The 72,089-nt window shown below is 40.1% G+C and overlaps 2 protein-coding genes, 1 long non-coding RNA gene and 1 pseudogene across 3 annotated transcripts; 1 reads left to right on the top strand and 3 right to left on the bottom strand.

The window, feature by feature from the left end:
* Positions 1–28,499: 28,499 nt before the first annotated feature.
* On the top strand, positions 28,500–29,674 carry LOC120288198. Its single transcript, XR_005546497.1, has 2 exons — positions 28,500–29,336; positions 29,424–29,674. It is a non-coding gene; the product is annotated as an uncharacterized LOC120288198 (long non-coding RNA).
* A 1,145-nt stretch (positions 29,675–30,819) lies between these two features.
* LOC104418618 (salicylic acid-binding protein 2) lies at positions 30,820–34,935 on the bottom strand. Its single transcript, XM_018862200.2, has 3 exons — positions 32,842–34,935; positions 32,503–32,640; positions 30,820–31,244 (listed from the first exon to the last, which is right to left on the bottom strand). The coding sequence occupies exons 1-3, from the start codon at positions 33,475–33,477 to the stop codon at positions 30,957–30,959; spliced, it is 1,062 nt and encodes a 353-aa protein (XP_018717745.2). The 5' UTR covers positions 33,478–34,935; the 3' UTR covers positions 30,820–30,956.
* A 1,245-nt stretch (positions 34,936–36,180) lies between these two features.
* Positions 36,181–39,241, bottom strand: LOC104414183 (glutathione S-transferase TCHQD). Its single transcript, XM_039302017.1, is given in 3 exon segments — positions 36,181–37,090; positions 37,383–37,661; positions 38,981–39,241. Coding segments are annotated over 2 exon segments (852 nt in total). The 5' UTR covers positions 37,595–37,661; positions 38,981–39,241; the 3' UTR covers positions 36,181–36,450.
* A 519-nt stretch (positions 39,242–39,760) lies between these two features.
* Positions 39,761–41,999, bottom strand: LOC104420470 (annotated as a pseudogene).
* Between the last annotated feature and the right edge of the window lie 30,090 nt (positions 42,000–72,089).

Genomic DNA, 72,089 nt, shown 5'->3' with positions numbered 1-72,089 from the left:
ATGCTGAAATTATAAGAAGCAAAGCCAACAACACCGCCAAGGATTTCATGTGGTTACCCAATGCAAGAAAAATCAAGGACCATTAAGTTACTAAGAATAGTAAGATACACAATGTTTTTTTCTCTAATTACACATTAGAGGCTAAACATCAACGATATAACTATATTTCATCACCAAAAATGTGGATTGACCTAAATGGAGTAAGAAAACTCTAACTGCGATTGGAAAATTTGGAAGAGGTTCCAACGAATGAAACCGATCAACTCGTAACCCTTAGTCTCACAAACAACATACTCAAATTTGAACCAATTCCATTGACATTTAGCCTTCAAATCACTTTTTCTTCTCTTCTCCACTCTTTCTTAGGTGAGCACTATCTGTTTTCTCTCTCTCCTCACTCTTGAGCACTTGGGCACAGACGAAGGGCCCGTTTGGTTGGGCATTCCCAAAGCCCCTTGGACCCCCAAAGCCCCTTGGGGGAAAATTTGAGTGTTTGGCAAATTTTTTGGAAGCTCCTTTGCCCAAGTATGAGCATTCGGAATGCTCAATGCTCAATGTTGGGGAGGGGCTACATTGGGCATTCGGCATTTGGGAAATGCCACGCCTACTATTCATCATTTTTTTTCCCGTCGTCTTCTTCTTCTTCTTTCCGCCACCGAGCTTCTCCGTGACCACCGCAGCTGCCGCCCGAGGTCGCGCGAACCTCGGCGGCGTCGACCGGTTCCGAGCGAACCAAGCAACGCCGCTGAGGTCGTCGAGGTCCGCGTCGCCCGAGGTCGTCGAGGTCGCGCGGACCTTAGGCGGCGTCTCTTGGTTCCGCGCGACCTTAGACCGCCGATCTGGCCTCTACGACCTCAGGCCGCCAGATCTGGCCTCTGCACCTCCAGGCGCCTAAGGTCGCGGCGATGGCGTCGCCTGAGGTCGCGACCTCAGGCGGCCGGACGGCCAGATCTGGCCGTCCGGCATCGCCGGCCGCCGGATTTGATTTTCAAATTTTTTAAAAAAGAAAATTAAAAGCAAAAGCCCATTTGGAATAAATTTTGCCAAACGGTATTTTCGCACAAGCAACTTTTCAATGCATAATTTGCCAAACGGCCGAGCATTCCCGAAAACCCTTTATCCTAAAGATATTTGCATTTGGCCAAAGACATTCCCCAAAAGCCGAACCAAACGGGCCCGAAGTAGCCCCCACTTTTTTTCCCCAACTTTTACCTTTTTTTTAATGCTAGCTGGGCCCCACCTAAATGTGGACCCACTCAAAAAATGTGATAGTAGGCCCACCAATCATTGAAGTTAGGGAAAATGACGCAGTTTTTAAACTTTGACCCAATGTGTAATTTCATTTTTGAACTTTTAATTTATTCAAATAGTCCCTGAATTTTATATCAATATGCAATGTGGTCCATGAACTTTTAATTTGTTCAATGTGGTCCTTAAAATTTTAGTATATGTTAAATATAGTACCTAACATGTATGAAAAATATTTATTTTAGTCTCCGGTCTTGAATTAATGAAAATACTACATTGAACATTTCATACAATTTAGGAATTGTATTGAACATGCACTAAAAGCTCATGGACTACAATTGAATAGATTAAAAGTTCAAGGACCACATAACACATTGAACTAAAATTTAGGGGCTATATTAAATAAATTAAAATTTTATGGACCAAATTGCACATTGGGCCAAAGGTCAAGGACTCAAGGATTATTTGCGTCGTTATCCCTAGAAGTTATTTGTGGCCGGAGGATTCAATTTGAATTATTTGACGGTACAACGATTGTATATCTCCAGGTGACTTGTTGGCAGCATATAAAAGGTGCGGCATAGGGATACTTCATGGAATACGTACTTGAAGTAAGTCTAAATGTGCAGTACAGTATTATGGAGAGTAGATTTCAAACACACGATAAAAATTTTCCTTTCATCGATATCCTTAGAGGATGATCGGCAGGGGTGAGCACACCAAGCCAAAGCTTTGTAATTCTGGTTGGACGATTGAATTGGACATCACTAGCAAAAGCAGTAGCCGAGAGGGAAAAAATCGAGCTCACCAGTGGATTGCTCGTAAAACAATTCAAGGAAATTCTTGAAAGGGAAATCCTTTGGAATGGACAGCCTGGACCGTCCTGAAAATGAGGTTGAACCTCCACTTCACTAGATCAAGGTAAGGAATGTGTCTCGTTGGAGAATAGTGAAGGAAAATAAAGAGCGGCCCAGCCTTGGAAAATCCAAAAAACGTTGAAGAGAATATATCGAGAGAGACAATACGACAAGAAAGCAGTGTGTTCAACGGGGGTGACTTCCTCATCAGGTTCTTTGAAATATTTAATCAAAAAGGAGCCACAAGAAAGATCAATGACACAATTAAAGTATTGGCATCTCTAACATCATCTCCATATGGACTGAGGCGATTATAGCAAATAAATCAAGGAGAGTAATTGACATTGGGCCCAAGGAAAGAAAAAACAAGTTGAAGGAGACCAGAAACTGGTTAATCCCCCCAAGAGACCCAAGTCGCAATAACAAAATGGGAGTTTCACTTCGATTTTGGCTTTTTCCTAGATGAATTGCACCTGAGATTTCATTCTCAAGTACCATCGGTAGAATTTGAGGTCGAATGGAGGGAAAGACCTAATCGACCAGACCTGGTGGTCCACACGTACTCAATAATGGGAGACTTTTTGGTTAGGGAGTTTTTCTTCGACAAAACGAGGAAAACAGCCATTTAGGGATAGAAGAAAACAATCTCGTATAGAACAGGGACCTAGGACTCACCGCTTCAGAACCATTGAGGAGCCGGAGAGGATAGATATCGAGGTCGTCTTCTTTTTGGAGCTCTTCAAAACAAGTCAACTATGTCCAAGATGAAATTGTGGGAGCATGATTTTTGGGAGCCATTGAGGTTTTGAAATAAATTTCAGAATCAGAGCAGAATTGGAAAGGGAAAGACTTAAGTCCGAGGTTGACGACAAAGTGCAGGTAAAAGTAAAAATAAATAGGTTTTGGCCAAGTATTTCTACGGCACCAAAAGATGGTTAATGCACCGTATCGTACTTTTGAAAGGTAATCATTCGTAAATTTTTCAAAAGTTTAAAAGAATTAAGTTATTCAAGAATTAAGTTGCTCAATTCTTTTAAAAGGAGACGTGTTGATGGGCTGATTACCTAAAAAAAACCCATCGATTTTAGTGCAATCTTAATTCCATCACAAATTTTTTTTTTTGTCTCATAAAAAATCATCAACTTCCATTCTAGTCTTAAATTTGCCTATATGTCTAAAAATCGCCCATTAATTTCTTCAAAATTTTGTCAAAATAAGGAGATTGCTATTTTTTTCTTATAAGGTAGGAGTATTGATGAAAACACGAGTTCTAATAATGAGCTTATAATTGATTCTAATGTTGATAATTTTGAGTAAACTAGTGGTGATTTTGAATATGTGGATAAATTTGGGATTAAAGTGAAAATTAAGGATTTTGATTGTCACAAAAAAAAAAAGGTTTGGGTAGGGATTAGACCTAAATTTTGGAATGTTTTAGGAATTAAGGCAACATGATGCCAACTTAAATAGATATAGAGCTTGGTGTTAAGTATTTATATACCGTCAATGAGTTACCAATAGAAAATGTTTGTCGATGACTACGATTATTGATGACCATGATACAGTTATTGATAGACGATATTGATCGACAATTATTACTTCATAAATATCAATAAATATTAAATACAAAAACTGAAGACAGAGTGAAGATGCCAAGGTGAAGGAACCATTGACGATTAAGACTAGTAACGATTGAAGAATTGTAATTGTTTGTGGATAAGGTCGACATTTAGAGTCTAATATTATAGAGATGCGGTTTTTAATCATTAATTAAGATATTAACTAATTGTAAGTGGTTTTTTTTTTGGTCGAAAACAGCAGTATTATTTATTAATGCACGAAGGAACAGCCATTATACAAAGCTTTAGAGTAAAGGAGATCCAAAAGATGATGGGGAGAGGAGTTATCCCAATTCGAAGGAAGTAAAGAACGCCCATGGGCTTTGGTAGCCCAGTCGACAATGAAATTTGCTTCTCTTCAACAGTGTTGGATCTGGAGATTAGGGAAACAGGGAAGAAATGCCATACTTTCAACAAACAGACCTCCGTGTTCCCAAGGTGTCGAGGTAGGGTTTCGCACGGCTTCCACAAGAACCAAGCAGTCCGATTCCAGCAAGATGTGATCCTGAGCTTTCCCTTTCTGCAGCAAAAACTTAAGAGTAAGATTGAAGGCCCGCATCTCTATTTGCAGTGCCGAGAAGACGGTGATGCTGCTGATAAAACCGTCGATCAGTTGGCCAAAAGAGTCGTGGCACAAGTAGGCCATTGTGCCTTCGTTGTGGAATGTTGGTTAAGCACCGTCAATATTGATTTTGATAACTCCCGGCTCTGGTGGTTGCCATATCTGATCTAGATCTGGTGGCTGCAATCCTTGTTTCAACGACACCCTGTTACAGCACCGAGTGGATCTGGCATTTGCGAGAGCCATCTGTACAACTTGTTAGGTATTTGATCTCTACTGGCGGAAGACAAAGTTGTTGCGGGCCTTCCAGATCTGCCACAGAATGGAAGCCACAGTCTCTAAATTAGGTATGGCATCGCTGTTCTTGAGTAGATCTGCTAGCCAAGCGTCGATTCTTTGAACTCCATGAAATTGGGTCGTAAGTTGGACCTGTGAGTGAGACCAAATGGCTTGCATCCAAGTACATGAGAGGAATATATGTTTTGTAGACTCTAGAACCTAATCTTTACATAGTCGGCAAATTGGGTCTGGAATGATGTGCCTGTGGTATAGATTCTCCTTTGTAGACAAGGCATTGTGGCATAGAAACCACATGAATATGCATAGTTTTGGGGCACTCTACATGGTCCAAATTTTATTCCACATTTTTCGAGGGGTTTGGTATGATGAAGAAGCATGTCTATGTGTGTCTCTGTTGCCTTGTGATCTGATAGAGTTATAGCTGCTCTTTACTGCCATACATACCATTGAGTTTCCCCTTCCAAATGATTCGGTCAGTAGTGCAGTTAGGTCGAATCTGTATTGAGAGAATTTCGTCGACCGTCTGATCATCGAAACTATGTCGAAGTAGAGATTCATTGCATGTATGTTGGTCTGGGATAATAAAATCCGCCACCTTCTCTAGTTTGCCTCTAGGTGCAGGCCCGCCGATGATTCCGTTAGAAAGCCATTTATCCTCTCTAATTTTGATCCGTTGTCCATCACCGACTAACCACTGGAGATAGTGTAATATTGAGTCTCGGCCTAGCAGTAAACTCTGCCATCCCCAAGAGGGTCTTGTCCCTTTCTCTACACGACAGAATTTTGTAAAATGGAAGTACAGGCCCTTGAAAAGTCTGCTCCATAGGGAAGAAGTTTGTTGTATTAGACGACAAGCCTATTTACCCAGTCAAGCTTGTTAAATTCAATGAGATCTCGAAAACCCAATCCCCCATTGTCCTTTCGATTCTTTAGGGTGTCCCATTTCTTCCAGTGTATGCCAAATTTGCTGCAATGAGGTTGCCACTAGAATCTAGCAATTTTCTGTTCTATAGAATTGCATATAGACACAAGGATTTTAAATATAGACATAGCATATTGTGAGAGTGCTTGTACTACTGTTTTAATCAAAATTTCCTTACTGCCTTTAAAAATTAGACGTTATTTTCACCCTTCCAACTTGGAGTTTACTCGACCCAGAATCTAGGCAAACATCTTTTTTCTTTTTTTTTTTTTTTTTTATTTCCCCCAATTTGATGGTGTGCTGAGGTATTTGCCAGTCTTTGCTAACATAGCGACTCGGAATTCTCTTGCCAAATTCACCTGAAGGCTATTAGGACAAACGTTACTAAAGAAAATTCTAGATTTGTTTCGGCACACCTCTTGTCCTATAGCTAGGCAATATTGATTTAGTGTATTGGCTAAGTTATGGCATTCCAGGAGTTTTTTGTCTAAGAAAAAGATAGCGTCGTTTACGAAAAAAAAGATGAGATAGGGTAGGACACCACCTGTTTAATTTAATGCCTTTAATGTTGCCCATGTCCACAACTTGGCTAATGAGTTAGATAGGACGTTCACTACCAGAATGAACAAGTACGCAGAAAGAGGATCTCCTTGTCATAGTCCCTAGTCGGATAGAAGTAGGGTAGGGGTTCTCTATTAAATTTGACTCTAAGGGAGACTGTTGTTATGCATAGTATCACCCACTGAACCCATTGTGCGTGAAAGCCGAGCTGAAGGAGGTAGTCTTTTAGGAAATCTCATTCCACCCGATCGTAGGCCTTTTGCATGTCTAGCTTCAGAACAGCTTGAAAAGTCTTTTTCCTTTTCCTTATCTTGAGTTGATGGAGAACCTCTTGGACCACTAGAACATTATCTTGAATTTGACGTCCAGTAACAAAAGCACATTGCTTCGTAGCTATCATCTCAGGTAACCATGGCTTTAGTCAATTTGCTAGAACTTTTGATATTATTTTGTAGATAAAGTTGCAAAGACTGATTGGTCGATATTGATCAAACCGTTTTGGGTGAGGTATTTTTGGTAGCAGGGATATGGTTGTCCTATTGAATTTGGGTCGCATCACTCCTGAGTTGAAGAAATCTTTCACAAAAAGGAATATGTCTTCCTGTAAAAAAGATCCCCACGTGATTGGTAAAATTGTTCGTTCAAGCCATCAAGTCTCGGAGCTTTTGTTGTCCCCAATTGAAAAGTAGCTTTTTGGACTTCCTCTAGAGTTACCGCTCCTACTAGGGTAGCGTTCATTTCCTTTGTCACCACGAGTGGGCATTGCACTAAAACAGGCCTATAGTCTCAATATCCCATTGGACTGTACAAATTTTTAAAAAATTCCAATGTCATTTTCTTCAAACAGTTTGGTTTGCATACCCATTGTTGATGCTCATCCTGCAACATGCTTATTCGATTGCGCTGTCTCTTTTGGATAGTGGTGGCATGGAAAAACTTGGTATTCTTGTCCCCCATCTAAGCCAGTTGAGCCTTGATTGCATCGCCCAGTACTGTTCCTCTTGTTGCCATAAATGATGTATGTTCTCTTTCAGACTAGTAACCGTCGCTTGGTCATACTACCCACTGGGTTGATTTATCAGATTTTGGAGCACATAAAGCCATGTTGAATTGTTCAGAACACAACCATCAATACAAACACTTAAGTATTTTTCTCCCTTTCAATTATCAGTTTTCAATACTCGCATTTACTTTTTCTATAGATTTAGAAATTCTTGTTACGTAATTTGCATCTTGTCCAAATTGTTACTAAACACGATTCAATAAAAACTTTTGATGACAGGTATATCCGAGTGAAACAATGGGCATTTTTTCTTCTACCTTACCACACCTAATAAAATGGCATCATTCCAACATGAAATACATTTTCCATTTAAAAAATTTACCTATATTTGTCTATATTTACCATGATTATTGAGATGTACTTATCAAGTGTATAGGGGCACAGACATTACATTAAAATATAACGACAACATCATTGTCACAATTCACTGGTAAAGTAGCCCTAATATTTATGTTAAGTCTTTTATAAAAAATTTCTAAATTTATTATATTTTACTAATTTAGTCATAAACTTATAATTTTACAATTAAATTCTAAACTTTTTTACATTTTGCTATTGTACTATATCCTGCCAATTTTGATCGGAAATCGCTAACTTGGATACTAAACTTCCTACATGACACGTCTAGAGTTGATGCGAATAAAATTCTTTAAATTTATAAATATTTTTTGAATTTTTATATTTTTATTGTCATTTTTCATCATTCTTTTCTCATTTTTTTTTCCATTGGTCGCTAGGCCTTTGCAACAGCTGGTGACTGGCCAAAGGTGTTGCGATTTACTCCTCGAGGGGAGGGAACATATTTAGAAGTATTACCTAAAAGACGGACCTAAGGCCCATGATTAGGTGCGAGCTCTCCCAAACTCATACCTCGCATGACATTAGGGAATTTTTAAGAATTCGTAAAAAGAACTCGCCACTAGCCTATTAGAGTCAGCTAGAAACCAAGTGAGGCATGAGAGTTTACCTCACTTCCTACGCAACCAGATAATTTAGGGTCGGAGACTTGATTACACTAATTGACAAATTAGTGCACTTTCGATACCTAATATTGTTCATTTTAAAGAAAATATTTTTGTCAAATAGTTTGGATTGATTTTATACCTATCCACTAACATGTGAGGTGATCATGCGGGTGCCCAATCATTAAAGTAACAATTTGCAACCAAAATCCTAATTGCATTAAACTTCAGTACGTGCAATTAAACATAAAAAAATATGCAAATTAAACATGCGATATAATCAATATACAAGCAAATAAATGTCTAATTATACTAAGAAGACAAGATATGACAATTCCTAACCAAACCCTACAATTTTTTTTTAAATTTTCGAATTTTTTAAAAAATATTTTTTTTTTCGAAAAAAAATGCTTTATTTTTTTGGGCAAACCGAGTCAGGTTAGGTATGGTTTGACTTGACCCAAATATGATCCGTTTGGGCGGGTTGACTTAACCCGCTCGGGTTCAGCTAGATTGGGGCGGGCCAATCAGCCCACTCGTAAGGCCCAGGCCCACCCGACCAGCCGTGGTCGAGCCTGCGTTTGATAGAGTGTTGGGCCCACCCGATGGGCCCAACTCTCTTTTTCTTTCTTATGGACAAGGCCTTTTTGCAAGCCCTAACAAAAGAGGGTTGGCCGGGCCATATCTGTGATCTGGCCTAGCTTGGCCCTCGACCTTGCTCCGCAATAGGGGACGGCGAGGCGCATGACACAAATGACCCCTTCAGCTAGGGTTGCGACGGCACTACTTTAACTAGGGCGAATGGGAGCGACCCTTGACGTTTAGAGTAGGGGTTATGACGGTTGCGGCAAACACGTTGACCAAGGCCGGTGTTTTGCCGGCCTGCGACCCCTGCCTTGCGACTGTCTAGTTGCGATAAAGGGGAAGTGGTGACGCGACTGGCGCGAGCGACAACTAACCAAATCGTGACGCTCCTGCTTCGACCAGGTAAGGACATGGCTCGGCTTTTGGCTAGACCATGATGGTGCTTCGACGACCAAAAAGGGCTGAAGTTAGGGACAGCAAAGCAGGATTCAGCTAGGCATTTGGACAAACAGGTGGGGGACACTTGGGACTCATAAGAATCTAGAGGCAACTGGGACTCAAGGTGGGTCCGAGATCCAGAGCAAACAACCAGCAACCAACGATGAATCAAACAGGGACTTACGGAGATCGGAGCTTGCCCGAAACGGGTAGAACGAGCTTCGGTCCGCTTAGCTTCAAGCTATGCACACCAAATGTTAGGCAAAATGTTTACCTAGATTCTAGTAGAGTTGGAGGTGGTTTGCGGCTCCGACAGTGATCTGCGACTTAAGGGGAGGGTTTCCTCTTCCTCGGCTTCACCTCCACTGATTGTTACTCTCTTCCTCCTCGGTTCTCCCATGTTCTCTCCCCTCCTATGTTCTCTCTCTTCTCCCCTTTTGTTCTACTCGGCTCCCGCACGTGGCCTCATCTCACCAATCAGCTCTCTGTTAGCCTACTTTGACCTTTGGATTGCATTGCCCCCCCACGCGATCCTGCTCTGCCCTGCAACCGCCCGACATTCTGCTATGGTGGCGGCCCTGCTTTTTGCTTTCGCAAGTTCCTCGTGCGAAAGGCGGCCAAAGGAGAAAACAGGGGCGCGGGCCGGGTTGAAGGGAAGAAAGGGTTGGGCTGCGCGTGGGAAAATAGAAAAGTAAAAGGGCTAGGCCCACACAAGAGGAAGAAGAAAAGGAAGAGGGAGCGGGCCAGGCCAAGGTTGGATTCGGCTCGACCCTACCACTACGGCTCTTTTCTTTTTTTTTTTTAAACGATTTTTTTAATAAATATTTTTTATAAGTTCTTGAAAGTACAAATTAGGTGTCAACATACCACCGCCAGCAACGACGCAGCTGGCTTGGGCTCTCTCCTCCTCACGCAGGGGAGAAGTTCGAATTCTAGAGGCGTTGTTAGGGATTCTTACTTGGAGTACTGTGGTGGTGGGTCCTTGTTGACACCTAAATTTTGGCGACCCAGTCATTTACTTATTACATAAAAATTAGGGATTAATTTTTAACCCCTAAAAAAAAAAAAAAAAAAGAAGAAGAAAGGGCCAGTCAATGTGGTGTTTTGGTGCTATTTGATGCAAGACCAGTAGATGTGTTTGGATAGAAGCGTAAACAGCTCACGTGCTAAACTGTGGAAACATCGTCAGGACAAGTAAGCTGATTTAGGAAATTCATAGTTCAATGTGTCAAATTGCATACATGTATAAAAGCTTGTGATGATTGTCACATGGTGTTATCATCAATCGGCTCACTATTATCACTGACTTTTCATCCCTTTTTGGTTTGGAATTTAGTGGCACCCTTAAGCCAATTTTTTTTTTCAATACACGAGTGTTGAATCTTATATTTGTGCAGCCATATTTCCTTATACTCATGTATCAAGAAAAATAGGAAAAGCCCAATTTTGCAAGGGAGTTGAATCGCGATGGCCCTACACTGTTACACATTGTGTCGGCCATGGGGGATTTGGAAGTCACGACGGAACTTCTAATAGTAGGCCTTGATTTTGGCATCATTTTCACCCCTACTGATGAGTAATGCTTTTATCGAGAATCATCTTCGTAGAATGCTTTGGATCAATCTTTTTAAGCCACGCGCATAGAGGAGCTCCATTCTTGAAAGTATAGTAATTGGAAATACCACCCTGAAGCTGTAGCGCGAAGGATTTAATGAAGAACATTTTGTTAGCACGAGTCGATCTATAATACACGGACGGTTCCTTGTCTCAGTGTATGCTGGCTATGAAGGCCATGTCGTGCAGTGAAGGCAAGGAGCAACAGAAGGCCATGTTAGAAGCTCGAGAGACCCTAAAGACCCTGGAGAGTGGACTGGGGGAAGCGGTTCTTTAGAGCTCATTGCACCATTCACGACGAGACCGCACTTCACCTGGCAGTGAAGAACGATAAGTCCGATGCGCCCAAGAAGTTGTTGAAGATGGAGATGCAGATGACCTTGTATGATGACGATGGGAACACAATCTCACAGCTGGCTGCGGCTTCGAAACATCTCCAGTCCACTGGACGGAAAAACGAGGTCAAGCTCATTGAAAGGTTATGATGACCGCACCCTCTTAATGCCAGAATTTTAATTCTGTTAAGCGAAAGTTTTGACCCATTGACCCATGCAAAAATTCTTTCAATTTTGTGTGGGCACGCTACTTTCAATAATTAAGGAAAGGAAGGATGCGGTGGAAATGACAGCTGGTAGAGAGTAGGAAAGAAAAGGGATACGGCGAGAAAGTTGAAAGAATCAATATATTGGTATTTATGCTACATTACTTCTTGTTTTAAAACAAGAAAGAGTGCACCATCAAAGAAATCGCACGCATCCATGAGCTTGAGCAAAAGGGAAACGAATTCTCTGCATCAACTCAAGGACAGAGAAAGAAATATTGTTGGATATGCCCATGGATCTATTCACAGCAAGAAAGGGAGAAATCGACAAAACTTGCAAGATGATATTCAATTTGAAGAAATAAAATCAAAAAGGGAATATTCAGCACATATTCAATCGACTTGGAGCTGCCATATTATAAATAGAGCAGTAAACTGAGAGAGGAGGGGGATTTTCGAATTTCAGAGAGACACACGAGAGAGAGATTAGAGCATACGCGAGGAATCTCGACCAGCTCTTGGCTGAGATGCTCCTTCCACGCATCCGCCCCTTCCACGGCCAGACTTGGGGTCGTGCTTTTGTCTCCATCACCACCACATCGTGCTGCTGCCCTGGTGAGGTGTTGATGACGGCCAAGCTGCTCCCTGCATACATGCCACCTGAGAAGTCAACCGAGTCCGAGCTGTTGCACCCAACCGTGTTGCTGCTTTGGTTTCGTTGTTGCTATGCACTAGCACCATTACTCCCTGGCCTGCTGGCATTGATCCTCCACTGATGAACGCTGCCTGATGCTACCCCTCTGCGAAGGGATCGCTACCTCATCTAGTCGGCAATCTTATTGGGTTTCTATTTTGCAGCAACTCTCCCCGTTGTTGTTCTAGTCTTCTTGTGGCTGCACCCCCTGCTGTGCTAGTCATCCTCGTTGACTTTGCCAAGCCGAATCAGCGAAGCATCAACCACCACTTACTGAGCGAGACACCATCTTTGAGCAGCACGTCATCTTGAGCTGCCGCCCATGAGTCATCCCGTCGTCCTTGTGCTATCACGTTGAACCTCTACCGTGATTCACGAGCCGCTGTTCGAAGGCCGAATTTGGAAGCAAATATTTGGGATAGGTAAGAATTTTGTCTATGTTAATTTCTGAAAATTTCGTTTCCTTATTTGATATACTCATCGGTGCACGTGATGGAAATTCCCAATATGCCATGATATTCGCAACACGATTAGCCTTTTAAATTGGGAAATCTTCCTAATTTCGCAACGTACATATGATTGACGGTCCGATTTCACGCTCGAAATACGACCCGCAATCGTACGGAAAAATCACCAATCCGATCTCACGCTCGAGATATGATTCGTGATTTTATTTAAAAATTGGCCAATCCGATCTCATGCGCGAGATATGATTCATCAATTTAGTTCCCAAAATTAAATGGATGTGGATGATGTCTTGCTTGATTTGGTGCCGTGTTATTCTTGATGCTTTATTTGTTTGCTCCCGTAAGAGAAAAAATATTTGAGCTAGATTAGATGCATGTTAGGACGTTACTTGTTTTAGATTATTTTGCATGTCTAGAATAGGAAATTTATTTATTTCGAATTTTTGAAAAAAATGAAAAATACAAAAAAAAAATTAGGGTGTTAGATTTGTGCTTCACTAGTCTAAATTGCATATTTAATTATTTGGCAATTATAATTTCGAAATTTCAAAAAAAAAAAGGAAAAAAAGGAAAAACACAAAAAAAAAGTCATTATGCATATGTCATGTAAAATTAGGGCATTTTTTGCACGTCATTGCATATTAGGGTGAAATTGCATTTAGTTTAATTTTAGATGATGTTTTTCTTAATTTATTATAGGTTTAGTATTTATCAAATAGATTGCATTTTAGGATTATTTAGGTTAAGATAATATTTTAGTTTAAATTAGGATTTGGCTCAACCTAATTCCTAATATAAATTAATTAGGATCTTAATCTAATTAGGTAATTTTCATATTTCACCTCATTTCAAATTTCATGAAAATACAAAAAAGTCATAGATTAAATTAGTTTTATTGTTTAGGATAAAAAGCATTATTTTAGGAAAAAGAAAAATGCCATATGCATGTCATTAGGGTTAGATTCATTGAGATGTATGTCATTTAGTATTTTTGCTAGGCCCATTTAATTAGAAATTACATGTCATTAGAATTAGGTCATTTAGTTAATATTGCATTGCATATTGCATGATTTTCATTAATTAAGTGAAAATAAAAAATTGCGTGTTAATTAGAAACCATATCTAGGGTTGTTGATGTGGATTTTAATTTAACATTGCAGATGCTTTCGTTGCTTGGAGGTAAGTTTTTGCAATTTATTTATTGTTTATCTGGGTGTTAAATTGGTGGTTTGCGCACCCGTATGATCACCTTACATGTTAGGGAAATAGTTTAAAATCAATTCAAGCTGCCTGCAAAACCTTTTTGTCAAAATAAAAAGAATTTGTATCGAAAGGGCGTTAGAGAAATCTAGCGTAACCAACTCCCCGTACCCAAATCTCTGGTTTGTAGGAGTAAAGTAAATCTCCCGTTACTTTACTTGGATTTCTAATCGACCCACCAAAAATAGATTAGTGGCGACTCCTAGTTAAAAATCAATTGCATGTTAAGAACTTGAACCTAAAGTCGCGAATTGGTACGGGCTTGGGAGAGCCCGAGTTAAGTCTAGGCTTAACAATCCATTAGCCAAACCCTAGGTAGATCACACCTGAAAATTTGGTCACGACAGTCCTGCAGTTGCTCCTCCAGGGTTTGCTCGCCGACTGTCGGCTTACGGGGTTCCTTGGGTTACTAAAAATAAAATAAAAATTAGGTGTCAACATCTGCCCATTTTTTAATGTAGTCTCGAAGAGGTTGCATTTAAAGATATAAGACACCTAAATTATTTCGACGATAGAGAGACCCTAGATGCATAGGCACGTATCAGGTCGACGGAAAGGACTAATGACTATGGAAGCGCATCTTGTTAATAAGAGGAAGAAAGACCCTAGGCTACAAAAGCATACTGTGTCATAAGAAGAAAGAGAGACTCCGGACTACAAAAGCACACCAGGTCATAAGAAGAAAGAGAGACTCCAAGCTACAAAAGCACGCCGTATCATAAGAAAAAAGAGATACCCAGGCTACAGATGCACGCTGTGTCATAAGAAGAAAGAGAGACCTTGGGCTACAGAAGCACGCCGTGTCATAAGAAGAAAGAGAGACCCCGGGCTACAAAGCACGCCGAGTCATAAGAAGAAGGAATGACCTCAAGGTACAGAAGTACGCCGTGTCATAGGAAGAAAGAGAGACCCCGAGCTACAGAAACATGCCATGTCATAGGAAGAAAGAGAGACTCCGGACTACAAAGTATGCCGTGTCATAAGAAGAAGGAAGACCCCGGGCTATAAAAGCACACCGTGTCATAAGAAGAATGAGAGACCCTAGGCTACAGAAGCACGCCGTGTCATAAGAAGAAAGTAAGACCCCAGGTTTTAAAAGTACGCCGTGTCATAAGAAAAAAGAGACCCCGGGCTACATAAGCACACCATGTCATAAGAAGAAAGAGATACCCCCAGCTACAAAAGCATGCCATGCCATAAGAAGAATGAAGACCCCGGATTACAGAAGCACGCCGTGTCATAAGAAGAATGAAGACTCCGGGCTACAGAAGCACTTCGTGTCATAAGAAGAAGGAAAGATCTCAGGCTATAGAAGCATGTTGTGTCATAGGAAGAAACAGAGACCCCGGGTTATAGAAGCACGCCATGTCATAGGAAGAAAGAGAGGCTCCAGGGCTACAAAAGCACGCCGTGTCATAGGAAAAAAGAGAGACTCCGGGCTACAAAAGCACACCTTGTCATAGGAAGAAAGAGAGACTCTGGGCTATAGAAGCACACTGTGTCATAAGAAGAAAGAAGACCCCGAGCTACAGAAGCACACCGTGTCATAAGAAGAAAGAGAGACGTTAGGCTACAGAAGCACGCCATGTCATAAGAAGAAGGAAGGCCCCGGGCTACAGAAGCACTTCGTGTCATAAGAACAAGGAAGACCTCGGGCTACAGAAGCACTTCGTGTCATAAGAAGAAGGAAGACCCCAGGCTATAGAAGCACTTCATGTCATAAGAAGAATGAAAGACCTATGGCTACAGAAGCATGTTGTGTCATAGGAAGAAAGAGAGACCCCGGGCTATAGAAGCACATTGTATCATAGGAAGAAATAGAGACTCCGGGTTATAGAAGCACGCCGTGTCATAGGAAGAAAGAGAGACTCCGGGCTACAAAAGCACGTCGTGTTATAGGAAGAAAGAGAGACTCCGGGCTATAAAAGCACTTCGTGTCATAAGAAGAATGAAAGACCTCTAGCTACAGAAGCACGTTGTGTCATAGGAAGAAAGAGAGACCCCGGGCTATAGAAGCACGCCGTGTCATAGACTTCAGGCTATAGAAGCATGCCGTGTCTTGCTATAGAAGCACGCTATGTCTTAAGAAGAAAGAGAAACCCCGAGCTACAAAAGCACGCCATGTCATAAGAAGAAAGAAGACCCCGGGCTACAGAAGCACGTCATGTCATAAAAAGAATGAAGATCCCGGGCTACAAAAGCACGTTGTGTTATAAGAAGAAAGAAGACCCCGGGTTACAGAAGCACGCCGTGTCATAGGAAGAAAGAGAAAGATTCCATATTACAGAAGTACTCCGTGTCTTGAGAAGAAAGAGATAAAGTCTCACCGTGTAACAACAGGTTTCGACTAGGTTGAAAATACACGGTTTGAGGACAACTCATGAACCTTTGTAGATAACATGGTTTAAGGTCAACCATGAACCTTTGGAGATGACATGGTTTAAGGCTGATCATGAACCTTTGTGGTCTTTAGGGAAGCATCCATTAATCCCTTGAAAACTGCATGGCTTCATTGGGAAATCTTGTCAAACTCAACTTGAGCAAATGTCATTAGAGATGTCATCAAGAGATGTATTGGCAATATTGCAGCATTAATTGAACAAGCTAAGTCCAACTGCTTTAAAAAAACATTCAATGTCAATCAGCATCATGTGACACAAAATTGTCATCTTGTCTGGGGATGTATAATTAATTATAAAATTCTTTAGGAGTCAAGTTCTTATTATAATGGCTATGACTCGTGAAAATGGCTCATTAAGCATGCCAAACTAGAGCTTCTTAGTCATAAAGGGTTTCTCACACACTCTCGATTAAATGGCTGCTTGATCTCATCCATTAGCGTGGGAAGTAACTGATTGTTGAGGGTATCCCATGTCATAGGCTTTTAGAAACATTCGCAATGAGCACAATTTGATTGATCAAAAAGGTATTTTGAAATTACCACAATATAGGTTTGGTCATGGGCTTACACAAAGGGATTATTGCTTTAAGGCCAATAAAAGAACATTTGTCACTATCTTCATCGAGTTTACAAATCGAGAACTTGAAAGATAAGACAAGATAGAATTGCTTCCACTCCTTCAAGTGGTAGCTTCTTTGTGGCATTCTCATTTTCACTCGAACTATCCTAATCGAAAGAGACTTTAGGTGAGGGTTGTAATGTTGATTTGGGAAAGGCTCAAAAGGCTTAAAATTTTCAAGAGGGTTCTTAAGAGTCAGTGATTATCATAGCATCGTGACCAGGTCACTTGATATTTTGAAATCATTTAGCTTTCGAAACACGGCACATCTCAAAAGTCCATTGACTAATCATTTCTGCATGGGAGCTTTGCTCATTTTTCTAATTTCCTTTGCACTTGCGATAATTTTTTTACGCAAGCACTTGGATTTTGACACATAAGATGCGGCCTTTTGGCTTTCTTGATGGGCATTAGCCTTACTTTTACCAGGCACACTACTTTTTCATGCCCCTTAATTTTGTCGAACCTTTTGATATTTGAACTTTTGGAGCTCTTATGACTTTCGAGATGCTTTTCACGTTTTCTCGTAAATGTCAATTGTATGTGGTCAATCCTTATGCCTTGCCTCGGTGAAGGGAGATGATCACTGCTCAAGGTTCAGAAATGAACAATCAAACCCAAATTGGTTAAAGCAACGGGTATAAGTAATTAGGTAGAGAAGGAAATGTTCTTCTTCATCTTGGGATGAGTCAAGCTTTGATGAGAAGCTATCCTTGATGCAAGCTTAATAGAATATTTCTTAATCTTTCGCTCTATAATACAACCGTAACCTCCTATGCTGCCCCAATGTAAAGTCGTTCTCAACAAGGGTACTTTGAAGGATTATCTTTATTCGGCCCGAAGGGGTAGCAAGAGATTAGTACAATACTTGGGATTGATGAAGGAAACACCTTTATTAGTACAATGCTTGGGATTGATGAAGGAAATGCTGTATTAGTACAATGCTTGGGATTAATGAAGGAAACGCCTTTATCATTTCAATCTTTGTGCTCAATGAGAATGAATCATTTGTCCTAAGAGAATGTCGATTTTCACTCAACTCTCAAAAGTGTTTGAAATATGTATTTGGAAATGGTTTACCTTTCTTTATCCTAAGCACTTCTTGTTTGGCATGATTAACGTTTCACCTTTTTGCTCGAATAAAATCTTTTTTTATGAGGCTTTTTCTTGAGGCTCACTGACACGAAGCACGCATAGTGACATTGAAAATAGGTCATGCAAATGATGCACTGCATTTTTGTTCTTTTTTTTTTGGGTCCCATCTTGATTTACCTCTCATTTAAGAAGAAGAGATACTCAGCTATATGTGCAGAGACTCGATGGGTCCTTGAATTGACTTTTCCTCTGCCATTTCCTTATCGAACGGTAAGGTGCTTGAAACACAAATAGATATGCATGTATGTAACATATGTATGATATCTACGATGCTATGCGACTTGGATTGTGCATGAAGTGGCTCCGTGGCATTGATTTCATTCGTGGAAAATATTTATTGACTGTGTTAGCATTTGCTCATGTCGATTCCATTCACGCTCGATCCCTTTCTAATCAACATCGATGTCATCAGAACTTGAGAGACTTTCTTCCTACACATTCGGGTCACATGAGTCTTTATCATGATTATGCATAATGAAATGTCTAGGATGTGACGAGATAAGTTAGGCACGTCAACAATAAATATCATGCATGTCGCTTTTGAAGAATTATTTTTGAAGTATTTTTTGTAAAACATTTCAAGAACTCATCCTCATATCCTCATATTTCCTCGTCCTTGCAAAACAGTCAAACTTGGGAGCATGTGGAGGCCCAGCCTCAATGACCATCATAGGACTAGTTTGATTTGCTTCCACATGTCCTAAATAAAACATGCATCTAGTTTATCAAATGAGAAAAAGATAATGTTGTATTTTAACACACATCACCCTCAACCAACGGCTTCAAGATTATGGCTGTCCATAGTTCACGCTACAAATGACATAGACAAGAAAGAAATAACAAAGAGATCCCATGCAGGGATTGGACATAAGACAAAAGATTGAGCTAAACAAGAATCACCCTACTCTAGGGGGACAACTATGACTTTGGAGGACTTAGCTCCCTCACACGTTAGGATGATGCATATGATGTTCTCATCGAAAATTGAGTTCACTCCCTCTGCATGATTTGGTAAGGGATTTTGTTGCACGTTAGGCTAAACTTCCTTGAAAGTCAAGATGCCCCCATCTAACAGTTTTTGGACTTTGTACTTCAGCATGTAGCAATTATCTACATAATGCCCCCTTTCTCCCATGTGGTACTCATAGATCTTGGTCACATCGAACCGGCTAACTTCATGGGGTTGTCATTAGGTACTTCCTTCGCAACTATCCTCTTTTCGAGGAGCATGGGCAACAACTTCGACAATGGGCACGGTAACAAGGAAAATTCCCTTCGAATGGGTCTCTTGCCCTTGTCATATGTCCGAGATGAGCTCCCTTGGGCCATTACAGGCTTATGTGCAGGTGTTGAATGTGGCCTAGAGAGAAATGGCTCTTGCACTAGCGCTATTTCAATCGCAGTTTCCTTATCTTTTCTCGCTTGGAATTTCTTAGCGCTTTCGATAGATATCATTTCCTTGATGATTGCCCACTCGACTCCTTCACCCACATCTACCAGTTGTGAAAATGTCTGGCATCTTGAGTACACTAATCCTCGAAAGTATTCAGGCGGTAATGTCTTGAGGAATAGCTGCTTCATTTCCCTCTCATTCAAGGCCGGCTTCACGTGTGAGGCCATGATTCTTCACATATGCGCGAAGGCCTTAAATGACTCATTCCTCTTCTTTTCTACCCGGGTCAACTCTTCCCTCATGGGAGTGAGCTCGGTGTTGAACTTGTATTGCTATAGGAATTCATTGGCCAAGCCCTCCCAGCTGGTGAACTCTTTGATGTCTAGCGCGATGAACCACGTCAAGGCAATACCTTATAAGCTATCTTGGAACGTGTGAATGAGAAAGGGCACGTTCTCAGCATAACGAGCCATTTTCCTCAAGTAGTACCTAAGGTGAGTCTTAGGGCATCCTGTTCCGTCATACTTTCTCATAAATTCAGGCTCTTGGAAAGTCTCGGGGAAGTTCGTCTTGTTATACCGGGACAGCTTGTCGGCTCCTTTCAGTTCGTATCCTTGTAAGGCGCACAATCACTCCTTCATCTTAGCCAGGTGCTTTTCGCTCTCTCTATCTAGGTGGGGTGTTAGCTCTTCCTTCCGAGGAGGATCTAAGTTGACGACAATTGGCGTGACAAAAGGGGCTTCTTCGGCAGTTTCCTTTCCCAGAAGGTTGGTGACATGTGGGTCTCCCGTTAACGGGGAACATGTCCTTACGATGTAAGAGTGGATGTCCTAGCAATAGCTACGACGGGGGGCTCTTTGAACTTTTGGATTATCTTTAGCATCATTGCGGTAAGTTGGGCTAACGGGTCATCCATCTTGACCATGCGTGTGTTAGTGTCCTTGTTCTCCATCCTGGTTTTCGATCAAGTGCAAATCGGAGATCTCCGTTTGTTTGTGTCAACAATTGACGGAAGATAATCGATTGGGTAGCACCTGGCGAAAGGGTAAATAAGCGTATATAAGCACAAGAAATAAACAGGTGGTCGGCCCATGATAGAGATCTAATCATCCTAATTCGTTCATTTCATTGAAAGCAATGTTGCTACATAATGCAAGATATGAGGGAGAACCCCTAAACAACGAAACTATTTTGAAGACGGAAAGACACTCTCTTAACTCTCAACATTGAGACTTGAGATAAACTCCTTAACATTGTAACATATGTAAGCATGGTCCCACTACATATCACACTTGACTCAATCTAACTATGAGGATAACTTCCGCTCGTGGTAGCCCCACTAACTCGGGTCAACTTCGAGGCATGCTCCTCGAGCTTCCTTTTGAGGCGCTTGATCTCGGCTCGATTGGTGATCTTCAATGGCACTTCAGGAATCTTCGGGCGGAGGCTCTCCTTTAGGGGCGAAAATGATGCGAAGCCGGGTACCCCCATTGTATGCTAATCAAAGTTACAACTAACCTAATTTGTCATGAATTGACAAAAAAAAAGGCGAATAAGTAAATTGCGAAGAAAAGAATTCGAAAAACTTACCTTACTCATTAAGTAGCAATGCCAATGACATAGACATGCACATGGGTAGTGGTTCGATTTTTACTCTAGACGGCTCAAAATGGAGCCATAGGATCATCGTACCAAACCAACAAGATCGTGGCTAGATCGTGTTAACCATGACTCCGGCTTTATCAAAGAACCGACTCGTATCGCATGGTTGCAGACTAGGGTGGGGACCTTTGATATCAGGATGGAAATTTCAAGATTGAGATGGGCAACTCATACTATATGGTTGTAATCGGAGTGGTATCCATCTCAACACCATGCTAGGTGATCTTATGTAGCCCCGGTCTGGCGATAGGTAATGTGTGCCATGGTGTAGTGCAATGCAGGGAACACAGGCATGACAATTTATAAGCAAATAGCACTTCATGCGTAAATAAACCATTCATTATAGCACCCCCTACAAAACAAGGGTTAGCAATACTTCTCCTTATACCCCTCATTCAGCATGACCATTTAACACCTGACACGATAAGGATGTACCTGATATCTTCGCTGCCAAACAAAAATGTTTTTGAACAAGATCAATTCTTGCTTAAGTCCTCTAAGGTCTAAAACCAAGCCCTTAGCGGAGTCACCAAACTATCGCAACCTACCCCTCGGGGGGGGGACATGTTTAGAGGTATTGCCTAAATGATGGACCTAAGGCCGATGATTAGGCGCGGGCTCTCCCAAGCCCATACCTCGCGTGACATTAGGGAATTTTTAAGAATTCACAAAAAGAGTCGCCACTAACCTATTGGGGTTGGCTAGAAACCAAATGATACATGAGAGTGTACATCACTTCCTACGCAACCAGAGAATCTAGGGTCGGGGACTTAATTATACTAATTGATCAATTAGTGCCATTTTGGTACCTAATTTTGTTCATTTAAAAAATATATATTTTTATCAAGCAGATTGGATTGTTTTACATATATCCACTAACATGTAAGATGATAATGTGGGTGCGCAATCATTAAAATATCAATTTGCAACCAGAATCCTAATTGCATTAAACTTTAGCACGTGCAATTAAACATAATAAATTATGCAAATTAAACATGTGATATTATCAATATACGAGCAAATAAATGTCTAATTATACTAAGAATGCAAGACATGACAATTCCTAACCAAACCCTACATTTTTTTAATTTTCGATTTTTTTTTTGAAAAAATATATTTTTTTGGGCGAACCAAGTCGGGTCGGGTCGAGTTTGACCCGACCCAAATATGACCCGGTTGGGTGGGTCGACTTAACATGCACAAGTTCGGCCCGATTGGGGTGGGCCAATCAGCTCGCCCGTAAGGCCCAGGCCCGACCAGCCGTGGTGGGGCCTGCGTTTGATAGAGGGTTAGGCCCAACTCTTTTTTTCTTTCTTCTGATAGGGTCTCTCGCAAGCCCGAATGAAAGAGGGCCGCATAGATCTAGCCTAGCTCGGCCCTTGACCCTACTCCACAGTAGGGGACGACAAGGTGCGCGATGCAAATGACCCCTCCGGTGAGGGCTGCGACGGTGCCGCTTCAACTGGGCGAACGAGAGTGACCCTCAACGTCTGGAGTCGGGAGTTCCAACAGCTATGGTGAACACGTTGGCCGAGGCTAGCGTTTCGCTAGCTCGCAGCCCCTACCCTGCGACTATCTAGTTGCGACAGGGGAAGCGGCGGTAGCGACGGTGACTAGTGCAAGCGACGACTAACCAGAGCGTGATGCTCCTACTTTGACCAGGTAGGGACACGGCTTGGCCTATGGCTAGACCACGACGATGCTCGGATGACCAAAAAGGGCTGAAGTCAAGGACGGCAAAGCAAGATTCATCTCGGCATTTGGACAAATAGATGGGGGGCACTCAAGGTTCGGCCATGTGAAAGCTGAAGGAAGAAAAATAGGGCTTGGGCTGAGGCCGCTAGGCAGGGGGGGAAAAAAAGAAAAGGAAAAGGGCCAGGCCCACGCGGGGGAAGAAGAAAAGGAAGAGGGGTAGGTAGGGCCAAGGCTGGATCCGGCCCGACCTGACCCCTACGGCTCCTTTTTTTTAACGATTTTTTAAATAATTCTTTTTAATTCTTTTTAATTTTAATTTTTTTAATTTTTTTAATCAAAATATTTTATATGTGCCTGAAAATACAAATTAGATGTCAACAAAAGGCAACCACCAGCAAGGGTTACCCTTGCCGAGGTTTGGCAAGAGGAGGCCTTGCTAGCCTGCCCGCATGGGTTTGTCTATTGTGGGACTCCAATAGAAGCATCAACGTGCTTTGAAGAACTTGACACTAATAACACAGCCGTTCAAAACATTGATGTTCTTTACTCTACCATGATTCAACATGTTCAAAGGTCAATAATTTATCCTCAGAGAAAGAGTGGTTGGCTTATGTTTTATGTTCTGGCTATGATTATATTTGGTCCTCGTCAATCCCTATCGAGACAAGGTAGCTCTTGGCTTGAGTGGACCCTTTATCTCAAACCTTCAACCTTTTTATACCAAACTTGCTCTTCTTTGAGAAGTCACACATGCTCAATCCAAGCCCAAGCCGTCGTTGTCAATTGCACTCATCAATTGCTGTAAAGCTCCTGCCGTTGATGAAGAAATGGCCACTTTCGTGAAAGGAGAACATGAACCAGAGAGTCGGCCAGAGGAAGAAGGGAGAAGAAGAAAGAAAAAGATTAAAAAAGATTAAATTTTTAAATTTGGACAAAAATACCTCTAATCATAACTTAAAGTGGCTGAGAGATCCATATGATTACTAGGCCCTTGTTTGACACTATATTGATCATTTTAAGCTCTTATTTAAGATAAAATTCTGGACCATCTTTTAAGAAAACGACCATATTTTAAGCCTTTCTTTAAAATTTTCTCTTTTGTTAATTTTATAAAGTTAATAATCGCCATCGAGGTCAACCCTAATCCCATCCACGATTTCCACTTCATATTATTGTGTACTGGGGCCTGGATGTTCGACAGGGGTACATATCCTTCACCTACCCTAGCTCACCCTCTCTCTCTCTCTCTCTCTCTCTCTCTCTCTCTCTCCACACATGGACACCATATGTCTCCGATGATCTGGGAAGATGAACTTGATATGATAAGAGAAAGTGAGTTTAGGATACGCATGATCAATGCCCTTCAGACTTCAAGTAAAGCTTGCAATATAACTCCTCTCCTCTAGGCGAGGGTTCGTTCTCTACCCTCACATACAAAGAGGAAAAGAGCAGAGGCGAAGCACCAAATTATTTTTCGAGATGGTGAGGCTATTCAAAATAGGTTGTTTGCATTTACTTACTTAGTTGGAATATTCCATTTTTTCCAGCTAGAATAGATGATTTGAATATTTGGCATCAAGTAATTCGGATGATCAACCGTAAATCAAATTGAATTAATCACTTTTAACTTTATTGTCAATGATAAGCTTGCAAAATTAGTTGTCTCTATTCTATAAGGGAAAGGTAGGACTAGGGACCATTACTACATAATTGCATACTTTAAACATCTATAATTTAGGATAAGACATGTTAAGAAGTATGGACAACCAAAAATATGTTGCCCAGATGAATCAACAGGGAAAAAGCTAATGAATTGAGAAACTAGAACAAAGTCACGTGATGCTCATGCTTAATGGAGACTCTCCCAAGCCCTTATTGATTGTAACTTGGTTTTTCAAATTCAATCATGCATTATAATCACTTTGGAGCTGTCAATCATTTATGGGCATGTGAAATGCCCTCTTGGTACCTTTCTTTCTATAAAATCATTTACATGCAATCTTCATTAATTTCATTAACCTAAGCCACTAACATGAGAAAATAGGGAAAAGTACCAAATTTTTTTAAACCTATTGCAATTATGTCGATTCGGTCCCATATCTTTCAATTGTACCAATTTAGTGCTAATAGGCAATTTTGGCAAAAAATTGTTGACACGAATGCTACTTATCCTATGTACCACGGCCATTACTAACATGAACATTTTTTTAATAAGATTTTTTTAGTAGTTTTTCTTTCTTTCTTTCTTTCTTTCCTTTCATTTTGGTTGGCAAGGGCTACGAGCCCCATCTAGAGCCAGTGGCAGCCTAACATGCTACGAGAGAGGGTGTGAAGGCCCTAAATGGCCTCATCGGACATGGGTGACATGGGCCTAGGCGAGGGCTATGACCCTCATTAGTGGTTGAAGAGAGCTTGTTGCCCTTACTAGCCAAAATGAAAAGAAAAAAAAAAAAAGTCACAAAAAATTCATTTTAAAAAAATGGTTAAATTGTCTATATAAGCATTGGTCGTGTCACATAAAACAATCAATGTCCATGTCAATGATTTTTAACCAAAATAGGTCAAAAAGACTCAATTGGTGAACTGTGAAAATGTTTAGAATTAAATTGACATAATAAAAAAGTGTATAATTGAATGGACATAATTTTAATAGATTTGGAAATTTTTTAGTACGTTTCTTGAATAAGACTGCACTCACCTTTTGACATTGCCATATCTCAGACACTCTATCCAGCACAACGGTCGGCGAGGCTCGAGCACTTCTTCGTGTTCTTCTCACGTTTTCTTGACGGTTTCTCATGGTACAATGTCATAAAAACTTCTTACGAAGAATCACTAGTGAATCAAGCTCAAGGGCGTCCCTGCATGAATATATTGCTGGCCCAGTCATGACAGTTTCCCCGGATTTTTTTAACCCGAAAAAGAGCATGATAAGTCAAGCCAACTCATTGATTTCATTTTGCCTCTTTAACTTCCAGTTTGGTTGCAAGCTTGTATTATCGAGTTCGAGAAAAATCAGGGTGCATTTATTTTATAGAAACTTTCATGATACAAAGAATATGCTTTCTAAAAATTATTTTTAGGAAAATGATTAGTTTTTCTTTCTTTGTTGATATGTGACTAATTTTTTTTTTTTTTTGGGTATTTGTATCTTATTTAAAAAATGATTTCGATCTCATGACTTTATCTTGGACAATATAAAATTTGAATTTTTAAATTTTTTTAAATTTTATTATTCTATTTTTTTTTTTCTCTTTTCTTTCTTTTAACTTCTTCCTTTGCCAATTAATGGTCTTTGATAACTGGTCACAGGTGCAGGTCGGTGAGGTTGAGCCTTGCCAAATCTCAGTGAGGTTGGAGCTCACCTGAGGCTAGTGAGCTCAAGCGCACCAGATTTCGGTGAGGTCGCCAGCCTTTGCTTGTGGCCTGTTGCGACAACCAATAGAGGAAAAAGGAAAAAAAAAAAGACAGAAAAAAAAAGTGTTTTCCTCTTTAGATTTAGGAATCCACTTTTCTAATTTTATGTATAAATCTCACTGAAAAGTATTTTTGGTTGACTTGTTATTTTCATTGAACCAAATGGGAGAAAGTCTAAAATACTCTTCCTGGAACATACTTTCACTAAAACAAATGCACCCTAAATTTCTTGCTAAATCTTGGTATATTAGAGAAAATATCTTTGAATAGCAAAGTAATTCAAAATATTACTCTCAATTAGATGAAGACCAATTAAGCAATTCTTGTACTCTTAGCAAAGTGCAGTGAGAGTGTCCACAACTAACAAATTCATTTTATCTTTCCTTTGTATAGATGATTTCATCTTTCCATTTATAAAGGCCGTAGTTAGGAAAGTTGTTGTACTGCAGTTATTCTAGCCGGTGTCTTTCTATAAACCATTAGCTATTTTGTAAATTAATTACATGTAAGAAATAATAGAAAAGAGCATTTTGTCCAATTCTTTTTTGCATCAGAGCCTGCTGCTCACAAGCATAATCTTCAATTTTTATTTTTTATTTTTGCAATGGTGGGAGGATCCTCAAACACTAGCTCTCTTATGATAGTCAATGACCCCTCTTCAAATAACGCCACCATTCTTGTGTCTATTAATGCAACTATGCAACTACCCTACAAGTTAACGTCAATGCTTAATCCTTCTTGGTTGGCTCAATATAACTTTTTGCTCCTAGGCTATGATTTACTGGGGTATGTTGATGGAATGATATTATGTTCGTCTAACACCTACTATTGATAGCAAAACTATTGCCAATCCATCTTATTCGCATTGAGTATGCAAAGATCAACTATTGCTTCAAGCAATCATAGCTTTCACTTCGGACTCAAATTGCATCTGCCAAAATAGCACTTGAGGCTTGGAACAAACTTTCACATCGCTTTGTCATGAGTCTCATGGAGTGTTTAATCCTCACAAAATGTGTCATTAGATCAGTGGCTAAGTATATACAAATCATCAAAGGAATTGCTGATGAACTTGCCATCATCAATTCTCCCATTCGTGATGATGATTTAACAACACATATTTTTAATGGGCTTAGCTCTGATTCAAGGAAAACTATCTCCATCATAGAACGTAAATCACCCATTTCCTTTGAGGAACTTTGATATATTTATTGACTTCTAGCAATATCTTAAAAGGGAAGAGAGTCAGGGCGAATCAACTCTTGTCGCTACAAAATTTGCCAAGAAAGTCTCTCATAGGAAAACCAACCAGCACTCCATCTCAAATCGAGGTTCAAACTCCTAGTGAACTTGACAATTTCATTGGCAAAGGAGAAAAAATTATGATCATAACCAACCCACTCAAAAAGCATGAATCCTATTCCAACTATGTGAACGAGTAAGTCACTCAACCAAGCAAATGTTATCAGGTCAACGATATTTCTTCTCTCCTCCTAGTGCAAAAATAATATAGTGTTATCTCGTCAAGCAGAGCAAGGATGGTTCATGCGCTCTGGAGCATCTCATCATGTGACTTCAAATCTAGAAAATCTCTCTTTGCATCCAAATTATGAAGGCACAAACAAAATTGTTATGGCGATGGCTAAATTTTGCAAATAATACACATATATTCAACAAAACTTCCTTGCCCCACCTTGCCTCTACCCCCAGTTTCATATTCATTGTCTGATGTTTTGTGTGTCCTTGATATTAGTAAACACTTAATATATGTTTTAAATTTTTCTAAGATTAACCAAACATCTATTGAATTTTTTCTTGACCATCTTTTGGTGAAGGATTTGTGCACAAGGGCAACTCTCCATTGAGACTTGAATAACAATGATACTTATGAACTTCCATCTTCACTCCATGTGACTCATATGCCACCCTTCACTATGATTGGTGTCTATGCAACCTCTAGTGATTGGCATCGACATCTTGGTCATTGCTCTCATAAGATTTTAGAGTTTCTTTCAAAATTGAAGTTAATTCCTTCTATTTCCAAGTCACATTCTAGACTTTTGTGCAAATCATGTCAATCTAGTAACTTCTGTTTGGTACTACTACATAGTCTATCCAACGACTCTTGAACTCATTTATAATGATGTTTTGGGTCACATTTCAGTGAAAATAATAGATGACTTTTCCTATTATGTTATTTTTATGGATCACTATTGTTGACACCTAAGTTTTAATTAGGCTAAATTAGGCCTTAATTTCCTTTTTAATCTTTATTTTCGGATAATAAGTAATAAAAATAAATAAAAAACAAAAACAAACAAAAAAGAAAGCCCATCGAGACTGGGCCTTCGCGCCCCGCCCCCTTCTTTCCTCTCTCCCCGCGCGGGCCCCAGGGCCCAGCCCTTTTTTTTTTCCTTCAGCTTAGGCCCCCCCCCTCTCTCCTTCTTCCTCCTGTCTTCTTCTTCCTCCTTCGCCTCTGCATCTCACGCGCAGTGGCTGGCGACGCGCTCAAAGACGGCCTACGACAGAGAGGAATAGAGGTAGGCCGCCGAAGGAGAGGACGACTCGCAGGCGCCTTCAATGCGCGCCTTTAGTGCTGAGATGAGACGTCGGTTCGGTCGAGGGAGAGGCCGGTCGGCGCGCCAAAGACCGCCGGCCAAGGCCTCCGTCGACCGGCCTTCGCGCCTATAAATAGGGCATCGGAGAGGAAGAGAAGGGCCACCGACGCCGCGAAGGATCAAGGGCTGCAAGCTTCAAACCTCCCCGAAAGACTTCAGGGAGGCCCGGGGACGAGCAGGCCGAGATCCGAGGTAGCCAGCTCCGATCACTTCCTCCAAGAGACATCAGAAGAGGTCCGAGAGCCGGCCAACCCTAGGATCCAGATCTAGCTGGAGCGGAAGAAGCCGAGGCCGCAGAAGGTCGGAGCCGGAGAGAGTGAGTTCCGGAGGGAGAGGGTCGACCAAGGTCCAGATCTGGAGGTCAATTCAGCTCTGCCGCAGCCCCGACGCCGTCCAGATCTGAGTGATCCACTGCCTTATCCATCAATTTATTGTGAATGTGGAGGTCGTAAGAAGTACCCGATCGAAGCATCTTCCTTGAAAAAAGCCATCGGCATCGCCAAGTTACAAAAGCCGCTGGAATCGTCATATTATGTCCAAAAGGGTGACCCTGCACTTGCAAGATGGATCGAAGGAGGAAGCCGCCGAGACGAGACTGAAATCCCTTCTCCCTCTATCACTGAAAAGCCTCTCTTCGCCTGTCGAGTGGCCACTTGCTGAACTCGCCTTCATTGCCTGAAGATGTACGTCCCCGGTAAAATATTTCACATACTTTCTCCCTCTCTCTGTATATATATATTTACTTATTTTTACATGATCTTGCATTGCAGGATTTGGAGAAGCATCGCCTGAAAAGAAAGCGGCGAATCATCTGCACAAGAAGATGTTCATTTACATTTAGGATCGACAGTACTTACAGCCTGAGGTTCAGAAGATCTGACCCCGCTCTTGCTTCATTTTCATTTGCTTCAACAGTTGGAGGCACGAAAATTTTGACTGATGCTGGATACCCGGGCGAAAGATACCTTTCTATCGAATCACCCCTAATTTATTGATGGATTAACAATGTTGTCAAAGTCAATTCAAGGGTTGTAGCGTGTAGGCAGGTTTCTCTCCGCTTGACCTTGGTGCAGAAATTGCACGGATAAGCGGTTGCTTGCATCTATCCGAGTTCACGTTTTTAAGGCAGTTATAAGCTTTCATGAGCTTTAAACAAACTGCTGAATTTATATTTTCTCTGTTAAGTAAATTTGCAAGGGAATGAACCATGAACAAAAATCTGTTGGAAAGTTTTGAACTTTCTTTATTTAATAAAAAATGAATGATTTGAAAAATATTTTTCTAGAAATGATTACTCATATAGCTTAAATTAATTGGTCATTGAATTATTTTTCATCATCAACAATAATTTATTTGTAAACGTTTTCTTTATAATGAAAATATTTATCGCTTATTTATTTTTATAAATAATATAAATGATTTTTTAGCAAAATATATTGTAAATCGTGCATTTTTCTTTTTTTTGGTCAAACAAAGGAAGCCTCAATGACACAAAACAGTATACTGACACAAATGAATATAGACAGTGCGCCCCACCGTTGCTTATGAACTCGAACAAAATTCAAGAAGTAAAACCATAAAAAGTCTCACGGACCACACTAAATAGTGATTGATGATTACAAGACACGATGTCCTTTTATCATCTATCCCACAATTAGTAAAACCTTGTGCTACTTGAGGAAATAAAAAAGAAAATCAACATTAGGTAGATAATAAATTTACGTATATCTTTTTTGGACGTAAAAGTAGTGTAAAAAAAGGTTTCCACCTAAGCCCATATAGCCTCCGTCCATCATCATGAAAATGTTCGCACATTTTCCTTTTCCTTTTGTCCACTACTCTATGCAGACGGTTCAAGTAACGAATTGACTGTCGAGTACGCGTTGAGGCTAAAAAACCTAGACAACCCATTTGTCGGAATTCAAAAGGTGATGTTCGCACATTTTCCTTTTCCTTTTGTCCACTACTCTATGCAGATAGTTTACGTAACGAATTGAGTGCTGAGTACGCGTTGAGGCTAAAAAACCTAGACAACCCATTCATTGAGTGACCGAGACAGTTCATGTGCTGACCAAAAAAAATAAACAAAGGACAGTTCACGTGACGAATTGACTGATGAGTGCGACGCTGGGGCTAAAAAACCGAGGACACCCGGAATTGAAATGGTTGGGTTGGACTGTTGCTGGATTTGGATTACCTCGACGCGAGAACTGAAAAGGAATTACAAACCAAACTCAAGAATCCGACAAATGAAATTGCAAACCATCGAGAAGAACCAAAGCCCCCTAATGCCGTGGCAAATGTTAGGCATGTTCGTATTTGGCCCCAATCTCCAACAGACAATCACAGATCTCCTGCGGCTTCGAGAGCATGGGCATGTGATCCGCCCCGTCCACCTCCACGACGTGGTGCGCCCCGCTGCTTGCGATCATCCACTTTTGGAACTCCGGGGGCATCCCCAGATCTTGTTTGGATACCACATAGACCCGGGTCGTGGACCCGTACCCTTCGCGGGTGAAGTTGCTTGACGTGCTCAGGTCTTCCAAGAACAACGAACCCGGCCTCACCAAGATCTTACCAAGCTCCAGATCCTTCGAAAATGTAACATTTCCATGAAAAAATGCTAACAATGTTCTAAGCACAAATTATACCAGCCTATCAAGCAATTTCCTTTTTATGCTTTGGCCCACCCATTTAGGTGTAGGTGTAGTTTGGCACAAAATATGGCATTAGGTCGTGGGAAGATCCAACCACGCCTGGCCATCAATCAAGTTTACATGTGATGCGTTGGTGTTTTCTACAAACATACGATGTTCTTCATTTCAGACTATATAATGTAAAAGGACCGCGTAGGCTGAAATCTTCTTCACATCGGAATGTGATTTTTAGGCTTTCTTTTTGGGTGTTCGGTTTTTTCCACTTCTACCATGGTCATGTTTGTAATAGAGACAGAAGTAGGATGGGTATGGAATAGTTAATATTGACCCAACCCATCTCATTATCTTGAAGTTTTTTTTATCAGAACCGTTCCAAGCTTATTAAGGGTTTTGATATAGTATTCTAAACACACCTCACTAAGGTAGTTACGTTCTTGTAAGGTATTGGCAACTTGCCACAACACTTTATAAAAATCATATTGTTAAATATCTTCACAACTTATGAATTGTAAATCTTCAATTAGGATTCTATAAGGACCATATGGACGATTGAAAGAATGTAGAATTGACAATCATAAAAATCTAAGGTTCTAATATTACTAAAAAGTTATGTGTGAAATGGTGGTTATCATTCTAATAGTCTTAGTATTCTCGAATTTTATCGTGAAGCAACCTGATCCCCCTTTTATAGCCTAGAAATGGATGAGGGGGCTTGAGGATTTTAACAGAGTAAGGGCAACTTTAAAAGTGCAAGAAAACCGCTGTGAATTCTAACGAAGATGATAATTATGTGTATTTACTAAATCACCTAAGATATATAAAGGAAACAAATGACCTTTTAATTGTTACACGTATCAAGTATGGGCATTGGATTTTCCAACCACAAAATTCTTAACCAATCTCAAGTCCTATAGGACGAGTTCATACCTAATTTCTAATCTCAAATGGATAAAACTCACAAAATGACGAGATCATATCAAAAAGAAATTACACTGCAATGAAATGATCGGCTAGGTTCATCAATTGATACCCTCAACAAAAGGACACGATAAAGTAGTTTTTACAGTGGAGTCACTAGCATTTCAAGGTAATGTCATCTCAAGATTTTGGAGTAAATTGAGTTAAAGTCAAACCATTTAAAGCGTGAGGAGATATGCTTCGTTGATGCCAATGGACGGAAGTGAAAACGTACCTCAAGAGGAGACAACTGGTAGAGCTTGGATGACAAGAAGTCGGGGCCGAAGAACATGGACGTCAAGGGTTTGTCAGGCTTTCCGATGGGCGTGAAAAAAGTGTCTAACCATGCTCCCTCCGGAGCCCTCGCGCAATACTTCCATCGCAAGGGACAAAAGCCATTAAAAATGAGCTCATGCATGTAGGGTTAGAGACATATATGAGTTGATTATTTGGATGAATTCCAACTTAAACAGAGTAAAATCTCCAAAATCGAAAGGGAAAAGGTCCACTTCAACCAAAAGCAAGAAAGACGACTTTATTTTGAGAATCTAACGCGCGTTCAGCAGAGATTTACCTCTTCCAGCACGTATGACGGCCTATGTGCGGTGTCTGGCATGAAAGCCGCCAGGAAAACAGCTACCGATATCTTGTCTGGGAACCTGTCGGCAGCGAGAGCCAAGTTCAAGCCGCCCAAGCTGTGGCCGACGAGGATTGCCCTCTCGTGCGCCCCGAGTGAGGCCAGGAGCTCCAGCAGTGGCTCGGTGTACTCGCGGAACGCGTGGACATGGTGTATGGACTTTGTGTTGGTGCCAGAGGCAGCGAGGTCAAGCGCTGTGACGCGGTGGCCGGCCGACTCGAGCCGATGCTTGAGCTTGTACCAGCTCCACGCGCCGTGGCCGGCGCCATGTACGAGTATGAAATGGTAGTGTTTCATGCTTCCGGCTCCCCACAGCAAGACCACTGGGTTTGCTTTGTTAGTGTCTTCTGTGATTGTATTTAAATGATGATTGGTGCTTAGGAGGAGAAGGACGAATTGACATTGTTGCCAATAAAAATTCTGATGAAAATTAATATAAATGCAGAACCTTCCTTGATCGATCATACTGTGGAAAATTGTCCTACCTGCTTTTCTTTTTGTCGCTCTTGAAAATTTATTGCTGGACTCCGATGGCAATTGAGACGTGTTTTGACTGTTCTCGCGAACTTCCATTTCAACGTTGAAAGTTCACAAAGGTATTACTCTAAAAAGAGAGCGCAGCAACTGAAATTTAACACGTTAACGTTTATTTTGGGAGTGTGATAGATTTATTGTTCAAATTTCAGTATCTTTCACCTAGCGTATTTTTAAGGGTCACGCTTTCTATAGCACTGCATGTAGACAAAGAGATTTATGTTTTTCAAGGAAGATGAATTAGTCAGATCAAAAAGTTTCTGGAAAGATGTACGTGAGTATAGAACTGTGAGTATAGAACTATTAATATATATCATAATTGGTTCATAACTTATAAATCATTAACATAAACTTTTGAGTAAAGGTGTCTAAATAAATAAGTTGCCGGATTAAGACTTGAGTCCTCTCTTTGAAATTTCCCGGCTAAAGATATTGGACTTTTATTGTGCATCCTAATAAATGATTATGGATCTTTACAGATGTGGTTAAGACATCAAGATACTTGAACAAATGGGAAGGAGATGTAAAATTGAGCTCGCATGTGAGGGATAGCAATACACGTGTGAATTGTGTTATAAAAGTCCAACATTGAAAAATTGATATGGAGTAGAAAAGTTAATATATATTCTAGTTTGCTCATAATTTTTTAACTTAAACTTTTTAATAAATTTTTGAGTAAAAATATATCTAATTAGATATATTGATGGGCTTAAACTTAAGCTCACTCTTGATAATTTTCTCAGTTTAAGATATGATACTTTTGCTCCTGATCCCATAGTTTCAATATTAGGCTGTATTAAATGAAACAAAAGAAAACTACATAGAAGGGTATTCTTGGAAAACAAATGTAAATGCCACCTTACCCAGATATGTACTCCACAAGATAGATATCTTTTCTCCGACCTTTGTACTACCTTCTAAAATTTCATCATTGCAACATGAGAAAAGCAAATTGAAATATAACGAAGCAACCTTTTTCACGATACTTTGGGAAAAAAGAAGAAGAAGGGTAGCCCCAGTATCTACTCCATGTCTTCTTGGCCAAGTTACATCTTCGCCTACTCGTATACTATGATGCACGGACACGTTTTAGGAGCTTCTTTGTCATATTGGACACCTCGACACGTGTCCGACACATTTAGATATGCTTGTACACGTTCAGACACGCGGTCAACATGTGTCGAAAAATTCGACACGCAGTCAACTTTTTTTGACATGCTTCACCTCGCGTGTCCAGAAATTGTGAGAAGCATGTTCAAGGGCAGTTCTGAGGTAGAGAAAATTGTTAAAGAAGGTGATGGAAGGTGGATGCAAGGGCGAGGGTGCATAGGTGAGGCTGCGGAGGTGATGGTGTGGCCACAACTGCAAGGAGGAGGGCCACAACTGCGATACGCGATGGAGGACCGAAGGCTGCAGCTACAGCTATGAAGGAGGGAGGGCTGTAGCCGCGGCGGCAAGCGATTGCGATGAGGTGATTGAGAGAGAGAGATGAAGAGAATCGAGTGAGGAGGAAGAAGTGGAGGCTGCGGAGGAGGGTTTTAACTTATAACAAGAAGAGTAGATGAAAAAAAAAATTAAAATGGGGATTTTGGTGCGGAGGGATGGCTTGAGAGGATGATTTTAATTTTGAGGGAAATGACAGCCCTGACGGCTGATGGGAGAAAGAAATGAGGGGAAACCGGGGGCGGGGGGCGGGGGCGGGGTGTTTGGTGGTGGGGTGGGATGGCGGTTTTTGTGTGTGGGGGAGGGGTTTCGGGGGACGGTGGTTTCTGTGAGGGGGGTTTTTGTGTCTGAGAGAGGGGTTTTGGAGGGATGGCGGTTTTTGTCAGGGGTTTTGGGGTTGGCGGTTTTTGTTAGGGGGTTCGGTGCGTTGGAGGCACTTCTTTTTGTTAGAAAAAAAGTGATTTCAAAACATTAAAATACTGAATATTAAATAATAATAAATTTAATCGTTATAGAATATAATAGACTTATATAAATAAATTGATTCTAATCTTTTGTTAGTCGTTACTTTCATTAATAATTTTTATTAAAGTTAGAAACATGTTTTCAAATATAATTACACATTAATTATAAATATATCTTTCGAATTTTCTATAAATAGATTTATTAATATTATTAGTATAAATTCATTACAAACTCTTTATTATTATTTATTTGTAAATTCGAATCAAATTAATTAAAAATAAAAAATATTTATTTAATATTTAACGTAATCCCAACATACTGAAATTATTTATTTTTCAAAAATAATATATCGGTATCTTATGTCATGTTGTGTTACGTGTCCGTATCACATGTCGGTGTTACTTAGGGTGCGCATGGAAACACTTTTGTTTCTTTTTGTTCGGAACTTTAATGCAAAAGCAAAAAGTGTTTACATTCTAATGCAGTTTACGAACAAAAGAACGCGTTTGGTAAGTGTAAAAAAACTGTTCTTGGAATAAAAAAAAACAGAAACATGTTTGGTCGCAGTCAATTTCTGTTCCTAGAATAGAAAAACGAATAAACACGTTTGGTAAACGACAAAAATTTCTGTTTTATTTTTTATTTTTATTTTTAAAATTTTTTTAATAAAGTTTAAAATTGATATTGAATTCTAATTCTTATGAAATGCTCATTAATTTTATTTTGTTCATGGTTAGTGAAGACAAACATTTTTAGCATGATCATATAGCATATTTCGTAGAATACGGATGAACTGTGCTCTAAGACTGCAAACTCAATGAAGTTCACTGCTTGCAATCAAAATAATCGAACCTTTACAATTTTTTATTTTCATAACATGCTTGTTTTCTACATAATTATTTCAACCTTAAAGGGAATACAGAACAGAAAGCAGTCCAGTACATGAAAAATTCAACTGCCTGCTCTTTCAACACTAAGAGAGGAAACACTACAGAACCTATTTACAGCAATTCAAAAGGTAAATTTTGCCTAAAGACTTTTCACAGCCAAAACTTTCCCCACCCTCCTTTTACAGTTTTGAGATATTCCTACAGCGTCAAGAAGTTAATACTTCTTCAGCGTGTTCCTCAGCCGAATGAAGCACCAAGTTTTAGCCAGGGTCCTGTACTTCCTCCAGCCGCCAAAGTATCTTCCTATCACTTTTTTGTAGGAAGGCCTTTGCTGAACCAAACTCCAGTATTTGGCCATGTTTGGCCTGCTGTTTATATACTCGTCTTCCAAATTCAAGAGTGCCAAACGAGCTAGCACCGGAATGAACATTACGTCTGCCATGCTGAACTCTTCCCCTGCAATGTAAGCCGTCTTGCTCAACCTGTCTGCCATGCTGAACTCTTCCCCTGCAATATAAGTCTTGCTCAAACTGTCCTCAATTTCATCGAGAAGTCTGATTAGATGTTCCTTGCTCCGCCTTACAACCTCTGGGTCTCTCAGCTTCTCTTCGGTGTGATATGCCTCTTTTAGCTTGCGGTGGTAGGAACTTGCCAGGTCAGGTGACTCGGCCATCCGAGCAATCAAGACTCTCCTAAAAAACTTGGACACTGCTTGCCGATACTTCTCAGGGACGTGGGATAATGTGAAAAACTTTGGATTCCACTCCTGTATTTTATGCATCCATTGAATGACCTCATCACTGCTGAAGGCGATGCTATCATTATTAACAGAGACAACTGCAATTCTCTATATACCTGTAAATTTCTAAAGCATTATAAACTTCCACAAAAGAAGAGAATGAAGACAGACAGACAGAATAAATCTGCAAAGAATATGGTACATAATAGAGCACAATACCCCATCCTGTCAACAGATACATTCAGTTACTCAGAAATCCAGAAATACTTTTATTTGGCATACTTAGCTAGAGAAGCTGATATTTCTCATTATCACATGCCAAAACAGTTGAAAATTAGATCAAACAAACATCCGTCATAACCATATCAAAAAGAAGAACAAGTATGCTGTAAGAATAGGATGAGACTTACTGAATGATTTCAATAGTATTAAAGATGACATGCGAACCATTCTGGAAAACGGGGAGTTTTGCAGTCGGGTTCATTCTGAAGAAGGAAGGCCTCAAATTTTTGCCTGTTATCGGATTCATATGGAAGGATGTGTAATCAATGCCCTTCTCTTCCAAAGCCAGCCTTACCTTTTGGCTGTCCAATGAATATGGGTGATGATACAGTTGCATGATTCTAATTGCTTTCCTTTTATTGACTTCAATTATGAAGCACAAGCTTCACACAAAATCAAGAGGCCTGCTGCAAGTCAAATTGAAACAATTACATAGCCAAAGAGGAGGTTTAATTAGCAGTTAGCATGATTCAAAAGTACAACTTTTCTACCAATATTAACACACGTCACTCGTTTGAGATTGCAAGTTTGACAACCATCACCCCTCTCAGATAAGACTAAGGTTTTGCTAATCTAAAAGGTCCACTCTATACTGTGATGAAACATAGTCAAAATCAAAAAGAGAAACTAGAGGCTTCAAAAACTTCTTGGCATCCCAACGAATTAATACACAAGCATTGAAGAACATTTATTGACATACCCATTTTGAGTAAAAGAAGAATCTCTAGCATATCTTAGTCTGTGGCCATCAGCAATTACCTCCCCAAGGAAACAAACCAGACAGCAGTTCAGACAAACGTCAACAGTGAAACCCATTCAACAATCCTCCTTTCAGCACCCAATCTCCAATATAGTCACTTAGTCAGGTTAGGCCTCACACGATGTACGTTCCACAAAACCCAAAAAAAGCGCTGAACTGAGATGCCATCTTATGTAAAAGCTCCAAAACCAAAGGTTCATTTTCCAGCAGGAAAGCATTTAAATTTTGCAGACAGTAAGATTAGAATAAAGGAAGTATTCCCGATTCAGTTAACAAATACACACAACGAACTCACACCACCTCCTGTCGTGCTTAGAACAGTATTGACGGTTCAAGAAAGGGCAAAACGGGTCCTGCCACTTCTAATTCAGCCATCAATACAGCAAGGAATTCCAACGAAGAACTTCACGAGGCGATCAAGAACGATCTAGACCACACGGTCGAAAGAGGTTTGACTGACCGGATGACATGCAGAACCAGAACCGCCACGCCCCCCACTCCAACACTCCAACCCCAACTCAAGACCCGCTGAAGTCAACGCGCGCAAGCACGATCAAGTTCACAACAAGAGCCCGCAGCGCAGCGACCAAATTGACCAGGGAATCAAACTAAAACGGAAACAGCACGCAGCAACGACGAGAGAACCAAACGAAGAAGGACGGCCAAGTGTCGAGCGCGATCGAGACAGATGGGGTGGTCGGACGGAACCTTACCCAGAAAGCGTCGACACTTCTAGAGATAACTTCGACTTTTGCTTCCCACAACAGACAACAGAAAACTACAAGAACCAAGACGAATACTAGTAAACTCCAGGAGTTGTTATAAGGACAACACTTTTAAGCCTTCGTTACCGTTCAAAGTCACCTGTTACAGCACAACCCACCTAAATTTTTCAATGGACAATATTCTGCAGGCACGCGAGGTTTTGCTACACGAACCAAGATGAAGAATTCCATCACTTACCGAGAGGGTATCCACCCAGAGCTGAGAGACGAACCCCAAGCCAAGAGCAGATTCGATGCTGATCACTTGCTTCGCCACCATGCTCGATCGCCTCATCACCTGTCGCCCACCCCTCGCCCTCAATTTACTCTCCGATTCCTCTTCGCTCCTCAACGCGACGCCGGCATCGCCGTCGTCGCCGCTTAGGAGCACCTCCTCCTCTTCCACACCGGACCGCGCCGGCTTTTCGGCGCCCAAGTTTCCGCCTTCCGCCGCATCACTCCCGCCGCTCCTATGCTTTTTATGAGTATGCATTGAGGCTAAAAAACCTAGACAACCCATTCGTTGGAATTGAAAAGGTGATGTTCGCACATTTTCCTTGAAAAGGTGATGTTCGCACATTTTCCTTTTCCTTTTGTCCACTACTCTATGCAGACAGTTTACGTGACGAATTGACAACTGAGTACGCGTTGAGGCTAAAAAACCTAGACAACCCATTCGTTGAGTGACCGAGACAGTTCACGTGCTGACCAAAAAAAAAAAAGGACAGTTCACATGACGAATTGACTGCTGAGTGCGACGCTGGCGCTAAAAAACCGAGGACAACCCATTCGTCGGAATTGAATTAGTTGGGTCGGACTGTTGCTGGATTTGGATTACTTGCGAGTCAAATCGAAACGATAAAAGATGGTCGTATCAACGCGACAACTGAAAGGGAAGTGCAAACCAAACTCAAGAATCCGACAAATGAAATTGCAAACCATCGAGAAGAACCAAACCCCCCTAATGCCGCGGCAAATGTTAGGCACGTTCGTATTTGGCCCCAATCTCCAACAGACAATCACAGATCTCCTGAGGCTTCGAAAGCATGGCCATGTGATCCGCCCCGTCCACCTCCACGACGTGGTGCGCCCCGCCGCTTGCGATCATCCACCTTTGGAACTCCGGGGGCATCCCCAGATCTTGTTTGGATACCACATAGACCCGGGTCGTGGACCCGTACCCTTCGCGGGTGAAGTTGCTTGACGTGCTCAGGTCTTCCAAGAACAACAAACCCGGCCTCACCAAGATCTTACCAAGCTCCAGATCCTTCGAAAATGTAACATTTCCATGAAAAAATGCTAACAATGTTCTAAGCACAAATTATACCAGCCTATCAAGCAATTTCCTTTTTATGCTTTGGCCCACCCACGTAGGTGTAGGTGTAGTTGGGCACAAAATATGGCGTTAGGTCATGGGAAGATCCAACCACGCCTGGCCATCAATCAAGTTTACATGTGATGCATTGGTGTTTTCTACAAACATACCATGTTCTTCATTTCAGACTATATAATGTAAAAGGACCGCGTAGGCTGAAATCTTCTTCACATCGGAATGCAAATTTTGGGCTTTCTTTTTGGGTGTTCGGTTTTTTCCACTTCTACCGAGGTCTTGTTTGTAATAGAGATGGAAGTAGGATGGGTATGGAATAGTTAATATTGACCCAACCCGTCTTATTAACTTAATGTTTTTTTATCAGACCCGTTCCAAGCTTATTAAAGGTTTTGATATAGTATCCTGAACACACCTCACTAAGGTAGTTATGTTCTTGTAAGATATTGGCAACTCGCCACAACACTTGATAAAAATCATATTGTTAAATATCTTCACAACTTATGAATTGTAAATCTTCAATTAGGATTCTATAAGGACCATATGGACGATTGAAAGAATGTAGAATTGACAATCATAAAAATCTAAGGTTCTAATATTACTAAAAAGTTATGTGTGAAATGGTGGTTATCATTCTAATAGTCTTAGTATTCTTGAATTTTATTGTGAAGCAACCCGATCCCCCTTTTATAGCCTAGAAATGGATGAGGGAGCTTGAGGGTTTTATCAGAGTAAGGGCAACTTAAAAAGTGCAAGAAAACCGCTATGAATTCTAATGAAGATAATAATTATGTGCATTTACTAAATCACCTAAGATATATAAAGGAAACAAATGACCTTTTAATCGTTACACATATCAAATATGGGAATTGGATTTCCCAACCACAAAATTCTTAACCAACCTCAAGTCCTATAGGACAAGTTCATACCTAATTTCTAATCTCAAATGGATAAAACTCACAACATGACTGAGATCATATCAAAAACAATATTGGACTGCAATGAAATGATCGGCTAGGTTCATCAATTGATACCCTCAACAAAGAGGCACGATAAAGTGGTTTCTACGGTAGAGTCATTTGCATTTCAAGGTAATGTCATCTTAAGCTTTTGGAGTAAATTGAGTTAAAGTCAAACCATTTAAAGCGTGAGGAGATATGCTTCGTTGATGCCAATGGACGGAAGTGAAAACGTACCTCAAGAGGAGACAACTGGTAGGGCTTGGATGACAAGAAGTGGGGACCGAAGAACATGGACGTCAAGGGTTTGTCAGGCTTTCCGATGGGCGTGAAAAAGGTGTCGAACCATGCTCCCTCCGGAGCCCCCGCGCAGTACTTCCATCGCAAGGGACAAAAGCCATTAAAAATGAGCTCATGCATGTAGGGGTAGAGACATATATGAGTTGATTATTTGGATGAATTCCAACTTAAACAGAGTAAAATATCCAAAATCGAAAGCGAAGAGGTCCACTTCAACCAAAAGCAAGAAAGACTTCATTTTGAGAATCTAACGCGCGTTCAGCAGAGATTTACCTCTTCCAGCACCTATGACGGCCTATGTGCGGTGTCTGGCATGAAAGCCGCCAGGAAAGCAGCTACCGATATCTTGTCTGGGAACCTGCAGCGAGAGCCAAGTTCAGGCCGCCCAAGCTGTGGCCGACGAGGATTGCCCTCTCGTGCGCCCCGAGTGAGGCCAGGAGCTCCGGCAGTGGCTCGGTGTACTCACGGAACGTGTGGACATCGTGTATGGACTTTGTGTTGGTGCCAGAGGCAGCGAGGTCGAGTGCTGTGACGTGGTGGCCCGCCGACTGAAGCCGATGCTTGAGCTTGTACCAGCTCCACGCACCATGGCCGGCGCCATGTACGAGTACGAAATGGTAGTGTTTCATGCTTTCGGCTCCCCACAGCAAGACCACTGGTTTGCTTTGTTAGTGTCTTCTGTGATTGTATTTAAATGGTGATTGGTGCTTAGGAGAAGAAGGGCGAATTGACATTGATGCCAATAAAAATTCTGATGAAAATTAATATAAATGCAGAACCATCCTTGATCGATCATACTGTGGAAAATTGTCCAACCTGCTTTTCTTGCTGGACTCCGATGGCAATTGAGACGTGTTTTGACTGTTCTCGCGAATTTCCATTTCAACGTTGAAAGTTCACAAAGGTATTACTCTAAAAAGAGAGCGCAGCAACTGAAATTTAACACGTTAACGTTTATTTTGGGAGTGTGATAGATTTATTGTTCAAATTTCAGTATCTTTCACCTAGCGTATTTTTAAGGGTCACGCTTGCCATAGCCACTGCATGTAGACAAAGAGATTTATATTTTTCAAGGAAGATAAATTAGTCAGATCAATTTTTTTTTGCTGAGATGTACGTGAGTGTAGAACTATTAATATATATCATAATTGGTTCATAACTTATAAGTCATTAACATAAACTTTTGAGTAAAGATGTCTAAGTAAATAAGTTGCTGGATTAAGACTTGAGTTCTTTCTTTGAAGTTTCCCAGCTAAAGATATTGGACTTTTATTGTGCATCTTAATAAATGATTATGGATCTTTACAGATGTGGTTAAGACATCAAGATACTTGAACAAATGGGAAGGAGACGTAAAACTAAGCTCACATGTAAGGAATAGCAATACACATGTGAATTGTGTTATAAAAGTCCAACATTGAAAAATTGATATGGAGTAGAACAATTAATATATATTCTAGTTTGCTCATAACTTATTAACTTAAACTTTTTAATAATTTTTTGAGTAAAGATATATCTAATTAGATATATTGATTGGCTTAGACTTAAGCTCACTCTTGATAATTTTCTTAGTTGAAGATATGATACTTTTGTTGCTGATCCCCATAGTTTCGATATTAGGTCGTATTAATTGAAGCAAAAGAAAACTACACAGAAGGGTATTCTTGGAAAACAAATGTAAATGCCAACTTACCCAGATATTTACTCCACAAGATAGACATCTTTTCTTTGACCTTTGCGCTACCTTCTAAAATTTCATCATTGCAACGGGAGAAAAGCAAATTGAAATATAACGAAGTGACCTTTTTCACGATTCTTTGGAAAAAAAAAGGGTAGCCCAAGTATCTACTCCATGTCTTCTTGGCCAAGTTACATCTTCGCCTACTCGTATACATTTCGGGCATCAAACCGTCCCCTTTTGGCCCAAGCCATCATGCAATGTATCGTGGAGAGGACATGCGTGCTACTCTTTTCAACTGTCCTTGTCCTTACTGTGATTTTCCAGCCTTTGAAATTATTGAAAACGAAAAACAGCCGTCGTGGAGAAAGAAAAGGTTTTTTTTTTTTTTTTGGACGAAAAGGAAATAACATTCAATGGAAATGAACATTACAACCCGCTACTAAAGCGTTTGAGTAAAGCAAATCCAAGAAAGGAGGGGGGGGGGGAGAGGTGGCCCAATTAGGATGTAATGAGCCATTTCTATGGACCTTAGCAGCCCAATCTGCAGCAAAATTAGCTTCCCATATGCAAAACCTAATATGAAGATGTGAGAAGCAAGGGAGGAGTGCGGCAACTTCAACGAACAAGGCTCGGACCTCCCATGGTGGCTCTTGCTGATCGTTAATGGTTTCGACCAACGGAAGACAATCCGATTCAACTTGGAGTAGAATAGCATATTTGCCTTGCTGCAGTAGATGGTGCATTGTGACAATGAGCACCTGGATCTCAGCCTGCAAGGCTGAAGAAGTGGTAACAATTATGGTAAATCCTTCCAACATTTTCCCTAAGTGGTCTTAGCAGATATATGCCATAGATCCTTCAGTACTATCTGTGTGAAAAGCCCCATCTATGTTTATTTTCAGGACACCTGGATTAGGGGGCCGCCAAAAATTGCCATGGTCGGAATGATTACATCCTGGTCCTGCCGAGAGATAGGTGGAGTTTTGAGCGATTTTAACTTGTGTGAGAGCTACATCCACTACAAAGGTCAGATTAGGGTGTTGATGATAGAAAATGGACTTGTCTCGTGCCTTCCAAATTTGCTAGAAAACAGCGGCAATAGTCTCCAGATCAGGTGAGGTCTTCTGCTATTCAATTCGATCTGCAATCCACTCGTCAATACGATGTACTTCTATTGGTGCAATCTAAATGCTAATGTGAGGGTGAGACCAGATTCTGTGTGTCCATAGACATAATAGAAGAAGGTGTTCAATCGTCTCTAGTGTATGATTAGGGCATAGTGTCCAGACCAGGCTCTGTGCTAATGTGTCGATGAAAAAGATTGTCTTTGGTGGGCAATGCATTATGGCAAATGGACCAAAGAAAAATCCAAATTTTGGGTGCAAGTTTAAGCTTCCAAATTTTTTTCCAAAGGATTTGTGGTGTTTGAAAGGACCATGAGGCTTAATTGTTGATAGTTCTTGGTTTTGCATTTCTGATTGCATGATATCTGTTTTTTACTATATAGTGACCCTGTTTTGTGGCTGTCCAAATAAGTCTATTGTTGCAAAATTAGATCTGACCAAAATTCTGAGTATGTCTTGTGTTGTTTGAGTATCATAATAGCGATGCAAAAGAGAAACATTCCAGTTGTTAGAGTCCTTATCAAGTAAGTCAGCCACTATCACAGGTTCTTCTCTAGCTGCTGGTCCACCGAGTATTCCTTTGGGTAGCCAACGATCTTCGCGAATTATGATATATGTCCCATCGCCAACTGACCACTGAAGGTTTGGTAATATCGAATCCCTTCCTGACAGTAGGCTTTGCTAACCCCACGAGGGTCGGGCACCTTTGTCTGCAAATCAGAAATCCTTTGAGGGGAAATAAAGACCCTTAAATAGTTTACTTCATAGTGAGAAATGCTGTTGGATTAAGTACCAGGCCTATTTTCCAAGCATTGCTTTATTAAAAGTAATGAGATCTCGAAAATCTAGACCTCCCTTTTCCTTTCTACTTTTTAGGATTTCCCATTGTTTCCAATGAATCCCTGACTTACAACAATCATTCTGCCACCAGAAATGAGCAATCTTCTTTTCAATAGAATTGCAAAGTGACACGGGAATTTTGAAGATGGACATGGCATATAATGGGATCGCCTGCACTACAGTCTTAATCAGAATTTCCTTACCACTTTCGAAATAAGATTTTCTTTCTAGCCTTCGAGTTTGTTATTCACCCTACCCAAAAGCCAGGCGAACATGTCTCTTTTGGAACGTCACCAATCTAAAGGAATTCCTAGGTATTTACCCGTTCTGTCGAGCACAGAGATTCTAACTTCCCTAGCCAGGTTTTCTTGTAGACTACTAGGATAGTCCTTACTGAAGAAAATACCTGACTTATTCCGGTTAACAGCTTGTCCCGTAGCTAAGCAGTATAGATTTAGTATGTTGGTGAGATTTTGACATTCCTTGATTGGGCTATCTAAGAAAAATATTGCATCATCGACGAAAAACAAATAGGAAAGATTAGGACAACACCTGTTTAGCTGGATACCCTTAAGATTCCCCATGTTAATGGCTTGATGGATGAGAGTTGATAAGACATTTGCCAATAGGATGTACAAATAAGGGGAAAGAGGGTTGCCCTGTTGAAGGCCTTGTGTCAGGTGGAAATACTCCAATTGCTCTCCGTTGAATTTTATGCTAATAGAGATTGTTGAAATACACTGCAACACCCACTGTACCCAAGTAGGATGGAAACCTAACCTGAGGATATAATCTTCTAGGAAATCCCATTCCACTCTATCATATGCCTTTTGCATGTCCATTTTTAAGATTGTTGGAAAATTACGTCTCCGTTTCCTAATCTTTATCTGGCGAAGCACCTCCTGTACTATTAGGATGTTGTCCTGGATTTTGGCACCCACTCACAAAGGCAGTTTGTTCCTTAGAGATCAGGTCAGGAAGCAAGGGCTTTGGACGATTGGCGAGTACCTTGGAGATAATTTTGTAGGTGTAATTGCAAAGACTAATGGGATGGTATTGATCCAAACTCTCCGGATGAGGTGTTTTTGGTATCAAAGAAATAATAGTTCTATTAAGAGCTGTGGACATCACTCCTGTTTTATAGAAATTCTGTACCGAAATGAAGATCTCATCCTGTAATATATCCCAGTGGGTTTGGTAAAAAAGACCATTCAAGCCATTTGGGCTCGGGGCTTTAGTCGTTCCCAGCTGGAAAGTTGCTATGCGGACCTCCTCTCGAGTGACCACAGCTATTAAGATAGTATTCATTGCTGTTGTAACAATACTCGGGCATTGAGCAAGAATGGGACCATAGTCACGATGACCCATTGATCTATAAAGGTTCGAAAAGAAATCCAATGTCATCTCCTTCAAAGTTTTATCATCTCGCACCCATCTCTGGTTGGCATTCATCAGCATTCTTATGTTATTCCTTTGTCTTCTCTAAATGGTAGTTGCATGGAAGAATTTGGTGTTTTTATCGCCCCACCTTAGCCAGTTAATCCTAGATCATATTGCCCAATACTGTGCCTTTTGCTACCAAAGTTTTTGGAGCTCTGCCTTAAGTTTAGTTGTTGTTGTTGTTTTATCATGGTGTCCATGTGTTTGATTGGTGATATGTTGTAGTTGGTGTTGCAAAGCTGAAATTTGATGTTTTGCCTTAGAGAACTTTACATGACTCCAATGTGCAAGGGCTGAACTTACAATCTTCAATTTATATGGCAAGTCAGAAACAAAGATCATTACTGAATTCCAGGCGTTAGCGATGACCTCCCTACATTTCGGATCTTGTAACCAAAATGCTTCAAACAAAAAGGGCCTATGTCTTCTGCTGGGTTTTGCTTCAGTGTTGAACAGTAAAGGGCTATGATCAAAACCCACCGCAGGTAAAGCAAATACCTCAGCATCCAAGAAGGTAAGTCGCTAATCCAAATTTCATAGCACCCTATCCAACCTCTCTTTCACAATATCATCTCCATCTTGGTTATTCATCCAAGTAAATGCATAGCTCTTACTCTCAATGTCGATTAATGAACAGTCATGTAATACTTTTTTAAATGAATGCATTCGATTAAAGTCGGCTAACCTTTTTCCCACTTTCTCCCAATGATAGGTTATTTCATTGAAATCACTAGCACAAACCCATAGTGAAGAGTTGGAGTTGGCAATTTGTCGAAGATCTGTCCATAGTTGTTGGTGAAGTCTAAAAACCGTTGGTGCGTGGATACACGTCAAATGCATAGGTATGCCATTTCTTGAGTCCGTACATACCCCCTGTTTCAAAAGGGACAATTACTCGGACAAAGGAATTCAAGTGGCTGCAGTTGAGGAAGATGTAAAATCAAAGTCAAATAGTTTGAAATCATATGATTTGTTGAGTACTACTTATACTATTTTTAAATGCAATTGTTAATTTTATAATGTTTTATAACTATCGCCAGAATTTGTCCTTATATCCCCATTTGCAATTCCCAGGGAAAAATCTCAAAAAAATTCTAAATGCATTATATTGGTATTAATTTAATTATAAACTTTTCAATTGGATCAATCTAGTCCTAAACATTTTCACATTGATATTAATTTAATCCATCTGATCAATTTATGCCAGAAATTACTAACATGGATATCGGCCATTTTATGTGGCACATCTGTATTTTTATTTAATAGTTAATTAATGATTGATTTTTAAAATTTTTCCTTTTTTTTTCTTTTTTTTTCGTTACTTCTTTATTTTCCTCTACCAACCTCCATAATGGTCGATCGAGGTTGCCAATTGCCGACAAGGGCGAGAGTTGGGACGCCTTTGCTAGAGGCCAACGAGGGCTAAGAAGCCATTGCTAACCACACTTGGACAAGGCCTCTTGCTAGATTTGGCAGGGGGACCTTATGATAAGGGTGGCCTCGCCCAATAGCGAGGAGCTTCATGCGGGCGAGGCTGGCCCTTGCCAGCCCTCACTAGCCTCTAGCATTGGTGAGAGGCTGTGGCATCCCGGAAATTCAAAGCCAAGCCTTAAGGTGTGTTAAATGTCTTTAATTAGGTGATAGAATTTTATGGCCTATGCTTTAGCCAAATTGTCTTTTAATTTGATGAATTTTGCTTGTATTGTGGAAATTTAAATTTAATTAGTTAATGCTTGGCCATATGATTTAAATTTCAATAATTGAAATATCCCAAGACTTTGGCCAAGATGAAATTTGAATTTAGAAATATTTATAAAAAGGAATTCAAAAAAAAAGAAGAAGAGAAAATAGGGTTATCTTCGAAATGGGCCTTGGACCCATTAGCCTAGAGCTTGGTGGGCCAAGCTAGTCGGCCCATTGGGCCCAAGAGGGGAGTTCGACCAGCCCAAGAAGGAGTGGCCGGTTGGGCCTAAGCCCAAGCCCATTGAAATTCAAATTTAAAAACAAGAATTACAAGTGGCCAAAGGAAGAACATGCATTGGCCATAGGTGTGGTGGATCAATCATTACCTATGATGAGCCTAGGGGGAGTATAAAAAGGGATTAGGAGAGAGAAATGGCCGGTTACTTGCTTCATTTCCGTCCAAAGAGAGAGGTGTGCGAGAGAGAGAGCTTGAGTGGAAGAGAGAGCCCGAGAGAGAGGAGGTGGAGCCGAGAGTTGCCGCCGCCGTGTCTCGCCGTCGCCGCCTAGTCCGACCACCGTACACCGCCGTGTGTTGCTGTGTGTTCATCTTGGAGGCAAGTGGGGGTCCATAACTTCTCTTGCACGTTGTTTTGATGGTTGCATGTTCGGTTTTAGGGGTGTTTTGGGGCGAAATACCAAGCAAGGGTTTCATGTGTTCATGTAATGTGGCTGTTTCCGTTCGGTTTGTGGTAGACAGTTTCTTATTCGAGCTTGCATGTGTATTTGGAGTGTGATTTTGGCTTCGGTGTCTTCATGAAAGTTGAAGCTAACATCTTGTAGTATGACATACTCGAATTTAATGGAAAACGAAGGTGATATGAGGGGTCAAAAGCTCTGTTATACGGAGACTTCAGATCTGCGAATTTCCTACTGACCTCTTGATGATTTCTTGGTTGCATGTTGATTTTTGTTGGAGATCTCACTTTGTTGTCTTCATGGAAGTTGTAGGTAACATCCTAAACTACAACATACTCAAATTTGAAGATAAATGAACAAGTATAGCCTAGTTAATCGGCTAGATCTTTGAGACGTTTGGTTCTGTTGAAGTATACCGAGACACCCGAGACTTCAAGGACTTAAAAGAAGATCATACTTTGGTTATTTAACCTATATCTCTTCATGAAACTTGTAAAGCACACATTGATACATAACATACTCGAATTTCAGAAGAAACGAAAGAGATTTGATGGGTCAAACCTAAGTTTTTCGGTGATGTACGTTCTGGACGAAACGGTAGAGGTTCCAGAAGCTTCAGGGAGTTGTATAAATTAATATAAAAAGAATTTGGCTTAGGGTTCTTCATGAAAAGTGCACGAAAATGTGTTTTCTATTACCCTGTAAAATTTGGGAATTTTCGGAGGTCATATGAGTATTTTAATTGAATTAATTTGAAAACTGTGTAATCTGGCCATTATCCGAATATTGTGTGTATTTTGTGGAAATATTGGGAAATTATGTGAAATGCAAATTTGGCCATGAATTTGTGTGAAATTGTGATTTTAATTGTTTTTTAATGATTGTTTGAATATTATGATTTTTGGAAAATCATAAATATTAAATAAAATATTTATGAAAATAAATAAATATAATAATAAAATAATAATAAAATAAAAAGTGGATTATTTTATTGGCCAAGAGTTTTATTGAGTTATAATGCATTGTTATATGACATGGGTGTATGTATGCACATGAATATGATGCATTGTTATATGGCATTGATGCATGTATGATTATGAATCATGATGCGTGTGTGTGATTCATATGCCATGAAATAATAAGATGAAAAGGATGATAAAAAAATGGAAAGTGGTATGTGAGTAAGAGGTTGTGGCGGAGGATGTTGTCTCGGTGGCCTGGTGGCGTAATTCCGAGAGATTCCCCGGGAGTTTCGGGATGCCGGAATGTGGGGGCCGGAAGCCCCAGTCGGAGGTTTCGCCCGAAGGGAGTGACTCGCGATGCCGGGATTAGGGTGCGAGATCCCGGTTAGAAGGGTAAAGGCCGGAAGCCCTATTGGAGGTTTCTACGCCCGAAGGGAATGCCTCGTGATGCTAGTTGAGATGCGAGATGCCCGGAATGTGGGGGCCTGAAGCCCGGTGGCCATGAGATGGGTGGAATCTTTGGGATCCCCGTCGGAGGTTTCGCCCGAAGGGATGGTGATGATGGTGAATTTGATGATTTGAGAAAAGATAATGTGGGGATCAATTGATAAGTAAAAGTGGAAATTGATCTATGATGTGATATGCATGGTGATGCATGGCTAATGATGATATGATATGCATGGTGATGCATGGCTAACGATGATATGATATGCATGGTGATGCATGGCTAATGATGATATGATATGCATGGTGATGCATGGCTAATGATGATATGATGTGATATGCATGGTGATGCATGGCTAATGATGATGATGTGATATGCATGGTGATGCATGGCTAATGATGATATGATATGCATGGTGATGCATGGCTAATGATGATATGATATGCATGGTGATGCATGGCTAATGATGATATGATGTGATATGCATGGTGATGCATGGCTAATGATGATATGATATGCATGGTGATGCATGGCTAATGATGATATGATGTGATATGCATGGTGATGCATGGCTAATGATGATGATGTGATATGCATGGTGATGCATGGCTAACGATGATATGATATGCATGGTGATGCATGGCTAATGATGATATGATGTGATATGCATGGTGATGCATGGCTAATGTGATGATGCATGATATGCATGGTTACAAGGTAAGTGATGCTTGCAACGTGTGATGATATGTATGATGCATTGGAATGTTATTGGAGTTCCTATCTGCCGAGTGGTTATACTCACCCCTTTGGGGATAACATTTCAGATTAGAAAGATGCCGCTTCCCACCGTCACGCGAGGCACCTTCTATGGTATTCCGTCGAGATGTAGAAGTAGATTGTACGGAGATCGACTGCGTCACTATCCCCGGGACCGACATTTATGCGAGTGCGTGTCTTGGTCATGTACGACGTGGGCCCGTCGGGGGCCCAGTCATCCAGGAGTTTTTGTCTGTTCATGTCCGCCGAGACGGAGTGTTTAGGGGGATGTTGCCGCCACCACCACCCGATGCACCTGGATGGGTGTGATGGTTGTGTGAAGGGTAGAGAGCTGGTGTCGTCTTTTTGGGAGTAGCCGCCACTGTTGGATGGGGGAAATGACATGTGATTTTCTTTAGGGGTCGTAGTATCTTTTTGGGATGAGGCCGAGTGTGGCTGAAAATCTTGGTCTCCTTTTTGTTGTATCGACCCGTGAAAAACCCATCGATATTATGTAAATAATAGTGGCATGGCTTATCTTTTAAATCCTGATGTTTAGTTGGTGTGTATTGGTATCATGGTTAGTAAGGGGAGAGATGGAGATGTTTAATTTGCTTCCGCTATGAGTCGCGCATGGGACCGCTTTAAAAAAAAAAAAAATGCCTGAAATCTGGCAAGGCTTAATTTAGCCAAGAGAAGAGATGGTAAAACATGTAACACCGGCGCTGGTGACGACCTACAAAGGGTTCGGGGTGTCACAGAGGCCTTGTTCAGGCAAGGCTAGCCCTTGCTAGAGACCAATGAGGGCTTACCAATGCTTGCCAACCCTACATAACCCTAAGGCTGGTCTTGCTTGTTGCCCGTGACCTCCACCAACCATCACAAAGGCTGGAGGAGGAAAATAAAGAAGCTAAAAGAAAAAAAAGGGAAAAAAAGAAAAAGCAAATGAAAAATTCAAACAATTAAAAAATTAAATATTATATAAAAATGTTCACATCAGTGTGGTCGTGTCACGTAGGATGACCGGCATCCATGTCAATAATTTCTACCATAAGTTGCTTGGATGGATTCAATTAGTACCAATGTGAAAATGTTTAGAACTTAATTGATGAAATTGAAAAGTTCAAGACTTAATTGGTACCGATGTAATAGGTTGTGAACTTTTTTGGTGCTTTTCCTGCAATTTTCATTTCGTATTATTGGGTATAAGGATGTCGGATATATTCCATATCCTTCCCCTCAATATCCCCGCTCTCTCTCTCTCTCTCTCTCTCTCTCTCTCTCTCTCTCTCTCTCTCTCTCTCTCTCTCTCTCTCTCTCTCTCTCTATATATATATATATATATATCCTGAATCTGTCTGGTCAAATTCGGTAGGTGAACTTAGTATGATAGAAGAAAGTTAGCTTAGGATGCTGCATGATCGCTGCCATTACATCGTTAAGGGGAGAAGTGCACTATCAGTGCCATAAGTTGTGTATGGCGCTCACTTTGGTGCCAAAAGTTTCTGTCAGATCACTTAAGTGCCAAATTGGAGGAAAAACGATCACTTTGATGCCACTGGCGAGAGATTCCGGCCAAAATGATTATGTGGCTTTGAAAAAAAAATCGACAAGGCCTTTAAATGACATCATTTTTCGTCCTCCTTAAGAAAACTGCGTTGTTTTGCCGTCCTAAGTGGATGGCCTTGAGAAAATAACGTCGCACAACTCATTTGGGTTTTTATTTTATTTTTTATTTTTTTTATTTGGGGATTGAAATTAGGGATTTTTTGTTCGATCCTCGCCCAACGCCGGCCGCCGTTGCTCGGCCACCATCGCTCAGCCTTTGTCATAGTAGCACCGTGTCCTAATCTCGGTAACATTTCACCAGCTTCAACGTCTTCAAATTCTTCGAGCCGAGACCGTGTCCAGCAGCTCCAAGTGGGTGTGGAGGGCGAGCCTTTGGCAACTCTAGCCTTCGATCGCGAGCCAGTGGCGGCACATGAGGGAGCACTGGCTTGGGTTGTTGTAGCCTAGGTACTGGAAGACACAGGCTAGGCACTCGTTGGGGAGATCAGAGATTGAGAGGGAGAGATCGAGGGTGGCGCACTCGTTGGCGGCCTCCCCGAGCATCGGCCAGATCATGGCCTTCGACTTGGCCACCGAGTGGCCGTTGTCGGGGTCGGGGTCGGGGTCGGAGCCACGGCTGCCAAGCACAGGGGCCGTCAAGGATGGCAACTGGCCGAAGATTTATGGTTTTGTAATGGGGGAGACAAACCAAACGGCATCGTTTTGTTGTTTCATTGCTGACTGTACTCTTCAGCGAGCCACATCAGCTTCAAAAATTAATAAAAAAGTGTGATGTCAGATTTTCGGCCAACTAGATCAGAGTTGGCACTTAAATGATCGATTTTCAAACTTTTTGGCATTTAAGTGATCCGACAGAATTTTTTGGCACCAAAGCGAGCACTGTACATAACTTATGACACTAATGGTGTACTTATCTTCATCGTCAAGTAAAGCTTGCAACGTAACTCTTTTAGGCGGCGAAGAAAATAATTTCATTCAGCAAGAGCGTGCCTTCTCTGCCCTCACATGCTCACATGTAAGAGGAAACCAGCATAGTCGAAGCACTTGCTAATTTTTTTTCGAGATGATGGGGCTATTCATAATAAGTAGTTTGCATTAGGATATTTAATTGGTATATTTCACTTTGGGCTACAATAAATCATGTAAATATATAATGTCATGCAATTTTCGATGATATGCCATTAATCAAATGGAATTAAATATTTTTGACATCCATACATGAAAAGCACGAAAAAGTAGTTGTCTCTTTTTTTTTTAGAGAAAAGTAGGACTAGAGACCGGGAAAATTGTCCAAAAGGTTCTAAACCTAATGCCAAATTAAATCCTAAATATTTTAATTTTGCTAATTGAGTCTTGAATCTATTCATGTTTTGTCAATTAAGTTCATCCGACTAATTTTTCTAAATATTATTGACATGGACACCTGTCATATTATATGATATAGTCAGCACTAACGTAAATAATTTTTAATGATGTTTTACTTTTTTTCAATTTATTTTTTTCTTTTCTTTTCTTTGTTGGCTTGCCAGCCATCAACTCTTGCTTCTTGCAAGGGCTTCACCACCCTTATCCATACCATCATAGCTGCCTTTTAGTAGACACATAAGAGCAAGAGCTAGTTAAAGCTTTCACAAAGGTAAAAGCGATAGGCCACACACACGTCCTAGACCCACAGAGGTGAGAGCAAGTGTTGGGTGAGTCCAGATCATTCACTTGTTACTGCTTTTTACTTCCTATTGGTAGGGGTGTCAGGAACCGAACTGAAAATCGAACCGAATTGAACTGAATCGAAAAATTTAGTTTTTTCGGTTCGGTTTGGTTTTCGGTTTAGTTCATTAAAAATTGAAATTTTTGTTATCGGTTCGGTTTTTATCGATTAACCGAATCGAACCGAACCGAAAACCGATAAAATAAACCATTAACCAAATGGTTTGGTTATTCTCTCCCGTCTCCTCCGAGAGAACATTGATTCGATTCTATTTGACCTCAGCTCTTGCATCATCCATCGATCGATCAATTCGCTTCGAGTGGGTCGAGATTCCATGGTGGATCGGGGCTCGCAGGAGGTGGAGAGAGCTCAGTTGCCAAGCTTGGCTCTTGAGTTTGAATGCTGATGTTGGTGGTGTTTGTGGTGCTGGTGATGGTGGTGGGAGTTGCGAGCGAGATCTAATGGTCCCGAGCAATTTCTAGTAGCCACTGCAGCAACACCCGGAGAGAGAGCACCTCAAATCTTATCTACACCCTAACCCCAAGTGTCTTCGTACCCTTCTTCTTCTTCAAGTCTTTTCTTCTGAACGGTTAAACAGAACAACCCAAATGGGAGAGGTCTTCTTCTTCGCTTTCAAAGCTCTGCCTTTGCTTTGCTTTGTGGATTTGGAGCACTGATTCCTTTTTGGTCTGGGTGGATTTGTGAATAGTGGAGCTTCTCTCCCCTATTCCAAAGCCACCTGCTCCAGAAGAGAAGAAGCCTGAGGAGAAAGAAACCCCCAAGAGAAGAAAGAAGAGGTCCGTCTAAAAAAAACCGAACAGAAAAACGAAACCGAAAAACGAAAAAAAACCGAAAACCAAAAACCGAAAAACCGAACCGAACCGAAATTTTTAGATAGTTCGGTTCGGTTTCGGTTCATGACTCATTTGGTTCGGTTCGGAAATTTTTTCTAACGGTTCAGTTCGATTCGGTTTTTTTAAAAAAACCGAACTGAACCGAACTGTTGACACCCCTACCTATTGAGACTTCTTAATGACCGATCAATAAAGGTATTTCACTCTCAAACGTTCAGTGGAGGTAACAAAACAAAATAAAGACAACCCTTTTGAAATCATTTACTCCTAAACCTCACGGTCGATGTTTGTGCAAGAATTTTTCTCTCATTTTGTCGAGTTTCCCTCTACCCCCGTGGTAGTTCATCCTTCGTCCGAACCCTAATTGGGTTTATGTTCTTCTTCAAGCTTTAATCTCGGTGTTCCAACTTTTTAACATGTAAAATGCTCTCCTTTATCGAGCTCTTGCCTACCGTAATGGTAGTTTTTTCTTTCCTCATACCCTAAGTGCAGTTTCCGATAAGTGGAGTTTATTCCTAGTTCCTCTTCCTCTTTTTTTCTTCGCTTTCGCCTCCAATAGTGACCCCGATGTTTCGCGTTCTCTGTGTCTTGGTTCCATCGGCGTTCTGCATGTACTAGTTCCTAGTCTGCATGTTGAGTTTTGTAATCATCTGAAGCTCCCTCGCCATCCCCTGCCTACGGAATATAGGTGTGTGTTGTTTTCTCGGTTCTTCTTATGGCTTCTTCAGCTCCCAACAGTATGCCTGGGAGCCCCGATACCTCGTGTACTACCTTGTACGAGGATGCTCGCATGGCCGCTCTAAGCAAACGCATGGGTCGTCTTTGGTCTGAACAGCATATCGAAGTTTGGGAGGATGCACCTTCACCTGAAGCTTTAGCAGAGTTTTAGCTCATACTTGTGGGTAAGCTCCTGTCAAATACAACTGTTAATTTCACAGCTTTTCAGTCTACCATGAAGAATGCTTGGAGGATGGATCACGTTGATATTACGCCACATGATGGGGGTTTATTTGTATTCAAATTAAAAAATGAAACAGAGAAAAATCGAATTCTTACCATTGGTCCTTGGCGGTTTGGAGGTATTTTGGTCATTCTACGTCCTTGGTTGTATAACACGCCGTTGCACTGTTATGACTTTTCGTCATGTGCTTTTTGGGTCCAAATTGTCGGTCTCCCTTTGGAGCGCTGCACGAAGGAAATGATTTGAGTTGTTCGAAGGGTTGGCAAATTTCTAGAAATAAAAATAGACAGTGGAGCGGGAACCTCTCTTCATGCTGGCAGGGCCCGAATTGAACTTAATCTTCAAGATCCTCTTCAGCCAAGCCAATTTCTTAGAGTTGATGGCAAAAACATCTGGTTAGACTTTCGTTATGAGTGCATGTGTAACTTTTGTTATTCCTGTGGTAAGCTTGGCCATTATGCCTCAACCTGCAAAGATTATGAGTATGATGAGCAAAAGTTTGATAACAGAGACAATTTATATTTCGGTCAGTGGCTCAGGGCTGAGGTTCGGGAATTTAGCCCTTTCTGGCTCGCCTTTTATGCCTCTCCCAGCCCCTCTCCTGAAGTTGAGGAATCTGTTCCTGAGACATAGGTCAATCCCTCAACTGACTTACCTTCAGTCCCATCACACAGCAACAAAGGCAAAGAGATTGTGCCGATCCATGCCAGCCCTCCTCTTATTTTGCTAGAACTCTTTGAGGTGCAAGCTCAGGCTAAGAGGCAGTTGGCTCCTACAGTGGGACTTCTCCCTTACCTCGCACCTCCTCCTTACCCAGTAATGGGAGAAGGATCTTTCAGCTCTTCCAAGCAAAAGAAAGCTAAGAGTCACAAGCTGAGCATCAAGGCAGGGCCAATTAAAAAATTAAAGCGTCCAAACCTGCTGGGAGAGGGCCTTGACGAATCACTCCTGTTGGATACCCCAATCTTTGATGCTGTTGAATCTGACACTTGGGCTATGGTTGTTGGCCCTAAAAAGCCACCATCGGACAAATGAGGTTAATAAGTTGGAATTGTCAGGGATTGGGTAATCCCCTGACAGTTCAAGCCCTTTGGGCGTTGGTGGCTCGAGAAAAGCCCGACATCCTTTTTTTGATGGAAACTAAGAATAGAAATGCTAAACAGTTTACAAAAACGTCTTAAGTTTCCAAATAGTTTTTTGGAAGAACCTTCTGGCCTTGCTGGCGTCCTAGCTATTTTTTGGCACGATTTTGTTCACCTAACTTTGGAGCATCAGTCCTCAGACTTATTTGATCTTCTCTGCCTTATTAGGGAGTGTGGAATTTCTATGCGGCTCACTTGTCTCCGGGCACCGGCTCTCGTCTCTCTTCGACTCTTGTTTTGGGATAAACTGAAGCTCATTAATACTCATAATACTTTACCTTGGCTATGCATTGGAGATTTTAATGAGGTAATGTATCCTTGGGAGAAACAAGGTAAACGACCATTAAATTTTCAACGGATGAATACCTTTCGAGATCTGGTGAGTGACTCTTCCCTCTTGGACCTAGTCAGTAAGGGCTACTCCTATACCTAGTGTAACAATAGAACATGAGATGATTTAGTTAAAGAGCGTCTTGACAGAGCTCTCTACAATATCTCTTGGCGTCTCACCTTTCCAGTTGCTGAGGTGATTGCTCTTCCGGCCATCGGTTCGGATCACAACCCCCTGGTTTTACACTCCTCTCCTGCCTATCCTCGACGCCCAAGGCTTTTCACGTTTGAATCTTTTTGGCTATAGGACCCGGAATGTCGTTTGGTTATTTCAGATGCGTTAACTCAATCTCGGTCTCAACATATTACCTTAGCTTGGAAATTAAGCCTTATTTTAGCAGCTCTTTCCCGATGGAGCAAAGCCAAATTCTCTAATGCCCATCACAGAATCTCCGAGCTTCAACAGCAGCTCCAACTCCTGACCAACAAAAGAAACAGTCATTCTGACAAGCCTCGAATGGATGCTTTAAAAGTTCAAATTCGAAATTTATGGACTGAAGAAGAACAATATTGGGCCATGCGTTCTAGAGTACAATGGTTGAAATGGGGGGACAAAAATTCAAAATTCTTCCATGCTACCACCATCCAGAGACGTCAATGAAATAGAATCAGTCTGTTGTTAGATCAAGAAAATCAGTGGATCAAAAATGAAACAACTTTACAAGAAATGACTAAGCTTTTCTTCCAAAATCTTTATACCTCTGTTGGGCAACGCAATTATGGCCCCTTTTTAAGTCAATGCCCTGCTATTGTCACGGAGGAAATTAATAGTAAACTTATAGCTGAAGTTACCCATGAAGAAATTCAGCAAGCGGTTTTTCAGCTTGGGGCATCCAGAGCATCTAGCCCAGATGGCTTAAATGGTCAATTTTATCAAGCTCACTGGGATATCTTAAAGGTAGAGGTCATTACCTTGGTGAAAGCTTTCTTTGAATCTGGTGAGTTGGATCATGTCATCAACAGAACTTTCCTTACTCTGATCCCAAAGATATCGCAACCTGAAAGGCTGGACCAATTCAGACTGATTAGTCTTTGTAATTTTCAGTACAAAATCATTTCAAAGATTTTAGCCAACAGATTAAAGCCTCTCCTACTTGCACTCATATCTATAGAGCAAAGTGCTTTTGTTAGTGGACGTCAAATCCAGGATAACATCCTAGTAGTGCAGGAAGTTCTACATCAAGTCAGAATCCAAAACAGAAAAAGAAAATTCCAGGGGGTCCTCAAACTCGATATGCAAAAGGCATACGATTGCGTCGAGTGGGATTTTCTTCGGGATTATCTAAAACAGATTGGCTTTCATGCAGATTGGATCTACAGGGTTATGCAGTGTGTCACGACTGCTTCTCTTTGTATTAAGTTTAATGGTCAGCCTCTTCAGCCTTTTCCTATGACAAGGGGTCTTTGACAGGGTGATCCCCTTTCCCCCTATTTATTTATTCTAGTAGAAAATGCTCTCTCAACTCTCATACATCAAGCTGTTGCTATGGGAAACATAAAAGGTATTCAACTTACCCGGAGCAGTCCTAATCTTTCACACTTATTTTTCGCCGATGATACCATTTTCTTTATTGAAGGAAAGCTGCTTGAATACCAAAACTTGTCAAACATTTTAAATCAATACTGTCAAGCATCGGGACAGGCAATAAATCGCAATAAGTCTGGTATATATTTTATTCGTGGCTGTCCAGCACCTCTTCAGGAATATCTGGCCAGCGAATTGCGTGTTCCGGTGATCAACAAGACAGGGAAATATCTTGGCATACCTTCGGACTGGGGTAGGTCCAAAACAGAGATGTTTTCTTGGTTATTAGCTAAGGTGAATTCAAAAATGGATGGATGGAAAGAAAAACTATTTTTGAAAGGTGGCAAGGAAGTGTTGATTAAAGCCGTAGTTCAAGCAGTGCCTCAATACGCTATGTCTATCTTTAAAATTCCCATTTCTCTTTGCAAAGCTATTGAGCAGAAAATTTCTAAGTTCTGGTGGCAAACTCAGAGTGAAAAATCAGGAATGCATTGGAAAAATTGGGAATCATTGAAGAGACGTAAAGATGCAGGGGGTCTTGGTTTTCGAGATCTAGTAGCTTTCAATAAGGCATTATTAGCAAAACAAGCTTGGCGTTTGTTTCAAAACCCTGACTCACTGTGGAGTCAGATCTTTCAAGGGCTTTATTTCCCTTCAAAAGATTTATGGCATGCAGAAAGAGGAGCCAGGTCCTCTTGGGGTTGGCAAAGCATTTTACATGGCCGTGATTCTATGTCTAATCATCTACAGTGGTCAGTAGGTAATGGCCAGCATATCCGTATTAGAGAGGACAAATGGCTATCTATGGGTATCATTGGGGGACCTCCACCGCATAATGAACCTACTATGGTTGCTGATTTTATTAACCATGAACAGCAATCTTGGAATATCTCTTTGCTCAAAAACAGTTTCACTGATCAAATTATAAACGAGATCCTCCGAATACAGGTACGCCCTCAGTTTACATTTGATTCTTTAATCTGGACAAGGAGACAAAATGGTATCTATACTGTCAAAAGTGGCTATAATTGTCTACGATCAGGAGAATCCAACTCATATCTTAACCATGCATCTTCTTCTTTTACGCTACCTAGGCATTTTTGGAATACTATCTGGCAGGTGCCGACAAGCCCTAAACTACGAATCTTCCTATGGTCTCTGTTCCATAATGCTATTGCAATAGGTGAAAACCTGTATAACCAGCATATTTTATCAGATCCAACATGTCGCCTATGTCAAAATTACGGTAGTTATCATATCCCTGAATCAACATAACATCTTTTCTTTCACTGTCCGTGGACCAAAGTAGTGTGGTCTCATTCACAGTTTCACATAAACATGCGACAGTTTGAGACTAACAGATTTGATGCTTGGCTTCAACAACTCATGTATAGGAAGGATTTATTACCTGATTTGGCTATTGTAGCAGCTATTTTGTGGAATATTTGGAAGGCCAGGAATGATTACATCTTTCGTCAACGACTCCCCAATCCTGATCTTGTGGTCTTCAATGCCATCGCCTACGATCGCTCTTACAAATCCTGTCACTCCAAGCCCCTGCATCAAAAGAAGCATCCTGATCAGTCCAATCCTCATTGGAGCTCAAATCGAACTCAGCCTCTACTAGATCTCACAACCATTGTCGGATATGTTTATCCGCCCCTTTCTTCGACCCGGAGGTGCCCTTCTCATCTGCCCTCTGTACCTTTTGGATGGCATCCTCCTGATTTGGGTGTACTGAAAGTTAATATCGAGGTTCCTTTCACCCGGGTTCTTCTCAAGGCTCCGTGGCGGGTGTTTGTCAAGACTCTACAGGAAGGTTGATCGACGGCTTCTCCCTTACTATCAACATCGCCTCTGCCCTACAAACAGAACTCCAAGCTTTCACATCTGCGCTTCGGTATCTGCTACAAATAGGACGATCTACAACTCACCTTATCCTCGAATTGGATTGCCTTCAGCTGGTTGATTTGGTTCAAGATCAGAATCGCTTTCCTTGGGACTCTCGTGCTCTGTTCGTGGAAGCGGCAGCTTTGCTTCGTCTTTTCCAAACCCTAGAGGTGCGCCACTATCGAAGAGAAGAGAATACGGTCGCTGATTGGGCCGCCCGAGCCCATGGGCTTCACATCCTCCCTCCCAATTGGCCTGAATCTCCTCCTCCCTTCCTTTTTTCTCTTTTATGTACGGATGCTTTAAATTGCTGTAATCCTCTTGCCAGTTAATACTATTTCTCCGTTCTCGTCCAAAAAAAAAAATCATTTACTCCTCTTTCATTCTGCTCATGAAGGCTTGTCTACCGGCTTTCTTGAAGGAGTTCTGTCAACTCGGCCTATTAAGCTAATTAGAACTCGAATTGTCGTTACCTCACATTGGATTCGCCATTTAACTTTCTTTATGCAGATAATTGAGCGGAGGCCACATTCAAGAATTTTCCGATAATGGCGAGGAAATTTTTTAAGTAATATGTCGGTTTCATCCAATTATTGGACCCCTAAGAGATTGTTATTTAAAAAAATGTGATCACATTATAGGTTAACGAGTCCAAATGATGATGCAGACCGGTTCAGGCATGGGTTCCCTCTAAGATAAAAAGGCAAGTGTAAGCAATTGAAGGAGATGTTGCTGAAACCACTTGATTACAATCATACAAAGCATTTTGTCTGGGGCAAGTCCTAAAAGTTTTCATGACACTACATTTGAGTACTAAAACTTCTATTTCATATATTGATGTCCTAAAACTGACAATATCAATATATTTGAGTCATTCCATAAATTTTGTCGGTTGTAAGTGAACAAAGCACGTGTCATGTGGTTGTTAATACCTAAATTTTGAGAAAGTTATCCAAAAAGTCATATATTTATTGTTCTTTTATCAATTCAGTCCTAAAACTTTCAATTTCGCCAATTAAATCCTAAATATTTTAATATTTTTCCAATTAAGCCCATCTTACATCGGGATGACTCTAATAGCTCAAACGATGACGAACCAATCTATAAGTACAATCTCTAAAGTATTTTGAAGTAATGTGAAAGAGCCTCCAAGAGAAGAAGACTAAAGGAAAAAGAAGTTTGAAGCAAGAACGTGAAGACAAAGAAAATTGAGCCTACAGGTGTCGCGACCTAAATTTCGGATGCACCACTTAGGGTTTAGACTAATAGATTACTGAGTCTTAAATTTAGCTCGGACTCTCTCAAGCTCATACCAATTCGTGACTTAGGTTCAAGTATTTTTTTAAAAATGGATTTTATCTAGAAGCGCCACTAATCAGTTTACGGTAGGTCGATTAAACGCCTAAGTACAATAATGGGAGAATTATTTTACTCTTACGAACCAAAGACTTTGGGTTTGGAGACTTGGTTACACTAGACTTCTCTAATGTCATTTCGGTACCATTATTTTATTTTCAAAAATGTCTTTGTAGGTAGTCAAGATTGGTTTTAGCATAAATCACTATCATGCAATAGATTGATCATAGAGGTGCTCAATCATTATTAAACACTCAATAAATCAAATAAATTGCATCAAAATAATTAAACACACAAAGCAAATAATTTTTTTTTTTGGGTTTTCTTTTATCTTGAAGTTAGAATTCTACTATAAAACATGCACTTAAACTACATGACCTAATTTTACTAACAAAATATTTCTAATTAAATGAACCTAACATGCAAACTAATTGACACGCACCTAATATTTTTGTATTTTTAATTAAAATTCGTAATAAAAAAGAATACTTAATTAAACTATCTAAAATGAATAATTTTCTAACCTAGTTTAGAGAAAAATTTGATTTAAACCCTATTCTATCTTAGAAAACTATTTTTTTTTTTTTAGGAAAAAGATTATTAAAATGTGCAAACATTATCTAAGACCCTATTTATAAAAATTTATTTAAATCCAAATCTAATCTATGTGCAGTCCTACTTAAGCTAGATAATGAAGTTGCACAATCTAAAAAATGCAATCCTAATTTATGAAACCAATATATTTCAATGCAAGATTTGATTTTTGATTTTTGATTTTTTTTAGTATTTTTTAAGACAAGCAATTATCCGATAAGCATTCTACCTAAACAACTCAAGATATTCATCAAATGAAGATTACAATAATTGAAAAAATAATCCGTTGTCTCACAGATTAAATTAACAATTATTTTAATCCTAAACATCATACCATAAAAGAAAGTTCAAAATAATTAAAAATTTAATCCAAAATCTTACGGATCAAATTAATAATTATAATGATTTAATAATCAAAACACTATCAAAATACCCAAAAAGTCAATATAATTAAAAAATGATCCAATGTCTTACGGATCAAATTAATAATTATAATAATCTTTGGGCTAAACTCTATGGATAATGCCTTAAAAAATTTCATAAAATGAACATCGATATCCAATGTTTCAATTTAAATAATAACAAAACTTGAAAAATAAAAAAAAATTAAGAAATAACATAAAATGAAAATTAAGAAAATAAAAAAAATAAAAAAAAAACTATTTCATTTGAAACCTTCATTTTTGTCCAAAAATATGTCCCTCAGTATATAATATCTGAATATGTGAAAAATCTCATGTCGTATAAAAAATCAATGCTCATTGTCAGTCCAATGCAAAAATAGAATTGAATTGAATAAAATAAAATAAATGCTCGTAAAGTTATATGTTATGTAATTTTAATTCTATTTTTGAGGTAAAAATTTACCATTTTTTATGAAAAATTTAGGTGTCAACAAAAGGTACTTTTCGACACTATTTAACACTATGCATGTACTATTTTGTACTATTTGGAGTTATAGTAGAAATGAAAAAAAATGTAAAATAAGAGTTTGCTATTGTCGGCCACTAAGAGTCCATAAAATTGTCTTTAGTATTTCCCCATATAAGAGAATGCTTGTAAATGTTAAGAGACAAAACATACCATCTCCAAAATAATATTATGTGGTGTGCCATAAATCTTTAAAAAACTCTCTCTTCTCTTCTTTTTTGCCTGGTATGATTTTTACTAGAAATATTCCAATTAATTATGTTATCTGCTTTGCACTTGCCACAAATGTGAAACCTACACATCATAATTCTACTACTCTAAAGTTTTCTATGATATGAGTGAAAGAATGAAAAAGAATTTAATGGCTAATAGATAGTCCCTATTATAAAAGTCAAGGAAGGGCTGTGCATGTGGGATAGCGTACTTGCCATATATTCTATTTTCGTTTCCCTAGCTAGGAAAAAGAGGATGAGTTAAGCTCTTAATGAATTTCATAACCATTATTGGGGGTGTTTTAAACTGTAGAATGCACTTGATGGAATCACCTATATGAATGTGTGGGGCCGCTCCTATGAGATTTATTGGCGATAATATCTATAGCACTTATGAACAAACCAAGCATGCGATGACCTGTTAGCGAAGAGCCACATTGAACAACAAACTTTGTGCAAGTGTCACGTGATTGGTAAAACTTATAATTTACAAAAGCAATTCATAAAAAAATTCAAACTTTATCAATGATTTTGTAAATTATATTTCATTCTTTCGAGGGTTGAATCATAGCCGAACAAGCACCGGTTCTAATGAATTAAACTCCAATAGCCCAGCAATATTATATCTTTTCTTTTCAAAACTTTTTAAAATATTTATTTGATATTTCAATAGTTTTGAAATATGGAAAATTGTTAGGTTTATAACAATTTTTTGTTGTCATCAATTTGTAATCATTTTTGTCTGCCATTTATATAAATTCATTTTGTAAAGTTTTATGATGGTTATATAATGGTTATCTAATGGTCATATAACGATTGTATGACGACTTTGTAATATTTGATTTATTTATTCATAAACCCTCCATTATTTATAATGAATTCTTATTGGCCCTCCCTCCCTCCCTCTCTCTTTCTTTTTTGAATATAAATTGAACTTTAAACCACAATCTTTTAACTTTTCTTTTTGCTGGTGCTGACATCTAAATTTTGGTGAGCCGGTCATTTATTGCATAGAAAATTATGGGTAATTTTATCCCTGAAAAAAATATTAATTGCATAACATATAAATTTAGATGCATTTATTTTTTAGTCTGCATATTTGCATTTTATTTTTTTAGGACTGCTGGTGGAGGGGTTTGAATTAATATTTCTGAGCTCTAGCTTGGTAGGCCAGATTAGGCCCGCGAAAGGAATAAATTAGCCCAAGCCCGGCGTTTTTTAAAATTAATTATCTCGTGGGAAATTGAGATTTGATGCGATATTACGGTGGTTTTTGGAATCGAGTTGCAATCTTATCTTTAGTCTTTAGGTGATAAGATCATTAGAAATATTAAGGAGATAAGGAAAATAAAAAGAATTTTGTGATTGGGAGGTTATAAATAATCTTTGCCTATATTAAAAAAGATACGAAGTATCATCCGAATATCACATTTATCTTTGCCTATAAAAGGTGCGCACAGAGGTTGAGATAGGGGGGCTTTTTCTAGGTTTCTCTTTGTCGAAAGAAAAGAAGAGAAAAGGTCAAAAGCAAAAAGCTTTTGCAGAAAAGTGAGGGGGCAGAGAGGAAGGGACGTGCAACAGGAGAGAGAAAAAAAAAAAAAAAAAAAAGAAGTCCTAGCACTATTCATCATCTTCTTCGACGCTTCCCCCCCGTTAGCTGGCCGCCCACCGAGCCACTGCCAACGTCGCATCTCCAGTGATGACCTGACGCTGAGCCGCTCCCTGCCGTCGCGACCAGTCCCAACGCCGGAGCCAGTCGCCGATTCGTCTCGCGCCTCCACCTCGGTCAGCGCCCCTCCCTCGACGACCCGAAGCCCCGGCGCTCCACCCTCCGCGAGCACACTTCCACGGCCTGACGCCGTCTAAGCTGCGAAGCTGTTGCTTCGCTCGTGATCCGGAGCCCAGGTCCCTGTCGTCGTCGATCAGCAGCCCGCAACCTCAGCGGACCTTCGCCGACGCCATCAAATCCGACGGCTTGCATAGCCTCGTCGCCCCCTAGCAGCTCGAGCAGCGATCTCACGCCCGAGCGTCGCTCAATCACCTCCATTCCGAGTCTCCTCGCCGGAGCTCCTCACTGTGCACCTGCTGTGCCCTCGCCGGAGCTCTGACGCCGGCCATCCTCTGCCCGGCGCCGTCCACCATCGTTGCCTTTTTTTTTCAATTTCCTTTTTAGGTGGTTTACCTTTTATCTTTTTATTTTTATTTATTTATCTAGTTATTTTAAGTGCTGTCTTTTTTGCTTAAGTTAGAACATGGGATGTCAATTTTAATTATTTGTATAGTTTAGGCATTATTCTTAAGTTTTTGCCTAAAACTATGTAATTATTAATTTGGTCCGTAAGACGTCGGATCATTTTTTTTTTAATTATATTAATTTTTGGGCATTTGATGATATTTTAATTGTTAAATCATTATAGTTATTAATTTGATCCATAAGACTTCGGATCATATTTTTAATTATTTTGAATTTTTGTCGTGATGTTTAGGGTTGAAGTAATTGTTAATTTGACCTGTGAGACAACATGTTATTTTTAATCCTTTATTTGGTGGATATCTGAATTGCTTAGATATAATTGATTATCTTGGAAAAACACTAAAAATATAAAAAAAAAATCCAAAAAAATATTTGAATTAGGACTCAGTTTGTTTTGGAATATTTTTGTTATCTTGCATATCTAGAATAGGGATTTTATTTCGAATTTAGAAAAATATGAAAAAAAAATGCATTCATTTAGGTTGTTAGTTTGTTATTTGGATTGCATGTTTAATTATGTATTAATTTTAATTTCGAATTTTTACAAAAATAAAAATACAAAAGAATCATCATGCATATATCATGTAGAATTAGGGCATTCTTTGTATGTCATGGCATCTTAGGATAAAATTGCAAGTTTCATTTTAAATTCACTTCATTATTTAGAATAGATTGCATTTTTAGGATAAAAAATCATATGCATGTCATATAGAATTAAGTTCATGAAATGCACGTCATTTAATGATTGTTGTTAAGTTCATTATATTAGGAATTGCTCATCATTACACTAGGTCATTTAATAAATGTCGCGTGACGTATAGCTCGCATATTAAATTGCATGTTACATGTCATTTTAGTTGAAATAATTTTGTATGTCATTGCATTGCATTGTATGTCATTAGAATTAGGTCATTTAGATCGCATTTAATTATTGCATTTCTTCATGTCATATAGGTTAGGTCATGTAGTTAAAATGCATGTTTTTATGAAAAAATTCTAATTTCAAGAAAACCAAAAAAAGAAAAAATGATTGCTTGCTTTGTGTGATTGAATTTATTTATTTATCTTTTTATTCAATGTTTATTGAATGTTTGAGCATTAGTGTGGTCACTTTTTACATTATAGTAATTTAGGTTAAAATAAATTAGCTGCCTACAAAAAAAAATTGAAAATAAAAAGAATAGTACCGAAAGGACATTAGAGAAATCTAATGTAACCAAGTCTCCGTACCCTTAGTCTCTGGTTTGTAGGAGTAAAGTAACTCTCCCATTATTTTACTCAGGTGTGTAATCGATTTACCATAAACTGATTAGTGGCGACTCTAAATAAAATCCATTTGCATGTTAAGAAATTTGAACCTAAGTCACGAATTGGTATGGGCTTGGGAGAGCCCGAGTTAAGTCTAGGTTTAGCAATCCATTAGCCAAACCTTAAGTGGTTTACACCCGAAAATTTGGTCGCGACAGCTTGGCGACTCTGCTGGGGACTTGTGTTAAAACACTTAGTGGACTTAGGCCAATTTTTCGTTTTCTTTTAAAAATATTTTTGTTTGGCAGTGAGGATCCTAGGTATGTCCCTAATTTAAGTGTTAAATATTCTTGCAGATGGGAGGTATAAGGGGAGTAGTCTTTGCTAACCCCTGTCTTGTAGATTGGAGTTAGGGATGAATGTTTGAATTAAAATTATGGAAGTGTTGTTTGCATTTAAACTGTTGTGCATGTTTTATTGTTTTTAGCACTACACTATTGCACACACAACCTGCGGTCGGACCTGGGCTGCGATAGGATTTCTAGGATGGTGTTGAGAATAATACTTCCTCCAAAGCGAGACTGCTATGTAGAGATTGACATTCTCTTTCCTAAAATTTCTTTCATGGTGTCGAATGTGTTTGTTCATATCCGCAAGACTGCGTGATTATGGGGTATTCCATTTGACTAGGCCGAGGTTAGGAAGACCTGACACGTTAATGCGAGACTGCAACGGTCAGATCATCCTTTTAGCTCCACTTTGTTAAGCCGTCTAGGTAGAAATCAAGGCTCACATTTCATGCGTGTGTCTATATGATTGTCATTGATTTTCCTTGGTGAAGTAAGTCTTCTATCCCTATATCATGCAATTTATTTTATCGTACTTTGTGTCGGTCCATGGTAATCTAGGTTAATCATTGATTTAATTCATTTGTTAGTTAGAAATGAAATGAGGAAGTTGCTGTGCAATGAATCATTTGGAAAATAAATAAAAAAAAAAAACTTTGGAAAGTTTATTTTCAATTCATGTCTTTATTGTTCTCATTAGGGAGTTTCAAATTTTGGCCTTTCCTAATTCGTATTTAGGAAATTTAGTTTTTGCTAGGGTGTTCTATTTCTATTTTTCTAGTTATTTTTAGGAAGTTCCATTCTGGCATAAACTTTTCATGAAAAAAAAAAAAATGAAAAATTGATTAGATCATTGTCATGGATTGTTTCTCTATTTACACCTTGTGCTTACATATTTTTTTTTCAATTTCCTTTTTAGGTCATAACGGATCCACTGCAATCGCCTATTATTACACGATCAAGGGCTAAAATGGCTGACCAAAATGAAATTCGTGATCATATGTCCGCTGTGGAGACTCAACTCCAACAAGTACTCGCCTCTATACAACTTGTGATGGATCAACTCCAATTCCTCCAAGCGAATCCAACAGTTGCACTCGCTCTTCCTGAAATAGTTATCCCGAAGCAAGCAAACAAGGTTCAAACGATTGACGACGACATGCTTGAGCTGGATGATGACTCGGTCATTGTTGGAAAGGCCAAGCTTGACGGCGTTCCCAAGACAGATCAGGGTGAGCGTGTTGCGAAGCTGGAAGAGAAAGTGAGACAGCTACAGGAGTCACAAAGCTCCCTCCCGTTCGACCTCTCGGTCTATGAGAAGGTCAAAATGCCGAGCAAGTTCAAAATGCTGAAATTTGAGAAATATGACGATACGTCTTTCCCAAAATCTCATTTGCAGATGTACCACGTGCCCATGGCCCAGCATGTAAAAAATGAGCCCTCATGATTCAATCATTCCATGTGAGTTTGACTGGGCCCGCTCTGAATTGGTATGTGATGAAGAATGTGAACCTCCTCGACACCTGGAACGAAGTGGCTAACGCATTCCTCAAACAGTACAAGTTCAACATGGACATCGCACCTTCCCGAGAGGACCTGGGGCAGATGGAAAAGAAAAGGAACAAGTCATTTAAAGAATATGCTATGAGATGGAGAAACTTGGCAGCTCAAATCACTCCTGAGCCTACCAACAAGGAGCTGATGAAGTTGTTCGTGAAGACCCTCTTGTCTGAGTTTCACAATCGGATGGCTAGCACGTATTTTGAGAACTTCAACCAACTTATTCCGGTGGGTGAACAGATCGAGATGGGGATAAGAGAAGGGTGGCTTACTGAGCCATCTAACAAGAGATTTTCTACCAAGAAGGAGAAGGATCATGAAGTTGAGATTAATATGGCCTACTCTCAACCGAATCGTGATGCATCCAATCGTGCTCCAGTAATTAAGACTTCTACTAAGCAACAAGGTGGAGGGCATCAGTTCTCGAGTCAACGACGTAATGTTTGGAGACAGTTTACACCTCTTCCCGAACCCCTATCCAAAGTTTTGCTTATTCTCCAAAAGAAGGGATTAATCTCTACTGAACCGAAGCGACCAAATCCCGAGCATTATCCTGCATATAATCCCTCCGAAAAGTGTGACTATCACATGGGAGAGGTTGGCCACTCCAATGATGATTGCTATGTTTTGAAGCATAAGGTCCAAGATCTCTTGGATACAAAGGCGTTCTCTTTCAGCAGTAATCAGAAAAATTCTCCGTTGAACCATGATGGAGGCGCAAACGCTGTTACTGAGTGAAGAAGTTCTTATCTTCTAGGACTTCAAGTTTTTTAGAATTTCTTGCTTTTTGAGATTTCAATTATTGATTTTATTTCTAGGGTTTGCTTGTTTTCATTTTCCATTCCAATAATGTAATTCATTTGATTATATTCAATGAAATTACAATTTTATTTCCAATTTTGAGGGCATAATGATGCACGCCAAACCAGCCCGATGACGATATCCTACCATGAAATAGAAACTATTATCCACGGAGAAATCCTGAGGGCTGAACTTTTTCATACTTCATCCTAAAAACTTTTTCAAAAACAAAAGCATTTCACTGCTTAAAAAAAAAAAAAATTTCCCAAAGCTTGTTGTAGATTAAACCTGTTTGTTTGTCTAACTCATTTGCTTCTTGTCTTAGAGCATAATTCTATAACTTGTTATGACAAGGGACATCTGAGAATAGTGTATCAAATTTTAATGATCATAAACTTGACTTGTGATCAACAGGCTTAGAGCACACTTGCAGTGAAAAATAGATTTGGGGCAAGTAAAAAGAGGACCATCATTCCTTGGTGGAAGAGTTGACAAATTAGGGGCATGACAGGTTTTGGTAGTGACCCGATTGGGATAAAGTCTCAACTCGAGCCAAAATGGATGTGTAATTTGAATTTACTTTGATGTTGCATAGTATCATACTGATGCACGTTCTCTTGTGCAGGGGCAAAAGTGGATTTTAAGTCTTGAATGATAAGGACAATTCAAAGACATCAACTGCTAAGGCAATCCCTTTGTGGAGCAACCCCTGAATAAATGCTTAAAACCATTTTTATTGTGGAAAATTGTTTGTTTTAAAGTTGACAATATTCCATGCCTAAAGTTGTTAAGATCTTTTTTTTTTTTTTTTTTTTTTTTAAAAGGATTTTGCATGATGACTCTTACATGTTTTATCCACCAATTCCACTAAAGAACATCAAGATGGACTAATTTAATGAATGATGTGGAATTGATTGAGCATACTAAATGAGACGAGTCGGGATGATGAAAGGCAAATCCTATCCTATACATAGTCCCATATTGATACACTTATGAGATGAGTGTAGGAAGGTTCATATCCATAAAATAAAGAGTTCTCTTGCAAGAGGTGCGGCAACCGAAATGATGAGGGGCAATTCATTTTTCTATCCCAAATACTACATGTGATCAATTGCTTAACCCTTTTGAGTCCATACACTTATGGATATTCTTTTCGAATCACCCCTGTCAAGAATCACCCCACATCGGTGCAGCTAGGAGATAAAATGACATCATGAGGTAAGGAAAATGAATTGAAATTTTCTTGCTCTCACTTGCATCAATCTTCAAGTAGTGCTATTACATTAATTCATGTGTTAATTTAAGTGCCCTAGGATGACGAAGAGCATTTCTTTCTCTATCCCATACACTTATATCCTTTGCATAACCCACTTGAGCCTGCAATTTCATTTCTTCAAACCTTGTTGGTGATCATCCTCCACACTAGGGCAAGGCAAAAGGCAGATGAAGACTCTTGAAAAGTTCGAGTGTCATTCAAAGTGTAATTGCTTGACGCATGCATTATGCGCAAGAATTGAATTCAAAATAGAACTAAAGGGCATGAAAAAACAGTGTGCCTGGTAAAAACAAGGCCAATGCCCATGAAAAGAAGTGAAAAAAAATGCATGAGAACTAGGGGCATAAAAAGTGGTGTGCCTGGTAAAAGCAAGGTCAATGTCCATAGATGAAAAAAGAAGGTCATGATAGGTGACTATCAATTGCAAAAGGTTGTATCTCAATGGAGCAGTACTCAAAGAATCAAAATCAATGGC

Source organism: Eucalyptus grandis, chromosome 9, assembly GCF_016545825.1.
Source record: "Eucalyptus grandis isolate ANBG69807.140 chromosome 9, ASM1654582v1, whole genome shotgun sequence".
Classification (NCBI taxonomy): Eukaryota; Viridiplantae; Streptophyta; class Magnoliopsida; order Myrtales; family Myrtaceae; genus Eucalyptus; species Eucalyptus grandis.
This window is presented reverse-complemented; position numbering and strand designations above follow the sequence as displayed.

Bases quoted from the DNA above. Each gene is read 5' to 3' on its own strand.
- LOC104418618 (XM_018862200.2), bottom strand. From the start codon at position 33,477: ATGGAAGTTCGCGAGAACAGTCAAAACACGTCTCAATTGCCATCGGAG. The intron at 32,641-32,841 runs GTAAATCTCTGC...TTGCGATGGAAG, and splicing joins CGTCATACGTGCTGGAAGAG to TATTGCGCGAGGGCTCCGGA. The intron at 31,245-32,502 runs GTACGTTTTCAC...ACATTTTCGAAG, and splicing joins ACCAGTTGTCTCCTCTTGAG to GATCTGGAGCTTGGTAAGAT.